The sequence below is a fragment of the Carlito syrichta genome, unplaced genomic scaffold (assembly GCF_000164805.1).
Source record: "Carlito syrichta isolate Samal-C Ts95f unplaced genomic scaffold, Tarsius_syrichta-2.0.1 Scaffold309460, whole genome shotgun sequence".
NCBI lineage: Eukaryota > Metazoa > Chordata > Mammalia > Primates > Tarsiidae > Carlito > Carlito syrichta.
The window spans coordinates 147,355-219,443 of NW_007253556.1; the positions used below are offsets into that span (position 1 = coordinate 147,355).

Sequence of the window (72,089 nt, forward strand, 5' to 3'; positions counted from 1 at the left end):
CAGAAGGATCACCGGAGCCCAGCATGTCGAGGCTGCGGTGGTCGGGACCGGCCACTGCACTACAGTCTGGGCGACAGTGAGACTCCAACTAAAAAAAAAGAAGACACAAGAACTTAACAGAGAGAACATGGGCCTCTCTAAGCATACTCATTTTTTCTTCCAAAACTAATTTTAAAAATCCTTCTTTCCTTTTTATTCTGTTACATAGATTTACTTTTCGTTTCTTTTTCTTCTTTTCATTTTTTCCTCTCTGCTCCACTGGTAACTGAAAGGGCTGTCATGCTGTGTTCTGCCCTGACACACACTGTTCCTGCTAGCTTCGTCCCTCTAGGTTTGACCAATTCTAGCTTATCTGTTTCTATGTTTCTGTGTGAAACAGTCCCTGATTCCTCTAATACTCAGCAACCTCTATTTCTGGGTGTGCAAAGAATGTTGATTGTGGAAACTTTCATGCTGCCTTGTAACTGCTTATGAATTGTTTCCTTTGGTGGACTGTGAGCCCATGGGGGGCAACAGCCATGTCTTCTTCATAGTAATCCTGCACGTTGGCACCAGGCCCAGCACCCACTTGGCCTGTGAGGAAAATTTGTTCAATCAATGAGTGGATGAATGAATCTACTGACTGGACGGAGAGAAAACTACCAGATAAATAATTTAAATGACAAATTTATTACAATTAATTCACGATGGTTATCTTCTTTAACTGGTTGCATGTACAATACCAAAATGTTCATGGAGCTTCCCTCTGAAATAAAAGTGTGATATTCTTCTCTTATCTCTGGAGAGAGAGTCTTTGTAGGCTGATTCAAAATTCACTTGTCAAGACATTCCACCATTATTGAGCCTGAGTTACAGATTGTTATGCAAATTAGTATGCATATCAGGTGCTCATAGACACAGAGGCCTCCTGGATATGCTTATGGGATGAAAGAAAATGGGAAGGGATTACATACATGTTAAGGATCCTAGCTCCAGGCACATTCCTGAAAAACCACTTGTGCCAAAACTCTGATATGTCCTGTTTTCCCTGGCATGGTTTTGATTGTGTGTCTTGGGTGTCTCCACAAGCTCACGTGACAGTTGGTGCATGCAAACAAACAATTAACCTTGATTCTCCAGCAGACGAATTAACAACAAAAAAGTATGTTTTCCTGGAGCATCTGTGAGCCAGTGATGAGAACAAGACATTGAATTAGCAGGTCAGGTTTTTGCCAATATACTTGACACTTGTACTGTGGTTTGAGCATTCTCTTTCTACAATCAAGTACTTTGGATACGATTAAGTTTAAAAATTGGTGTGTAAAATAGGGTCTTACTAATCTTTGAATTTTCAAGTACAAATGTTAATGAAGAGAAGAGTCATTTAATGTGATTTAATTCAGACTGGCGCAATAGAGTCGGATTTCATTTTTATTTCTCAATCATCATTTATTTGATTATAAAACAAGATTCATACAAATATAGCAACATATTTAATATTAAATTTAATTATTCTCATGTTCATAATATTAGCAGATAATTTTGAATTAAGATGTAGATGTAGATGAGATTTTCTTAAGTTTAGGTCATATTTCCATTTTTTAGATTACATTACAAAAAAGGTAGTTTCAGCTACTGTAGTCCAGTGTCAAACATATTCCATTACTTTAGGTGTGGGTTGAAGTTAAATTAGAAGGATAGAAAAAAACCTGTTTTGAATTGAGACTGGGCACCATCACTAATATCATATGAGCTTCTGTTTTCATTATAAAAATGTTGACATAATTTTTCTGAATTGTTACAGGGATTTGTTAAAAATTTTTGTCTCTATCATGCAATTTTATACTTCAAATTTTATAATTTTCTGCTGCTACTTTTTTTTTTTGACCTACCTTAGATAGTATGCTAAGAAGTGAAAACAACTAACACATCTTCCTGAAAGTGAGGAAAAAATTATTGGCCATTGGACAACAACAACAACAAAAAGATAGCTACTTTCACTTGTTAAACGTGCACTAATTAAGTTATTTTATTAAACCAACAACTCATTTTTTATGTTTTAAATCCTAACATCTCACCATGCCATGCTTTGGAATTCCATGACTTGGGAATGTATTCTAGGCCGAGGAACCCAGAAAAGAACAAGTTTGACCTGTGTTACTTAAATGGGTCACTGTAAAGAATTGCATTACAATACAATTACAATTGTGCAGCATTTCCCTAGTTATGAAAACAGAAACTCTGCATGCCATTTCTATGGTATGAACTAAATTAGAGGCAGGCCCTAGAGTGAAACTTACCCAACCTTCAGAGGAAAAAGAAACAAATTTTCCTAAGACTTGGACTCCTATGAGTGATGACTGACCTGATGTACTTGGGTTAATTTTTCTAGTTTACTTTGTCTTGGTTCCCATTATCTGTGGTAGAATAACGTGAGGGCAGATGGGATTTGGTTTGTTAACCTAAGAGGATGTTGCCTCTCTACATTTCTGTAGCCCTTACCCCAATTACTCTGTGTTTGGGGTTTCAAAGACAAATTTTTTATCTGACTAATTCTTATTCAAGATTGAGTGACTAAATGGTTTGGCCCTTTCTTGAAGGAAGTCAGGTTTCTGCTTGTTTGAACTCTGGCTGTCTCCATCCACTCCTACGCCCCACGTAGCTGCTTCCTGCTTCTCCAGAATTGCTGAGTGGAGTGTCCTGAGGAAACTTCTTACTAGTACCCTGGAGAGTCTCACTCTGTCACTCAGGCTGGAGTGCAGTGGCACAGTCACAGCTGCCGCATCCTTGACCTGCTGGACTCAGGCGTTCCTTCCATCTCAGCCTTCCAAGTAGCTGGAATTACAGGTGCATACCACCATGCACGGTTAATTTTTTGATTTATTGTAGAGATGAGGTCTCTACCAAGTTGGCCAGGCTAGTCTTTAAACCCTGGGCTCAGGTAATCCTCTTATCTCTGCCTCCCAAATTCTGGGATTATAAGCATGAGCTACCACCACGCCTGGCCTCAATATTTTTTTTTATTTTTTATTTTAAAGATGTGGGATACAATTCAGGGTTAGGTATACAACTGTTTATTATTATAAAAAGTAATAATTTCACTACACTTGATAGTGAGATGTCTTTCTTGAAAAATATGACTAAAATTCGTGTGGCAAAATTAAATGGGTAAAAATAGTCAAAAACATTTTGAAAATGATGAGGAATTGTGAAGGACTTGCTGTACCAAACACCAAATTAAACTTTCATGAGAAAATTTCAATTGGAAAAAAAGGACAGATAAATGAAACAGAACGTAGCTCAGGAATAGACTGTTCCATAGTTAAAATTTAGCATGTGTTTCACATATTTTGGGGGGAAAGAGAGTGTATAGAATAATGGTGGTATAATTGATTAACTTTTATTATTATTAAGTAATATGTATATATTAAATATGTATATTGTCTCATACCAAAAAATTGCAGAATAAAAACAGCCAAAACAAAAACTAGCAGAAGAAAGTAGTAAGTCGGCATTCAATCACAGAACAGAGGAGTTTCTAAACATAAAAGTTAGAAAAGAAATCAATTATTTTTAACTACATAAAAATTCAAATTACATTTATGCAAAAATTATCACCAGAAAATTAAAAGACAAACAACAAATTGCAGAAAGTATTTATGACAGATAATATAGGAGTTTTATTTCCTTAACTCTGTAAAGAATCAGAATAAATAAATATGCCAAGCACTAACTTTCTATGGAAAAACAGAGAACGGTAGAAATGTAAATGACTAATGAGAATATTTAACTTCTGTCAGTCCCTGTCTTATTCATCTTCAACCTTCTTCTACAGAATTAATCATCATTAATTATTAATCATATTCTAGCATTACTCATCTTAAAAACACAATATTGGTCCATTGACCCACATTCCCTTCCCAGGAGCCCTGTATCTCTCTGTTCACCATTGCAGCAAAGCTTTTGAAAGAGTGATCAAGCATGTGCTTTCTTCATATCTTCAACTTAAATTCAATCTTTAACCTTCTACAAACTGGCCTCAACTTACACCATGAAACTCAAACTGTCTTGCTAAGGTTATCACTCACTCCTCTATTGTGACGTCAAATAGACATTTCTCAGTTTCTGTGTTACCAGACCCTTCTAATTAGTCTTCTTGTACCACACTGACTGCTCCGTCTTTTCCAAAATCTTTCTTAATCTTGAACTGTAAAACCACACTTCCTGGATTCCCTCATTCTCTGGTTTCTTTTTTTGAATATCCTGCAGCAGTACCATACTCCCTTGTCTGACCTTCGCATGTTTCACTTTTTCAGGGCTCAGTGCTAAGTCCTCACCTCTCACTATTGGTGATCTCAGCTGCTGGGCTCCGGCGATTCTTCTGCCTCAGCCTTCCAAGTAGCTGGAACTACAGGTGCATGTTACCACGCCCGGCTAATTTTTTTTTTTTATTGTAGAGATGAGGTCTCGCCTGCCTAGGCGGGTCTCAAACCCGCGGGCTCAGGCAATCCACTCACCTCAGCCTCCCAAAGGTGCAGGATTACAGGCTGAGTTTTTTTTTTTGTTTTGTTTCCACTCTTATTCACTTCTGATCTCTTATCTGCAGAGCAGCTAGAATGATATTCCTTAAAAAGTTAATAAAAACAAATCATTTTCTTGTTTAAAATATTTCACTGGTTGTCCTTCCCATTTGGGATAAAACCCAAACTCCTTTTGATGGCTTACAATCCTCTGCATATTATGGGCCTCATTTCCTATTCCCTTCCCATCCTACATTTCTTCTCTTCTTGCTGTTCCTTCTTTCTAGAATGCTCTCTCCCTTCTTCTCCTGCTTATTACTACTACTCCCACCCCTTACATACATTCCTGTTCCACTCTTAGTTATATTTTATATCCAAACTTATATGTTATTTCTTTAGAAATACCTCCCTTGACAACAAAATCCAAATGAATGATTTCCTTCCTATTATCCTCTTTCTAGAAACCTATTATTATTTTTCTTCAAGCACTTATTGTTATTTATAATGTGTGTTAAATACATTAGGATTAATTTGACAAGTTTTAGACAGATGAAAAAAACAGTATTTTCTCATGTAATTTGAAGTTGAGAGTGAGGTAAGTGGTTGCTAGCATTCACTTTAGTGGCTCAAGGCAATCAGAACAGATGTCTCTGTGATCCTTTGTTCTTCTCTCAGAGTTGCCTCCTCATCACAAAGCTGTTGCTTTACCTCCAGCATTCCAGGCAAGAAGAAGGTTGCAGAGCAAAGAATAAAATGGGCAGATAGCAACAGTCACTCATCTTTTGGAAAAGTTTCCTGGAAACGACACCCAGCAGCTTCTGCTTGCATTTGTGTTACTGAGAATCTAGACACATGTTCATCCCCATCTGCAAGAAAGGTGGGAAATGTCATATTTTTATCTGGACACAATGACTTTTCCCAACAAAATTTAGTTTAGTTTTTTGTTTTTTTTTTTAAAAAGAGAATGACTATAGGACATGTAATTAGCATTCTTGGCTGCAGAGCATATGTCTGTTTAGTAAATACTTGTTTTTCCTGTTAGATTCTAAACTTCTTTAAAAAAAGAAAACATGCTTTACTTTCTTTACTTTTCAAAAAAAATGTATGCCTGTCGTCTAGTAACCTCTCAATAAATTGCTGAATAAAACTTATTGAGAATCGTGATATAGCATTTCCTGGATGATCCAGGTCAGAGATGCTAAGTTGAGGTAATCCCATTTGACTCAAAAGCCTAACTTATGCTCCTGTATAAAGTGGGTCATATCATATTCCATATTTGCAAGGATTTTCTTCTAAAATTATCTATTTTTCTCTCCGACACCATCTATCATCCTTCTGTTAGATTACTCCCACAAGCAAACAAGACGAATTAGTATCTCACAATTTAAAAATGCATACATCTGTATGCCAATTGCCGTTTTCCCAACTCCAGTCCTGGCCTCTTACCTGAACTGGGTAAAATTATCTAACATAACTGTATAGATAACTAACAAGCTACACAAACTTAACATTACCAGAACGGAACTTTGGTTCCTGCCAGTTTTTCCCATCTCAGTAAAAAGCAAGGCATATGCATAGTTACATACACCAAAGAACCTTGAGGTGATTCTTTTTCCTACTCTTTTCATTACCTTTCACATTCAATTTCTCAGCAAGTTCTGCCAAATATACCTCAAACACTGAGTAAATGCATCTACGTCCCTCCATCCTGCTGCTGCACCTGTGTTCAAAGCATGGTTATCTGTCTCTTGTTCTAACATCCTAGCCATCCAGCTGTTCTTGTTTTCATTCTTAGCTTCTACAGGACATTTTCCACAAAACAGTCAAAGGGGGAGGGGGGACATTAGTTTTCTTTTAAAACTGTTGATTTTGAAATATTTTTAAATTACAGAATACTTGCCAAAAGAGGTCAGAGAGTATTTGTATACACCTTACTTAGATTCCCCTAATGCTAGTATATATAACCATGGTACAATTGTTTGAAAACAGATAATTAGCATTGGCATGATACTATTAACTGAAATGCAGACTTCCCACATTTTCCCCCTCTCCATCAGAATCTTCATCAGGCTCCCACACTGCATTTAGTTATCTTATTTTCCTTGGGAAGAAATTTTCCTAGTCTTCCACTCGCCTCGGCCTCCCAAAGCGCTGGGATTACAGGCTGAGCCACCGAGCCTGGCCTTTTCTTTGTACTCCAATAATGGATCAAGAAGTTGAGCATTTTATGTGCTTATTTACCATCTACGTATTCTTGCTAGTGAAGTGTTAAAGTATTTTGAGTTTTTGTTTTCTTAATTTTGAATTTTTGAATTTTAAGAGTTCTATATATGTTTTGAATGCTGCTCATTTGTCTGATTTGCATTTCCTAATATTTTTTCCCCATCTATAGATTTTCGTTCTCTTAATGACTTTCACAGAGTAAATCTTTTAAATTTTCATAAAGTTCAATTTGCCACGTTTTTTAATTGGTCATGCCTTTGGTGTCATGTCTTAAAACTTCTCTCCCAAGCCAGATTATATAAAATATTTTGCTTGGCATTATAGTTTTACATCTTATATTTTAGGCTTAGATCTCCAGTCCATTTCAACTTAGTTTTTGTGTAATATATGAGGTTTATGTTGAAGTTCAATTTTTTTCTTTGGGTATATGTTTTAGTCTGCTTTCTGCTGCAGTAGCAGAATATCATCAACTTAACAATTTATGCAAAAAGTTTATTCAGCTCATGATTTTAAAGGCTAGGAAGTTCAAGAGGACAGTACTGGCATCTGGTGAGGGTCATCTTGCTACATCATAACATGGCAGAGGGTATCATGTGACAAGGGACCAAGAGTGTGCAGGTCAGCTCAGGTCTCTCTTTTCGTATTATAAAACTACCAAATCCTTCATAGGTGCCTCACCCTGATGATATTATCTAATCCTAATTATTTCCCAAAGTTCCCACTTGCAATCAACACATGAATTTGGGGATTATGTTTCCAACACATGACATTTGGGAGACATATTCAAACCATAGCAGTATCCAATTATTTCAAGACCATTTGTTGAAAACAAAACTACCCTTTTACATTAAATTATGTTTGCACATTTGTCAAAAGCAGGTAGACAATATTTGAATGGGTCTATTTCCAGACTATAGTATATTTCAGTAATCTATGTTTCTAGATCAATTTCATACTCTCTTGATTAGCACATGTTTAAATCAGATATCGCAATTCTTTAAACTCTGTCATTTTTAAAAATTGTTTTGGGTGTTCTAGCTTCTTCTTTTTTTCTTTTCTCTATCACTTAAAGTTTAGAACTAACTTTCTATATGTACAAGAATCCTGCTGGTATTTTGATAGTAGTTATGTTGAATCTTTGAGAATTCTGGAGATAAATGACATCTTGACTGTGTTGAGATATCCAGTCTACAAATACATTGTATTTCTTTATTTAATTTGCTCTTTGGTGTTCTGTAGTTTTTAGACTATGGATTCAACGTATGTTTTGTTAAATGTATATGTAAACACATATTTTGTGTGTGTGCTTGAAATGCTATTGTGTTTTCATTTTTAGTTTTTTTTTTTTTTTTTTTTTTAAATTAAAGCCTCTCTCCATTGCCCAGGCTGGAGCACAGTGCATACTCACGGCCTCCCCAGCATCGACCTGCTGGCCTCCACCGATCCTTCTTCCTCAGTCAGAAATACAGGCTTGCGCTATCACGTCTGGCTAATTTTTTATGTACCATATAGAAATACAATTGAGTTTTGTATGTGGATCTTGCAGTCTGCAATCTTGTTGAACTCATTAGTTGTAGGAATCTTTTGATGGACTCCTTGGAATTATTTTATACATTATCTGTAAATTTTATTTCATCCTTTCCAATATGTTACATCTCCTATTTCTATGAAAATTTTGAATAAGAGTGGAGTCTCCCATTCCTGGCTACTGTTGCTACAATAGTCATTACCAACCCTACCATAGCTCTATTTGGAGACTGAGCAAATTGGGAAGGGGAAAAAACACACACAAGAGGAATTTCCCTCACATTATTAGAGCTCTCTTTTCTGCTTCTTAATCCATAATAAGTAAGTTTTCCCTGGCATTTCACTCTGGAAGCCCCACAATGCTCAATTAAGAGTTCTGAGCTGGGCTAAGTTAAATAAATAACATATATCTACTCATAGTGGGAATAACAGAATAATAAAAAGTTAAACATGTTTGTGTTTAGAAGAATGGTATTCCCTAATCAATCTCTTGGTATTTACATTTTAGAATTTTCAAATTTCTGTCTGTGAATTCTTTCCAGGTTTTATAGTTGAATCTGTGGGAAATAAAAGGAAGATTGTACTCCATCTCCTATTCTTTAGATTGATAATTAATGGATTACACTGATTGAATTTGTAATATTGAACTAATTTTGCACTACTAACATAATCCTTCTTGGTTTTAATATATATATTAAATATTATATATATATATATATAGTTGTATTTGATTTGATTTACAGGTATTTTGTTGAAGGCTTTGTTCTTTGTTTTTATCAGGGACATTGTTCTCTAGTTTTCTTTTTTGTATTCTTTCTGATTTTAGTATTAGGGTAATTCTGGTCTCATAAAATGTGTTGGAAAGTGTTAACTCCTATTTTAGGTTGTATAATATTAGTGCTGTTTATTTTCTGAATGCTTGGTAGAATTCACTAAGAAAACCATCTGGTATTGAAAATTTCTATTTTTGGAAAGTTTTAAACTACATATTCAATTCTTAATAGTTATAGAACTACTCAGTTTACTTATTTAATCTTGGGTGAGTCTTGGTATTCTGTGGTTTCACATCATTCATCTAACTCTTCTAAGTTGTTGGATTTAAGTGAATAGAGTTGTTCTTAATTTTTAAAAAAGTATTTTTAATGTCGGTGGGTTCTATAAAGTATGAATTATCTCTTTCATTCCCAACATTGGTAATATGCATGTTCTCTTTCTTTCTTTGATATTTTGTTACAGGTCCAGTTTTATTGATTAATTTAGGAAATTTTCTTTTGGATTAGTGTATTGTTTTTATTGATTATTGCTCTTTTTGTGATTTTCTTATTTCTGATTGTTTTATTTTGCTCTTATTCTAGTTTCTTGAAGTGAAAGTGTAGATTATTGATTGGAGGCTGTTCTTTACTTCTAATATATGCTTCTAGTGTTAAAAATTTACTTTCAAGAAGTACTTTAGCCTCATCCCACAAATTTGGATATATTGTATTTTCATTTCATTCTGCTCAAAATATTTTCCAAATTCCATTGAGACTTACTGTTTTACCATGGATTATGTAAAAATGTGTTGTTTAATTTACAAATATTTATGGGTCTGTATGCTACATTTTTGTTACTATTTATTTTTAAATTTCATTTGATCAGATAACATATTTTATACAATTTTAATTCTTTTAAATTTTTCAATTAATTAAATTTTGTTTAATTTTAAATTTGTTTTATAATCCAGGATATAGTCAATCTTGGTGAATGTTCCATGTGTGCTCAAAATAAATATGTATTCTGGGATTTGGTGACTCAATCCATAAATGTTATTTAGATACCATTGGTTGATGGTGATGTTCAGTTCTGATTATTGAATTTCTCAGCTATAATTGTAGATTTGTCTATTTCTTCTTTTAGTTCTGCTAGTTTTTGCTGCCCATGTTTTGAAACTCTATTATTTAGTTCATACACATTTAAGGAATATCACATCCTTTTGGTAAACTGACCTTCTTATCATTACGTAAAGTGACCTCTCATGCCTGCTAATTTAGTTTGCTCTGAAATTTGCTTTGTCTGACATTAATAACATCAGTCCAGCTCTCTTTTGGTATTTCCATACCATATATATTTTTCCCTTTGCTTTTAACCTGCCTATAAAATTATATTTGAAGTGAATTTCTTGTAGCCCACATACAATGTCATTTGTATCCATTATGACAACTTTGTCTTTTCAGTTGTTTGTTTACACAATTTATATGTAATATAATTATTGATATATTAGAATTTAGCACCAACAATCTATTATTTGTTTTCTGTTCTTTCCTTCTGTTTTGCTTGTTTATTTCTCTGTTTTTCCTTCTTTGGGTTATTTGAATATATTTTAACATGTATATTGGTTTTAAGAGTATATATCTTCGTATAGGTTACTTTAGTGTTTGCTGTAGAATTACAATATACATACTGAACTTAGGACAATTTGGTGTTAATATTTACTATTTCAAGTCAAATAGAATATTTAGTACAATTTAAGTCCTTACCCTCCCTCTTTATGATAGTGTAGTCTTGTACATTCTTTCTGTATACACTGCATTCTGGAAACTTTTCAGTCATTATTTCCTCAAATATTCTTTTAGCCCTTACTTTTTCTCCTCTCCTTCTTACACTTCGTTGACATAAATGTTAGATATTTTATTGTTGTCCCACAAACCCTTCAGGCTCTGGCCATTTTTTCAACGAATCTTTTTGCTATGTGAATTGAGATATTTCTGGTTTTCAGTTTAACAAATAATGTTGTATTGTGTCCTGGACATTTTGAGTATTACATAATAAGACTCTGGTTCCTATTTAAATCTTTTTTAGTAGACAGTTAACACACTTATGATCAGAAATTATATCTTGGCCCACTTTGTTGGGCTTTGGTTATAATGTCAATTTAGTTGTCAAAGAATTTCCAGTAATATCCTGGGTCTACCCTGCTTTTGTTTAATCCAGTGACCAATCTGAAACCATCCCATAGTTCAGTCACCAAAGCTTTTGCTCAATTGATGCTGCTCATTTTCATAGATTAATAGAACAGAGATGAGATTAGTACCCTATATAGAAATTTAAACCATTCTTTTCTCTGTCTCCCACTTTTTTATGATTGTCCTCAAACCCTTTATTTGGGAGGAGAAGGGATGCTACATTTTTGCTGATGTTTGCTTTCTTCAGGATGGTAGTTTACAGAATTCCACCTCAAAACTCTGCACACAGTAAAAATAGGTTCTACAATTTGTGTCTGCAGTTGCCATTAGAGGATTGAGGCAGACACTACTTCTGCTTATGTTTGCTTTGTATGGAGTGGGGATCTGGTACACCCAGTTTTTATTATCAGTTTTGTTTTTATATTTACCTATAATAAAATTAATAGAATTGTAAATGAAAGGACCATAATATGAGAAACTTAATATTTCCCTAATTTTGGTAGACTTGTCATTATTTTTAATGTTTTTCTTGTGTTTTTCTATATTTTACATACATAGAACATATTCTTTTTTCATAAAGACAGAATCTCTATATGCTACTGCAACCTACGCCCATAAAAATCAAGGCATACTTCTAAGGGTCTGCGTGGGTTGAGAATTTGTTACTCCAAAAAGAGTAAGGAAACTATTTTGAGTAGAAATGTTTTTTTTTTTCTAGTAAGGTTATGTGGGATTCTGTATTTCTCATAGACGTTTATGAGAACAGATAAACTATTATATTTGAGACAGAGTTTTTGAGGAATATAGTCTTGAATAAGTCAAGATGGTACCCATATTGACTTCTGATTAAGGATAAGTTTAAAAATGAGTAGTGAGAAATGTGGAGGAAGAGCCCAGAAGTGATCCAAAAAGGATAATGAGTCAATCAGAAGAAGTTTACAAGCATTCTAGGGTCTACTTCAGCTGCTTCTTATTTTAAAAAGATACAAACTTTCTGGGCTCCACTTGTTTCATATTATAAATTGGGTGATGTAGGTGTAAGTTATCTAAAGTTTTCTTTAGAGCATTATATATCTATTTGTTAGTAAAGAATAATTGGATTTATCTCCAAGGTCACTAAATTTACAGATTTAATTGAAATTAAAGTGAAAACTTAAGAAGTACTTTACAAATAGAAGAATATAGGTAGAGATTTTTAAGGTCCCATTTAGTACCAGAATGATAATTTAAAGGATAAGACAATAGACACTTGTAGAAAAAGAAATACATTGTTTACATTTAACTTTGCCTCTGGAAGTGGGCAAGAGTAAAGTTAATAAATTTGGAGATTTAAAATACTTATTATAAAAAATAATGACATTTAGGACATGATGATAAAATAATTCAGATAACCAGTTCGACCCATTATTGCATTTCTTTGGGAAGTTGAAATCCTGAGGTAGAAAATGAACTTAGTTTACTTCTTAAGAAGTTAGAATTGGACTTCATTTGAAAAGCCTCTCCTTATTAATCTGTTTATAAATCTCATAGAGCTAAAGAGTTTGAATATAAAAGCTCACTAGTAAGCAATTGTAATGACTTTCTTCAAGAATGTGCTATTTATCATTCTGTGATAAAATGACATGACACAATTAAGGCCAGCCTCAAGCATTTCGAATTCTGATGAGAAGAGATTGTAGGAAGTCCCAATGATTACATTCATTTAAATGTCTGGGAAGAAGACTATATCATGTTATTTATTGCCAAGTGAAATCTAAGAATATTCATTTCAAAAGTAAAAGAGAAAGAGAAGAAGGTGTAGGAAGTAGAACAAGAAGAGAAGATAATGTAAATATTTACATGTAAACAAGACATGTAGACTAATTGAATTGTCTTGTGCCCTGCCCACAGTAAAACAACAATGAATACACCAAGAAGTAAAAATAGATCCAAGATGTAATCACTTAGAATAAATTCATCTTGGTACAACTTGAATTTAAGCCATGAAACTTGCTACCACAAGATTTTATTCAAATAAATAACTCAGATAGATTAGGAGGATTAAATATGGTAAACATAGTTTATATAAAAATTTTAATGCCTGGAATATGGAACAAACAAACAAAATGTCGAGCTTATAAAACTCAAATGATGCCAGCTTCCAGGGAAAACCTTTATATATTTCAGGGTGTACATGGAATTTCTTTTAATTTGGAGTAACTAGTACACCTGTGTCATTTCCCTTTTTGGGACCCTACTCTAAATCTAGCACCTTTGACTATGTCTGTGACATCAATATTCTGACACTTAAAACTTTTGTATCTTCAGCCTAACTACAGAGCTCTAACTAGAGTTCACAGCCTCCTCTACTAATGCCTTGTACGATCTTCAATTTATCCCTAATACTTTCCTCAAACCCCTTTCAAGTGGAAGCTTTCATTTCCCACGTACGCCTTAATTCAGGTCAGGAGGAGAAGGTCAGAGCTTGCTTCTGGCTCTCCACACAATCATTTTCAGGCCATTTTTCTATCATCTTTTACTGTCCTTCCTCTTTTGAATTGCTAAACATCTACAGCTACTCCTTTCCAAACAAGGTTATGACCATCTTTCAAACTCCAAGAACCCTTGAAAATGTTGACATCCAGGGCTTTGTAACATGTCCCTGGATTGAATGTTCACACTGGTTACCATCTACTATCTAGCTGTTTACCCCTCAGCAGTTCATTTTCCTGAATTCCCCAGGGCCTTGGTATCTTCTGAAAATGCTTCATATTTGAAATTCTAATCCCTTTATAGCCAATCACAGTTTACCAAACTTTGTGTACTCCACACTCCCATTAAACATACTTAATAACAGCTTGTCTTTCAGTAAAATGTTGTCTACAATCATATAGTAGATAAGCACTTAGTTTATCTTCCACTTAGCCTATAAAAGTTTACCGTGCACTTGAGTTTACAAGAGTTTGGGGGTAGGACCTGATGTACATGTACTGATGTACATGGTTCAGAAACATTGTCTGGACTCGGGCAAATTGCAAACAAGGCTATGTTCCCTCTTTATTATGTTGTGTCTTATTTGGACTTCATGGTCTACCATTTTAACTGAACTCTTGTTAACATTAAATTCCCACCCACCACATCTCCATTCATAGTTCACACCCAACCATTCATTTTCTCTGCCCTGCTCTTGGGCTGCCAACTACTACTACAGAAATATCGCACAACCATACTCCTTAGCTCATTGCTAGCTTCCTAAAGTATTTGCTAACAATCCCCCGAACACATCATGGACACTATGTGTTTTTACTGATTCTGTTCTGTCTTCCTCAGGATGCTTTTTACCTTCATTTTCCCAGGTTCAGATCAAATGCTAACTGATTAATAAGACCTACTTAAGTATCCCACTTTTAACTGTTTCTTCCTGAGTTCTTCTGTTTCGTTTCTTTTCTGTCCCAACACTCATATCATTTTACCCTAGGTCATTTCATGAATTCAGTAACATTTATAAAGTCTGAGTATTACATCAGATACTGTAATATATGTGGTAGAAGAAAGAGGAATGAGTCTTGGTTTCTGGCCTGAAGTAGTTTATGTCTTCTGGTATCTAGACTATATATAGCTTTACAATTGTGGGCACCCATGTGTTGAATTTGAGTCAATTAACTTTAATCTTGAAAAAATGGTAAAAAATTGTTTAAGTAGCTGGAGAACCATCATAAATAAAAACTTTCTGAGAGTGATAGCCATGACATCAAAGCTATGGGAGAAAAATCACCTTTCTTATAGAGTTAGCATCAGGATGACTTGTGGGAAGACAGTGATTTCCCTAATTATATAAAGTCACTCCCTAGTTACGTAGGGCATACGAGTTTTGGAGAAGAGAATAACTTTGGGTCCAGATAGACTACTTTGCTTTATTTTCAAGCCTTGTGTTGGGAAAGATGGACTTTCAAAATGCACTTTCTATTACGCATTTAAAGACAAGGTCGGGCTTGACGGCTCAGCCTGTAATCCCAGCACTTTGGGAGGCTGAGGTAAGTGGATTGCCTGAGCCCATGGGTTCGAAACCAGCCCAGGCAACTTGGCGAGACCTCGTCTCTACAATAAAATAAAAAAACAGCTGGGCATGGTAGCACGCATCAGTAGTTCTGGCTACTCGGAAGGCTGAGGCAGAAGGATCACTGGAGCCCAGATGGTCGACGCTGGCGTGGCCGTGAACATGAGTGACACTGCACTCCAGCCTGGGTGAAGGAGTGAGACTCTAACTCAAAAAAAAAGACAAGAAATGGGAATAACAACAGGAGAAATATTTCAGATAAAGCCTTCAGACAAAATTTTTAAAGATAAAAAATTCAATAGTAATAGTAAATAAAAACTCAATCATATCTGGGTCATCTGGTGGTTTGAAGACTTCCAAAGTACCTATTTACAATAGTTAATTTTAACTGAGGCAAGGAACCTATAAAAAGGAACTATGGGTAACCATGGGTAGAGTAGGTAAATGAAGAAACACAAGAGTCTCTGTTATTTATCTGGTTCCAAGGATAAGCATCAATCACAGGGATTATTTAGATGATATGCTCTAGAAGGCGCAGGCACAATAAACATCCTGGCTAGGTGCCTGGCAACCGAGCACAATAAGAATGAGGAAGGGCTCTTCTCATCACTTTTTCATGGGATCAAGTGATGGTGTTGACCTTGTGGACTGGCATCTATAAAGACACCAGGAAATGGTACACTTGGCAGAGACACTGGTGCCCCCTGGAGACTGAGAGAGTTGATGAGGGGCCAGAACAGAAGAGAGAAATGGAAGGCCCATGTGGAGATTGCAGTTGGTAGACACATCTGTTCTCTAAAACACCTTAATAGGCTCCAACCCTGGGTGAGGACAAGGGACAGTAAAATGAAGGTTATTACAGTTCATGTCACCTCATCTGTGCTCATGAACTGGAAAAACCTATGGAAATTTGGATTGCTAGTGTATGGCAAGGGAGAAGAATTAACATGACATGACAGTCCCCGTGGCTAAGTTTCCTTCAGTGACTTATGTCACTTTGAGATTGGTTAATTGTAAGTAAACTGTTGCAAACACAGTTGTGGGAGGGCTCTCTGAGTTAAAGTGAAGAAGAAAACAATGGTGAGAAGAGCTTTAATTATGGTTGACTCTTGGTAATTCCAAGAGGATTATCCAGTTTGTGTGTCACTTGAATCCCTTGCCTTTTACCTGCAGATCATTTCACCACTCAATGGTACTTTATATTTTCAGTAGGTAGGGAGCACAAAAATATGTCAGCTCACTCTCATCCATTAACACTGCAATTAGAATACAAAGAAAGGAAATTCATTTGTAAGCTTAAATTTTATTTATTAACAACAACTTTCTCCATCAGAAAGTTTATTGCAATTTCTAGATAAAAAGCAAATTTCAAGGACTATCTTTGACTTTATTTTTCTCTACTATTATATTAACAATCCATAAAAAATCATGGAAGTGAGCAGTAACTATCTGATTTTGCATAAGCTGACAGGTTGCACTACTTGAGAAAGAGACAAAGCTACACAAAATAGAGAAAAAAAGCAATAGTAAGATTTTGGTATCTTCTAATTCCAATAGTTTTTTTTTTCAATAGAGGACCCAGTCATTTGAGTTAACATTGACTGTATTTTGGAAAATATTCAGAGGAACCCAGTTTGCAGTGACTTCTGTGCACCACAGATGAAAGTGGATGTGACATACAGCTCAAACTTGTGATACTGAAGTCAAGACTGTAATGCGTCGTTGCCCTGTGTGGCATGTTCTGATCACAAAGGTATAAGCAACCAATTGATCTCAACCTACCTTTTCTTATAACTGACCACTTTTCAAGAGGCAAATCCACCTCAAAAAAACTATAGCCTGTATTATAGTAGGGAGTATCTGGGTGGTGCAGACATGGCTTTCCATTGCTAGGTCAAAAGGGTGGAGGAGAGGTTGGCAATGTGACAAGAATAAGTATTCCAAGTTTCAGTTCCTATCTGAAGCTACTTAGTTCAGGTAAGCATCTAAAAACAAACAAACAGGTGAGATAACCAGCCCAACGTATATATATCTGGAAAATTTCAAGTCAGTGTAAACCGGGAAAAAGAGGGAGCAGGGAAGGATGGAAAACAGTACAAAGGGAAGCCAATTAAAAGTTAGGGCTCCAGATGAATATCCAAGAATGAAGAATCACCAAAAACAGTGTGCTAAATTTTATCTTAGATCCTTATGCCAAGCAAATTTACACAAGATAGGACTGAAAGAAAGGAGGCTATAAGAGATCAGTGACAAACTGCAATAAAATTTCACACTAAACTCACCAGGTCACTGCTGTCACTGCTGTCTTGTTTTAGTCTATTGTCAAAGTAGACTAAAGTTGACTAATGTGCCCTCTTACAGAGGGGTCTGTTTGTGCCAGACTGAGAAATATTGTTAAAATGTGTCTGTGTAGTTGCATTAAACCATTGTCATTATAAGAAACAGAGATGGGAAAATTGTTTCTTCAAATCTGATTCACATACAAACTGCATAACCACATAACAGCTACCTTAGTCAGATACTATTTTGAAATATTATTTTTAACTACCTGGTTGGAAAGCTAAATGCTTATAAGTTTCTTTAGAGACAGTACTTCACATGAGTCACAAGGAAACCATTCCAAAAGCTAGGTCTACACATCAATGAACAGGTGTCTGGACAGGGAGCAGACTGTCCTATGGACTATCTTTAAATCCTAATTCTCAAGTTTTAAGAGCACATTTTTTTTGTTCAGAAATGCTTAATTTGGGTAGTGGTAAATGAGATACCCACCTTACCTCCCTTTTGTCATCTCCTTAAGTGCATGGGGAAAACACAAAGGGCTGGACAGTCTTGAGCAATGTGCAAAAATTTTCTTTGTAAGAATTGATCACTTAGCGAAAGGAGAAAAGATTCTCATTACTACTTCTGTGTATCAGATGCTAGTGTGAATACATTGCTGATTTGCATATTCAATTATTGATTTGCATCATTGCTGCTGTGTTCTGTTGTAGGTGAGAGGTAAATTCACTACTGAATTTCAAGGAAGATGTAAATGGCCAATAATCATGCTCAAAGACCCAAAATCTCTCTAGGTCACTTCCTTGGAGGGTTTGCTCTTCTGGTAGAGTAATCTATATCACCACCTGCAAATCTGCTTTAATTTGGGTGCTTCTGGAAGGAGCACTGGGACCCCTGTTTCTTCCATGGGCCATGTCTCTCAGTCCTCTTGGTCTTACTTTGCTTCCTACTTTTACCTCTGCCACCTGTTTATCTTTGTCTCAGGGTCCCAGGTCTTCCATCATTATAACCTGGTGTCCGAAATAGATCAATACACCATGTGCCATCATCCTATCTCTGAGGCATTTGATTTCTTTATGCTTTTTGGTTGACTTTTAAAAACTTATGAAATATGTGTACACATAAAGGTGTGCTCTGCATATACTTATACTTTAACAATTAGAATGTTGCCAGAACCTCTAAAACCTCCCTCCCCATTCTTAGACCAACAAAACCTCCCCTCCCACTAGAGGTAACTGAGGCAACAATTTCTTGGCTTAGTATATCCATGTATACGTCCTTAAAAATTCAATTTTGCTTGGCCTGACATTTTCATGAAGGGAATTATACTATGTATATATTTTGTCTATTTGGCTTCTAATCCTCACTACCATCAGCTATGTTGAAGCTTATGTCTCCTCTCATGGTGATTTCAGACATCATTGAGTAGAGGAGAGAGTATTTTTGAGGTCAAAAGTCTCTTCTAGTGTGCTTTAAGATGGTGACAATTGAGTAAATGACCCTGTGCTGGTGTGGAGCATGATTTGGGGGTATACCAAAAAAGCAAAGGTCTTGTGAGAACCTCTGAGAATTGTAGATGAAGGGAAAAAATGTTTCCCAGTGAACAGTCAACACAGACTGAGGGGATTAAATCATTACAGCTAATTTCATTCACAAGTGAGCTATAAAGTGTAATACAGTATGCATTTCACAGTATAATCTTTGTTTAGTCTGTAGTTAATAATTATCACATTTTTATGTTATTTGTTTAGCTTTCCACGTTCCTATCACTAATGTGATATCCTTTCCCATGTGTTCATTATATTCAAACACATCTATTCTGCTATAGCATATTCACCTTAGAGAGTGTCAGATGGCAAGTATATTCCATTTTAGCATTGTTATGCAATTAAAATAAAATCAGGATGGGCAAACACTTGCAGGAATAATGCGTAAGAAATGCTAATAATAACCCTTTTCTTCCTGAGAGAAGATTATCTATCTCCCCCAGAGTATTCCTCAATTCCCAAGGCAAATACAGTGCTGCTGATTATGTACATATATATACGTATATGTGTGGTGTGCATGTGTGAATACAATTGATCTGAATTTTTATTTTATGGATAAGAAAATGCCCACTCTGTTCTCTAGCACTTTGCTTTCTTCACATTCCTAGGACTGCACTGATATTCCTCTATGACAGTTAAGTTTATAGATGCTAGAATATGACTCCTTGAGGGTGGGGCTGTTCCATATTTCACATAAAATACCAAAACTGGAGCAAGAGGAATCAAACAAACAAAAATCAATAATCAAATTTCCATTTGTGAAAAGTGCCAGGTGTGTCTTATTATAGGAATGCCTACATCTACTATATAGAAATAACACATGATATCAGATATCAAGTTAAGTAAAATTTCATGCTCAAATTTGTTTCACTAAAAATACCTATCTTGACTAGTTTGAACTGGAGCTATAGCTAATATTACACAGACTTCTTTTAATTTGCTCTGTAACGAACCTGAACATATTTCATTTTAATGACATTATTTAAAACTATCATGGGCATCATAAAAGGAAATAGGGAGTGTCTCAGTCAGAGGCTTTAAATTTCAGAGTAATGCTCGGAACTCTTTCAGACTCACCCAACCAGCTGCTAACTTCCTCTATGAAGACAGTAAGGTAAATATTTCTGAAGTCCATAGTTAAAGTCTGGCCAGGCACCGAAAGAGAGAGGAGGAGAAAGAGAGAGAGAGAGAGAGAGAGGGAGAGAGAGAGAGAACAGAGAGATGACAGAGAGAGAATAAAGAGACAACAGAAAGAGAACACAGAGACAACAGAGAGATGAATGAATCTTGGTTGTCTCTCTGAGACGTTAAACTCATGAAACAAAATTGCTGCTTGGTCCTGTTTTTCTCTTCTCTACCTTATAGATCGTCTGTGACTGATTTTAAGCAGTGTCATGTGAGAATAGTATGCACTGCAGGAAGAGGATTAGATATCTGCTGAAAAGTTTATGTTCCATCCTTAAATAGATAGATAGGAATTCTGTGCAAATATATATTCTATAATTTCAGTGTTCATTTTTAAGGTATCTTAAAAACTATAACTATTTTTCTTAGTACAGCCGAAATTATCCTAAAATTAGATAGTATTTTTTTCAAGCATTAAAGGCACACATTTTATGAGTTAGGTATAATAAGTTAAGATCTATTTAATAGTATCATTATAATTGCATGTTTAATAGAATGTGTTTTGTGCTTAGTTTTGATTATGTTTTATTTTACAAATTACTCTTCTTATTTTTTAATATGGTAAGAACATATCTATTTTTTTGTTGTTTTGACACAAATAGTATATTGACTATAGGAAGAAAAGGGTAAAAAATGTTCCCGGATTTAAATATACCATAGTAAATCTTAATAAACTTCAGACTGCCATGATGTTTTAGTTCCTCAAGTCTGAAGTTTGGGACTTAAAAATTGTCATGAAATTTTTGCTAATTTGTGTTAACTTGAAATTATAAATTTTGTAGGTTACACATTTGTATGTTAAGCTAAAATATTTATGCAAGAAATATACCAATATGGTATATTTTAGTGAGAAAAAAATTAAATCCAAGTTATTTTATTATTTGAAAAATGTTCCTCCATTGTTACATCCGGACAATGGCATATTGTGAAGTATCATACTGACATCTTCTATAGCATTCATGTAGTTTATTTTTCTTTTCAATTGCTTTCGAAATTTAACTGGGGCTCAAGTCAATTAATAGTTGTTGGGGACTTCTTTGAATTTACTTTTGTTTTATTGACTTATTTTTAAGTTGCTATGAAAGTATTTATAAGAAAAAGAAAAATTGCAACTTTGGTACCAAGTTAATTTTTTATTAATTTGTTATCTGATGGAACCTTGAGGTATTAAATAGTCAACAGTCTTAAATATGGTTGTTTATTTGCCAGTGAGATTCAACTTTATATCAGATGAAGAGGAGCAAATTTTGCTTTTATTCCTGGAAACCAGAATACACCTGCATAGAGAAAGATAATATAAACAATTATGTGAAGTGGGACATATTTTTGCTATTTATTTTTAGCATACATGAACATGTCTGTAGAAGAGTATTTAAGTAGCTACTATTTAATTTCATCTATCATTTTAAGAGTTATGGCTTGAGAATTTATAATTGTCTAAGAATGTCTTGGCTCATGTTTGTCTGTAATGACTTTTTTGCTATTTTTTCGGGTATGCTTTCTCTGTCATAAAATTTACCTAAGCCAAAGAAATCGTGTACCATGTCTCCCGAATGAACACATTCTCTTATAGCTTCTCTTCCTCTCAATATTTCATGATTATTTCATGGCTAGTTCACCATGGAACCAGGATGAGTAAACATTTAGAAAAATAAAATTTGTGATTGTTTATTAGAAAATAATTAAATATTAATATCCAATAATATAAAAGTGAGGTTTTTTTAAAAGGGATAAAATAGTTAGACATAATTTGTAAAACAACAAGAAGAATTAGGACAAAGCCATAGAGAAACATTCCATAAAGTTTGTTTTTGCACTTTGGGGTATGATACTACTAGATAGCCTCCAGATTCCCATCAGACCACACAGGCAAGTTCTTAACAGGGTGATTGAAAATTTTTCCAGGTCTTATTTTAAAGGCTGTAGCCCACATTTTACAAATATAGTAAAATATACAATACTCTATTAAATATAATTTGCACTGTAAATATTTTGAAGGAATTATTATGCTTTGTTTTTGAAGTTACTTTTCTTTTTAAATTTTCTCTTATTTATTTATTTGTATCAGAGTTTCACTCTGTCACCCAGGCTAAAGTACATGCTCAGAGCTCACCACAGACTCAACCTTTTGTGCTCAGAGGCTCTTTCTGCCTCATCCTCCCAAATAGCTGGGACTACATACTTGCACCACCACATCCAGTTAATTTTTAATTTTTTTTGTGGAGACAGTCTTGCTATGTTACCCAGGTTGGTCTCGAACTCTTGGGCTCAATAAAGCCTCTCTCCTTGGCTTTTCAAGTGCTGGGATTATAGGCGTTGAGCCTCCATGCTGGGCCTGAAGTTACTTTTCTAAGAATGATTCATTTTATTTACTAGTGTTTGATTTTCAGAAATCGCCATGAAGTCTTGGAAATTTTTTTAGAAGGGAGAGAATGTAGCAATACTTCCCCCTAAAATACATAAAATTCTTACGACTATTAATTTAACGTAAAACATCAACATGTTTTATTTTCATACATTTAATATATAGGCTCATTTTAATCTCATTTTATATATTTTAAAAGCAATACTTATTTTAAACTCTAAAATATACTCTGAATTCTTAAAAAAATCTGGGGACCTTCAGCACTGCCAATATTACTCACTGTATAAAGCTGCCATGTGTCTACCAGTTCCCACCTTGCGCCCCCTCCCCCAACTTTCATTGTTCCTTCTTTCCTTTGCTACCAGGAGGTTTTCCCTTTATTCCAGTCACCGCTGCCATTGTTCTTTATCCTGTGCTACTTTCATTAGATATAAAATCTATATACTTTTTTCTGGTTCCTTTTTTTTTTTCTTTTGAGTTGGAGTCTCACTCTGTCGCCCAGACTGGAGTGCAGTGGCCGCTCCCAGCCACCGCAGCCTCGACCTGCCAGGCTCAGCGATCCTTCCACCTCAGCCTTCCGAGTAGCCGGAATTACAGGCATGCGTTACCAAGCCCGGCTGATTTTTTGATTTATTGCAGAGATGAGGTCTTGCTGCCCGGGCGGGTCTCGAACCCGCGGGCTCAGGCAATCCACTCACCTCAGCCTCCCAAAGGCGTGGGATTAAAGGCTGAGCCACCGAGCCCAGCTTCTGGTTAAGTTGGAAAAGAACATAGATATTCTGCTTGGAGTAAAGAATGTGTGGGGTGTGAATGATTTTCTCACTCTGTGTTCCTGGGGTGTAACTGAGAAATGGGACTTATAATAAATTACAGGTAGCTGAATTTGACCCTGAAGAAAATCATCATTTATGGCCTCATGCCTCAGTGGTGTTCTCTGAATTGGGAATTCCCAAGTGCAGTGTACAGTTTCCTCAAGAACACCCTTTCTGGAAACGTTCAATTCGTTGTCTCTTAGGACAGAACAGATTATTATCATTTTATGGAGAATAATAAATATACCAGCTTCAATTCGCCAAATGTCTACAATGGGCCAGGCATTATACTAGAATAGTTGCTTCTTATTTTAATTTTTTTTGTGTGTTGGAATCTCACTCTTGTCACCCAGTCTGGAGTGCAGCAGCATGCTGGCGGCCACTGCAGCCTCGACCTGCTGGACTTAGGTGATCCTTCGCCTTAGCCTTCCAAGTAGTTGGAACTACAGATGCTTGGCTATGTTTCTTAATTTTTAAACTCAAGTTCCCATTTGACAAAATAAAAATTGAAAAAAAGTATCAATCTTATTTGTAATTTTAAAAGGCATCAAATATTTGTGAGGGTAAAAAAATCAATACATGGCACTTTAGAATATCTTTTGTCAGACTACATGTATTTTGCTTTTTGTCACCGTCTTCGTCTCCCAAACATTCTCCCCAAATGCCTTGATAGTGTGGTGTGCTCCTTTGTGAGGTGAAAAGTAGAAAGATGGATACGAGATACTATACTTAGGTCCCTCACTGAATAAGATGAAACCTATAAACTCAGAGAAATTAAAGGCTTGACTCAGGTGACACAACTATTAGTTACAGGGTTAGGAATAGGACTGGGTCTCCTAATGGTTCATGATTCTTGGCACCTGCCACTGTATCAGATGTAATACCATGAAGTATTCAAGGAAAATAATTTGAAAAATCCATGTGCGTTTGTTTCATTTTAGACAAATATAACTATATTTGGGATCTGTTTGAGTTGTGGTGGAGAAAGTCTGCAAATTTCATGGTGGCAGCAGCCCTCTATATTTCAGAAAAACACTACCCACAATTCAAAGATAGTCTCATATTCATCCTCGATTCTAGGTTCTCCAGCAAGCAATATATCTCTGTGCTAAAGAAAGTCTTTTGCATGTTTGTGATGCATAGTATTATAATATTTTGCATTCAAAAAATCATAAAATGGTCTTACATGAATCAATACACTTATTGCACCAAGGATGCCATAGCTGAAATTAGGATGATCCCCCACCCCCCAAAAAAAATTTAAATGTGTCTGAAAGCCATAATGGAAATATATAAAGCATTGAACCTCCTTATTCTAACATTTTATTAAATTATAAATGGTTTAGAAAGAAAAGGATATAGTGTCCTAAATAGCTGTCTGATGTTATAATATTCACTTTACTTTAATCAGAGATTTCACTCCATTTTAGTGTAAATATCTAGGACTATTTGAAAAGTAGTAAACCCCATGAATGTGTCTGCTTGGGACTTGAAAATAGAGAACATTCAAATGACACAGGATGAAAATGTCATATCAGGAATAATCAGGAAGCTACCCTGCATATGAATATGAGAGCAAAGGTGGAAAAACTGAACTAAAAAACATAAATGTGAGAAAAATTAATGTATCATGTTTTTGCCAGAAGGGGTAGTTTTAGAGTGGTAGTAAAGGGATGCTGAACCAAAGGAACATTTTCCTTTTGACTATGAGTTATCTGATATTACACCCAAGGCTGAAGACACAAAGTTTTAAGTAAAAAAAAAGAACATAAAATCTAGAATATTCATAGAAAATGTATATGAAACAAATTTCATTCTCTCATTGTTCTCTAGGCTGCACTCCATTTCACAATGGCCTCCCTTGCTGCAGCAAATGCAGAATTTTGCTTCAATCTGTTCAGAGAGATGGACAACAATCAAGGAAATGGAAATGTGTTCTTTTCGTCTCTGAGCCTCTTCACTGCCCTGGCCTTGGTCCGTTTGGGTGCTCGAGGTGACTGTGCTTCCCAGATTGATAAGGTCAGTCTCAGCTTTTGCAATTAATTATTAGAGCACGTTGTTTTCCCCAAGAGAGTATTTCAGTGTAATGGTCCCATGTCAACCAATGGAGGCCTTCATGAGGGCACAAGGAATCGCATCTTCACACATCTCTATGGGCCACTCTCCAAGAGTGAAGAAAACACACAGCCTGCAACTCTCATTTTTGCACCGGGAGGCAGCAGAAATATTCTGAGAACTGTAGCTTTGATTCTTTTCCTTAGTACAGTGGTTCCGAAAGTGTTTCCCAGGCTGGGTCCATCAATATCACCTGGAGAACTTGTTAGAAATGCAAATTCTTGGGCCCCACCCCAGATCTACTGAGTCAGAAGCTATGGGTGTGGAGCCCAGCGATCTGAATATTAATAAGCTCTCTAGGTGCACACTAAAGTTTGAAAACCATTGCCTGAGTAGATGGGGAGAGATAGGGCAGCTAAAAGGAGATTCCAATGACATTCTAGTTTAAACACTGGTTACCTGGGCACAAATGACATAATAGAACATTCCACGTAATAGCAGCCTAACTAAATGGCCATCACATTGTCACCACTACCATCTTCACGACGACATTTAGCAAATGCTCGTCAAGGCACCCTTGCACACAGCTCTGGGCCAGGCTGTACAGGAAAGCGAAATAATCAAGGTTTTTTTGCCAAGGAAATTCAGTAGCTCAATAGCAGGTGGGATACATGGTTCAGGCTGCATGCAGAGGCCCTGATGCTATCCGTGTCTGCCTCTCACCCTATTCCTGTCATTATTTTAGTTCGAAAATGAATGCTAGAGGATAGTGGTGCCTCTTGTAACCCGTCAAACCTCAGTACTTATTGAAGAATATTTGTGCGGATAATTTAAATTAGAATAATTCTTTTCTTTCTCTGGATAGCTAAGTTTTTGCTGGGAAACAGCTACAGAGTCTAAGGCTGTCATTTTTTTCAAAAACTAGTGGGGTTTACAACCCAGTATATAGAAAACCTCCCTTTAATGAGACGATAGTAACAACCAGCTGCTGAGAACCTCATCTGTGTTAGGCTCTGGGATAAAAACCTAAAAATATGATCTCATTTGATAGTGACAATAGCAACCTGAAAAGGCATTATTATCCTGATAATAATAAGGGACTGTCATGCTAGCTATGTGCTAGTAGATGACAAATCTGTGATTCAAACTCAAATGTGTTCATTCATCAATAAAGATACATAATGTTTTATATCCAAGGGAAGCAACTTGCTGACATGGAGACAGCACTGTTCTGGGAGGTAGAAGATTGGATCGAAGTTATGACCTTGGGAAAATGACTTCATCTCTGTGGGTCTCAGCATTCTTGTCTGTACACAGAGGGAGTTGATTCAATGTTAATTTAAAAAAGAGAAAAAAGTTTTAAAGTTGTTCAATGTGCTAGATAGACAATAATGGGCAGGCTTCATGCCTATGACTAAGGCTTGCCTTTAATACAACAGAAGACAGAACTCTTATGCAGTGTGGTTTCCTGTCAGGGATATTCTTCCAGCTATTGCCTGTTGCATCTTCTGAGGTCTCTTTGCCCCACACCTCATGTCTGGTAGACCAGGGACCAACCACGCATGGGAGATGGGTCACAGTGACTTGAAACAACTGCTACTCCTGCTGAACTCTACTCTTTAATATCTAATTACTTTCACACATGACTTTTTGTAACCCTTGGAATTATTACATTGCATAAAAAATGTAAGAGAAAAAAAGACTCCTAGAGACACAAAAGCATTAGCATCATTCGTGTACAAAATTTTAGTTCTTTGCAAATGCTTCTTGGAAGTTAATTTTCAGCTTTACCCCTGCCCATTTAGTTTCTCTTTACAACACCCGTCCTTTATCACCACGGATCACGCATTTATATTTTATATAAATCCAGGATCAATCAATCTAGTTACAATTTGCAGCTACTATCTGTGTGTCTCTTTTAAGCATTACCATGGATCCATTTTTTGTTTGTTTGTTTTCTGTTTTTCTTTTGATGCTCAAATCGTCACAGTTGGGCAATTAGAAATCCCTTTAATCTGTCCTTTTTAAACAATCTTTCCCAATAATTCTAAAATATTTTTGCTCTCTGACAAAATGTACCGGGCTTCCCATGCGTTATCTTGGCTCTAAGAAGGGCTTAGTTAAACTTTGTAAAAGCTCCAACTCATCAGCTGTATGAAAATAAAGAATCATCGTGCTCGCAATTTGAGTGAAAGTTCCAGAAAAGTGTATTTATTTACAAAGTCAAGAGTTCAGACTCATATTTCTTTTCATTTAGCTCTGATATTTTTTTTCTTTTCAAAACTACTTGCTCCTATCTTTTCTCTCACAAAACATTTCAACTGAAATAAAATATGCTATACACACACACACACACCCCTCCACAAACCATCTTTCCTTAGTACAGTGTATAAACATACTTATATATGCGATATCTAAATATATATTTATACATACTATATGTTTATATACATGTATGTATGTATATATGCACATATGCTTATTTGTTCATATATGTTTATATACATATTTACATGTACTTATATAGAGATATGTATTTTTATATACACACACATATATGCATATTTTTTCCTCAAGTCATGTGTTCAGGATCATATCACTTTTAATTTACCTCTGATATTACTAATTTCTTATCTTATTCTAATATAAAAGTTTTAAAACATTATTTTACTTTTTTTTAAACTACCTGCTTCTCTTGTCTTACTCACAAAACATTTCTATTGAAATACATCATGCTATATCCACACCCACACACTGTGGCTATGATTCTTTTCCTTAGTACACTATGTACACATATATAGGTACATATACATATATTTATATGTAAGTGTATATACCTATATATGTCTATACCAAAATTTATTTGTATGTATATATACAGATATATTTATACATTTACACACATATGTATATGTATATATTTTTTCTTTTTTAATTACAAAGATGTGGAGTACAGTTCAGGGTTAGGTATACAAAGGTTGATTATACAGGTACCCTTGTTGATGAGGTGTGCCCCTCCCTCCCCTAGCAGTTTCCCTCAACTGCCAGTCCCACCCCCCTCCCCTGCCAAACCCTTTCTTATAGTATTATAATTGTTCAAGGTCCACTTATGAGTGAGAACATATGGTATTCTGCTATTTGTTTCTGTGATAGATCACTGAGTATGATCGACTCTAAATCCATCCAAGTTGCTGCAAAGTCTATATGTTTGTCCTTCTTTATGGCTGCATAATAGTCCATTGTGTATATGTACCACATTTTTTTATCCAGTCCAGCAACGATGGGCAACATGGTTGCTTCCATGTTTTTGTTATTGTGAATAGAGCTGCAACAAACATATGTGTTCAGGTATCTTTTTCTCAAGTCATGTGTTTAAAAATATTATTTAAAAATTCTACAAATTTGAATTTTCTGAAGCACAATTTAGTTTTACCATAAAAATTTAAAAATAATTATTATAGTATACTACATATTACTGTTTTGTAAGCAGAAATTATAGTTTTATAATTTGGCATGAATAAGCTCAGGGAGATGCAAATGATTCTTAGTCTTTTATTATTATTGATTTTTTTTACTGTCAGTCCAAATATCCTGAAATTGCTTACATGGTATAGATTCATGATTTTCCTCATTGTCACCATTTGAATTTGTTAATCAATTATTGAAAAAGAAAAAAAAAGGAAAAGACATTCTGATTTCCCTACATAAGTACATGAGGGACCATGAAAGAGTAAGACTCTTAGTAGTGTTTCGGATAGAAACAAGGTTTTAGATAGAAACAGTAAGAAGAGGTTTTGTGCATAAAAAAAAGTTTTGACTGAGACCCATCACATAAGGTTAGCTGTGGAATTTTCTACTGGTGGTGTCATGTTGACATCCCAAAATTTCAGATTTTGAAGCATCTTGGATTTTGGACTAGAATGCTCAACCTGTAGTATCATTATTCATGTTTAGTCATGGTGGTTTTATTGGTGAATCTAACGTTTCCTAGTTTTCTAAAGATAAAAACAAATATGGATTACTCCAATATTATACCAGTCCAGTTTACTAAAAAAAAAATTAGAAATATCAGAAAGCCAACCACATTAATATCAAAACGAGCAATATTAGTAAAGATCAAATAAAATGATACTAAGTATTTATGCTTATCAAAATATTATTCAAAAAGTTATGAGGAATGACTTCTGAGTATTTATATAATTTTTATAATATTTCTAGGTGCCACAAGAGTTAACTCAGAAAAGATGCTATTATATTTGACTCACTTTATCATGGTATTTTATATTTAAGTTTCATTTATATATTTCTAAATAGCAGTCTATCCAATGGTGGTTTTAGGAAATTTTTTTAAAAGAAAGAACTGCAGGAAGTTTACAAAGGTACAGTCTGTCTTGGGAAAATTTTTGGACAATTAGAGGGTGAGATTATTTTCTCCTTACTAAGCTTCACATTAATTACTAGGTTCTTTTTACAAGGTACATTCATGCACCACACAACAATATTTTGATCAATGACAGACTGCATATATGACAGTAGTTCCATAAGATTGCAATGTAGCTGAAATATTCCTACTGTCTTGTGATATTGTAGCCATCATAACATCATAGCACAATGCATTACTCATGTGTTTGTGGTGATACTGGTGTAAACCGACCTACTGCACTGCCAGTTGTATAAAAGTACAGCATATGCAATTATGTACAGTACATAAAACTTGGTGATAATATGAGGGAATATGAATAATATGAATATGAATCGTATGAATATGAATAATAAATGACTATGTTACTGGTTTATGCATTTACTATACTATACTTCTATTGTTATTTTAGAGTGTATACCTTATACTTATAAAAAATAAAAGTTAGATCAGGCTCAGTGACTCAGCCTGTAATCCTAGCATTTTGGGAGACTGAGGGTAGTGGATTGCCTGAGCCCACGGTTTTGAGACCAGCCTGGGCAACTTGACCAGACCTCATCTCTACAATAAATAAAAAATTAGCCAGGTGTGGTAATAAGCACCTCTAGTTTCAGCTACTTGGAAGACTGAGGCAGAAGGATTGCCTGAACCCAGTGGGTTGACGCTGGGGTGGCTGTGAGTGTGTCACTGCACTACAGCCTGGGCGACAGAGTGAGACTACAACTCAAAAAAACAGTTAACTGTAAAACAACCTCAGGCTGGTCCTTCAGGAGGTATTCCTGAAGAAGTCATTGTTGCCATAGAAGATGACAGCTCCATGTGTGTTATTATTGCCCTGAAGATCTTCCAGTGGGACAAGACGTGGGAATTCCAGTGGGAATACAGAGATGATCCTGACCCTGTGTAGGCCTAAGTGCATGTGTGTGTTTTGTTTTATATTCAAACACAAATTTTAAAAAGAAAAAGAAATTAAATATAAAAAGCTCGGTCTAGTCTTAGAATAAAAACATTTTTTTAAAATTGCATGATGCCTTTGGGTTTTAAGGTAAATGTTATTACAAAAGAACCAAAAAGTTTTAAAAAATGTTAAAAGTTCAAGGTCAGCTTATGAGTGAAAACATATGGTACGCTGTTCTTTGTATCTGTGATAGATCACTGAGTATGATCAACTCTAAATCCATCTAAGATACTGCACAGTCTATATGTTTTTCCCTCTTTATGGCTGCATAATATTGCATTGTGTATATGTACCACATTTTTTATCCTGTCCAGCTTCGATTGGCAGTAGTGGGAAACTGTGGGGGGAGGTGGGATTGGCAGTGAGGGAAACTGCTAGAGGAGGGAAGGGCATACCTCATCAACAAGGGTACCTGCATAATCAATGTTTGTATACCTAACCCGAAATTGTATCCCACATCTTTATAATAAAATAAAATAAAACTATAAAAAAGTTAAAAGTTCATAAAGTAAAAAAGTTACAGTAAGCGAAAATTATTTATTAGTATACTAAAAAGTTATTATTTGAGAGATACAATTTAAAAAATAAATGTAGTGTAGCCTGTGCCATGTTTATAAAGTCTAGAGAATCATACAGTAATGTCTTAGGCTTCCGCATTCACTCACTCACTGACTTATCCAGGGCAACTTCCAATCTTGTGAGTGCAAGAAAGAGTTAATCAAGTCAATTAACATATCTCTTACCACACAGACTTGCCACTGGTTTTGTTCACCAGGTCCTTTCTGTTTTGGTATGACCAAATATAAACTGGGAATCTGGCCCACTTTGTTTTTACCCATTTGTCAGCACTATCCCCTCTGCAGTGTCTGACTGAGGAGTCTGGCAACATAGTGGGAGCATGGTTGAGATGTAAGTCCTCCTGCTAGAAGGTCACTGTTACTGAAGACCCTGTGCTGGGCCTTGGACAGCCCTGTTCGTGGTCCTGACATACCTGCTGGGAGGGGAGGCAGACAGGTGCAGGGTCCATTTCAGTGGTTAGCATGCCTTCCTCCTGTCTTCACCTCTAGCAATTGTGGTACCTGTCTGAGTTGATCTAACTCGAAGGCTGACATCATTTATTCTCTAAAGTAAAGGACAAAATAGAGTGAAGAGGAACTTTCTAGGCTTGGAATGAAATTGTTCATCCCCTCTTTAATTCCAGTTCCATTTATTTTTGATCCCTAGAAAAAAATTGCCTGGGTGACTGAAACCCCATAAGTTGTTCCCAGCCTCTACACTCAGTCCTTCCTAAAATAGTCTTATGTTTGTGATATCAGGATCTTGTCATCATTCCCGGCACTCCTTTCTTGAAAATGACTTGAAAGTTTGTTTATTTTAATTATTGTTGTGGATTTTAGCCCTTTATATACATTTAAAGGAAGCCGACAGATTAATTATGTGTTTGTGACATTCTTTTAAAAGGCACTGCCATTTTGAGTATACTAAGATTTTTTTTAAGTCCGCTGCTTTTTAATATTTTCAGTATAATATTTTTCTACTTTTATGCTTAGTAAAGCTGGAAACTTCATCAATTTCGAATTCCAAGAGCTAATACCATGATTGCCATGGGGGAGCTCGGTTTTGTTTCAGGACCTTTCTTAAGATAGGCACTCAGCATTTTTCCATTTAAAGGGCAAGGCACATTTTCCTTCAGGATTTTGAGTTATATTTTTAAGTTTCCTTCAATAGGCATATTGAGAAGGGGCCTGGGGTGAGGAAATGAAGAGAATACCAAATCAGTAACCCATTTTCAGCAAAAAACCTATTTTTTAGAAGAGAGTAATCTCCAACTTTACTCAAAAAAAAAATGTTGCATTTTTTTGAGTTGAAGTCTCACTCTGATGTCCAGGGTGGAGTGCAGTGGCATGCTCATGGTCACCCCAGCGTCGACCTGCTGGGCTGTGGTGATCTTTCCGCCTCAGCCTTCCAAGTAGCCGGGACTACAGGCGCGTGCCACCACGCCCGGCTAATTTTTGATTTACTGTAGAGACAAGGACTCGCCAATTTGCCCAGCCTAGTCTCGAACTCACGGGCTCAGGCAATTCACTCTCCTTGGCCTCCCAAAGTGCTGGGATTTCAGGCTGAGCCACCGAGCCCGGCCCCAAAATTTTTACCCACAAAAATTTTTAAATTCATTTGCTTATTAAGGCAAACTTGCCAGAACGTTCTAGAAGTTTTTCTATTCTTTTGACCAAAAGACAGGAAAGTCTTTCTTATATAACCTTGCCAGGCTCCAAATTATAATGTGGTTTTCTATTTTCTAAGGCACCCAATGAACGATTCAGAACTCTGGAAACTCTCCAGAGGTTTAAGTAACAAGCATCAGTCAAAAAAGTGTTCAAATAAGTCCTTTTATTGATATTTAAGATAATATCATATACTACCTTCATTAGTGTCTTAGCTCTCTGTTCAAAATATCTCACTTATTGAAATATTTTAAGTATCAGGATGTAACTGGAGACCTTCCTGCACTTCCATCTTAAGAGAGTCCAACAAAACAATGTGTCACCGGAGAAGCTCAGTGGACATGATGTGGTTACTGCTTCTCTCCATTGATGTGACCTGTCTTCCTCCTACATCTCATGATTGACAGTGATGGCAACCAATTATACTCTTTCTTTCTGATTTGGGAAGTGAGGGGTGGCTTATTTCATTTTCGTGTACAGATGTTGCAAAGAAACAAGACTGTCATGAAACAGTGAAAGGTTGAAACTTAAAAGACACCTTACATTTTCAGCATATTTTCTTTATTGTAACATACATACATTTTCTTGCAGACTGGTATGATCTTTTAGTACCATGTACTCACAGCGACACGTTGATTATGTCCATAGATCGAAAGACTAAGGAAGCTTTTTCACATGGCAAATGCTGATGCTGATAGAGGCTGCTGAGTCAGAATTGTCCAAGGATCTCTAGAACAGTCACTGCAAGTTCTAGTTCAACATTTTGAATCTTCTCATAGACTGAAAACATGTCATGCATAATCATTCACAGATGTAATAAAATTCACTTGTAAAGAATTAAAACTGATCAGCTGTCTGGAGGAAGTGACTCATGCCTGTAATATCAGTGCTTTAGGAGGCCAAGGAGGGAGGATTGCTTGAGTCCAGGAGTCCAAGACCAACCTAGGCAACACAGTGAGACTTCATCTCTACAAAAAAATTTTAAAAAAGAAATTAGCAGGGTGTGGTGGTGCATGTCTACAGTTCCAAGTACTCAAGAGGTTGAACTGGAGGGGTCACTTGAGCCCAGAAAGTTAAGACTGCAGTGAGCTATGATCATGCCATTCCAGCCTAGGTGACAGAGTGTCACCCCTGCCTCAAAAAAATAAAAATTAAAGCTGATCAAAATCATTGACATAGTAGTGATTTTTAAAAAGTTTAATAGCATAAATAAGGAAGTTTCTAAACTGAAAAATATTAAACTTTCAAGTTTACTATGTAATAAGTATAACAGGTTTTTCTTTAAATTAAATTCATTTAATATAATAATCTCCAAATTTGAAGCATTTGAAATTTATCAGCCTCTGAAAACATAATCTTGAATTCAAGGAGAAAACAGATCTGGGTGAAAAACCGTTTCTTTTTTATATTAGAAGCCACTAAAGTGTGATCTCAAGTCAAGATTCCACAATGACCAGAGAGTAGGTGGTGGAAGGTTGGTGACAAAAATAATGGTATGATTAATTAAAAACATTATCATACATATTGATTGCATTGAAAAAAACCTTAATTGGACTGATACAATCTTTTCCTCATTAAAATTATGCCTTATATGTAAAATATAGTTTTTAAATTTGGTCAATATAAACAGCCACCTTCACTAAAACTGTTTAGTGCCTCCTTTGTATAAGACAATGTGTAGTTGAAGAGAATAAGACAGAAATATCAGAGATAACTTGAGTTTATGGGCTCAGATAAATCTATTGGATAAAATAAGGCATGCATTCAAATTCAAGTAATTATGAATTTGTGTTATCAATAACTAAAAAATTAAGAAATGCTCTACATATTGAAAACTGTATAAAACATATGTTGAGGAGGGTAGTGGAGAAAGACTTCTAAATGCTCACATGATGATAATATAGTGTTTCAAGGACCTATTTGAGTAAAATAATACTTTTCTATATATAGTAAAACATTAAGAAACTGAGGAATAATTATTATTTGGAAACACTGATGGGTTTCATGTCTCCACAATTATTTTTAAAAGGAAAAATCTGGTAAGTAATCATTAAATAAATATGAAAGGAACACTTGAATTGATGGTCTAATCTGCATTGACCTAAAAGTTAAAATGACGTCTGTCAGGTCAATTTAAGAAGAGGCTGAATCATTCTTTACATCACAAATAGTCCATTAGGTATTCTGAGTTATGTTATTGTGGTAGTGAGAATTGTGGGTGCATTTCGTTGACTATATTGAAACCTAGAGATCACCTGCTTAAATATGCTTTTTATTCATATTAAATCAGAAGGGGTGTGCAATGTGGCATTAACATACGTGTATGGAATGACCACCAGATAACCATGATTTAGTTGGAAGTAATGTCATTATTACATTTATGTAAATTAACACAAACTCCCAAATCTTGGAGAACCTGACAAAGAAGAGAATGTGTAAAGGAAGAAAATGTAATAAAAATTAAGACCAGAACACGTTGATCTTTTCACTCTATTGATGTTTATTTGAAGTCACGGGGAGAATCAGCTCTAAGACAGTAAATAACTTAGAATGACAATTAGATAAGTCTATTGGGGGAAAAAAGTGTTTTTTTGGTTTTTTTTTTTGAGTTGGAGTCTCAATCTATCGCCCAGACTGGAGTGCAGTGGCCGCTCCCAGCCACGGCAACCTCGCCTGCTGGGCTCCAGCGATCCTTCCGCCTCAGCCTTCCAAGTAGCTGGAATTACAGGCATGCGCTACCACGCCTAGCTGATTTTTTGATTTATTGTAGAGATGAAGTCTCGCTACCCAGGCGGGTCTCGAACCCGCGGGCTCAGGCAATCCACTCACCTCAGTCTCCCAAAGGCACGGGATTACAGGCTGAGCCACCGAGCCCGGCGGAAAAAAGTATTTTAAAAGCCCTCGCAAGCTATTCTAGTAGCCACTGATTCTGATAATCTCTTTCTTGTGTCTTGCTTACAGATGCTTCACTTTAATACTGGCTCCCAATATGAAAACTCTTCTAATCGTCAGGTAAAGACAATGTTATTTTAGGAAAAAAGAATGAAACTCCAATGAAAAGAAATTATTGTCTCGTGACTATCTTAAATTTATTCTTTATTCTTTTAAACCAAAGAAACATGTTTCATTCAGATATTCAGATTGTTAATCTTTTAAGTAAAATTTTTGATAATTCACTAGCCTATTAAATTACTAATATATAGTTTGCATATTGGCCAGATTTGGACAAGATAGCATCAAACTAAATGTTCTGCTTTTCTCCTTTAATATTCACAGACAACTTATACTGGTATAATTAATTATTTAGTACACATATTACGCAAATTCATGATGTACTGTTAACATTTTTATGCCAAGATTAATTATTATTTAGTAAATTATTTTGTTTGATAACAGACACTATTATGGGAAAGGGTAAGACATTGTATTATACGTGTATATGGCCTTGTTTGTTGTTTCTGTAGAATTTTTAATTCTTTTGTGGCAATATATATTTATTATCTCATGTGTAAATAAGACTATGCATATCTTTTCAGTCCAGGAATAAATTTTTATACATCTTTTTAATAACAGCCTGGACTCCAGTTTCAACTGAAAAGAGTTCTCTCAGATATAAATGCATCACACAAGAATTATGATCTCAGCATTGTCAATGGTCTTTTTGCAGAAAAAGTGTATGACTTTCATAGGGTAAGTGAAGCTGCCTATGTTAGAAGGTTATTTTTACTCTGGACCTGAATCTTGTTCAAATCTTGTTCATTATCTGTAGAAAAGCTTATGCCTTTCTATTGAATCAAACAAATGTGATTGTTTATTCTTATTGCTACAAATTATGTTCCCAGATATCTTGAAAATATTATTACCATTCCCGTAGTTCAACTTTTCACTCAATTAATTTGCATATTCAGGTTCACCAGACTGATGGACTCTGAAACAAAAAAAGAGCTTGTCCATTGGCAGTAGTGTTAAGTTTTAATTGGTAGGCAGGAGCCATCAGCTCATTTAGGGGTGTCCATTGCAGGAAAGGAAAAAAAGTCTATCAGTGTTTCTTCTGAACATTAGGTTTGCTGAGAGTTTGGAATGCCTAGTGTGAGTTATCTCTCTTTAACACATTTTTCCTCAGTCATGCTTTGCATCTCTTCTTCTGGCAGTTACTTAGTAATTTTTTCAGTGAGATCACTGAGAGAAGAGTCATTTGGTGGTAGACATGACCAGATAAGCCAGCCATTGACAGAGGAGAAGTTCAGACTCAACAGAGGTGGGACATGAGTTCATTTGAGGTAATCAGACTAATTTTTAGTATTTCTATCTGGTGTGCATGTTAACAATGCACTCAATCATGGAATCCCGCTTACCAAAAGAGCAACTGGGCCTAGAATGCCAATTGCATGCTACTATGCTCAACCCATGCTTTGGCGCTATCATTGCTGCAACTGCAACTACCAGGAGTTTCTTACCTGGTTAATGTGATTCAGAAAGACAAAGGCCATGGTTCTCTGAACATGTTTCCTCTCCCTTTTAATTCTCCACTCCTCAGACCACTGCAAAACTCCCCCTCAGTGACCTCTGGGCTAATATCCACCCATATTCTTGCCAAGTTCTTATTGTTCCCTCTGCCTGTCACTTATTCAAATCCTTTAGCCCTTCCTAGCATCACTCCTAAATGTTTTGTTTGGTAGTCTGACAATTATGAAGCATGAGGTCACTTTTTGTTCTTGAATTTTCCCAAAAGAGTCTTTACACAAGCTTTACAGGGACACCCTGCACGTTTAAACCCACATTTTGTTTCTCTACTCCCACACATACTGATGTGACCCTGAGTAATTGCTAACTTTTTAAACCAAGAGTTGATCTGATCTATCATGCTACTATTTATAGATATTTAGAACCATTTCCATGTGCTTTTTTCTGGCACTCATGGCATGTACAAAGCAATGCAGCCAGAAGCACAGTAAAGGTGAGATCTGATCAAGAAGGCACAAAATAATGACACTGCCCTATTTTCCTCCCAAACACTTACAAATTGAGTTAGCTATTTTAGAAACTTCTTTTGATTATAATTGGGATGCATTGTAAATTCATTTAATACTAGATAATCTCCAACATCTTTATCTTTTGTTTTATAATGTTATTTTCACTCACATTTGTATATGACTGAGTCCATTTGAATTGAAGATAATGATAACAATAAGTTGTCTTTACAGAAAACATGATAATCGTAGAAGACCCATCCACCCTCTCTGATGTTTTATTGTTCCTTGTCTCTCAGTATGTGTTAAATTTGCCTTCAGTCAGACCTCTGCAATTGTTATTCTATATTCTCCCCAATTCTGCCACTTTTGGGTAACTTCAATGTTCCTGTGGATGACCCATCAATTTGCCACTTTATAGTTTCCTGGTCTTCTCTTCACACCATTTTAGCAACTGATGCCCAAATCACACCCTGAAATTCATCAACACCTAGAACTGTTTTCCCTTATGCAATCTACAACTCCAGGTTCCCATTTTGTGGTTGCATCCCATGCTTCTCATTCTTTTATTCCCACTCTACCTGTTCTTCAATTGTGTAGGTATTCAGATTATTCAATCTCTTTACCCCTCCATTTTCTCTCAAGGTATCAGCTCTCTTCTAGCTTCAGTTATCATACCAAACTACCCATTCTTCCATTTCTTAACCAATACTTTCCTTCCTCCATCTGGATCAATGACTTTCCTCAGCAATCATTGTTGGGCTACTAAATGATATTGTTGGAAGTCTAAAAGTCATCAGTTACCACTGCAACATCTTTGCACTGTCTATAGCTATGTGATGAGTCATTCTTTAGGCCTGAGTATCTGTCTCAACTCTATATTTGTCTAATGTATATATACCCATGAATCTGAGTCCACCCCAAGAAAAACAAAAATCTTTGGCCATAAAACAAAAACATTGGCACCCTGCTGGATGTTCCTAATGTTTACCCAAGGTTTAAAATTACTATTATATGTTCATATAATATCTTACTTAGACCTCTATTATGAAACCAATTATGTTAAAAAGATTCTGCACAGAGAAAGAAATTATCAACAGAGTTAACAGACAACACACAGAATAGGAGAAAATATTTGCAAACAGAATCAGGCAAAAGGCTAATATACAGAACTTATGAAAAACCCCAACAACACAACATGAAAAACTCCTTAATAGAGAAAGAAGAAAAAATATTAAAAAGTAGACAAAGGGCATGAACAGATTTTTTTTGACAGAAGCCATACAAGCAACCAACAAATATATGAAAAAATGCTCAAATCACTAATCATCAAATAAATGCAAATTAAAATCACAAGCTATCATCTTCCATAAGTCACAATGACAATTATTAAAAAGTCAGAAACAACAGATGTTGGTAAGAATGTGGAGAAGGGGGTTCCAGTAAGATGGCGATAGCATAGGTGGAATTGCGAGATTCTCCAAACATGAGTTCCCAAAAAGACTCTTTCTTTCCTTCCCCCACACCCTGCCCACCGCCAGCTGCACCGGTCTGAGGCCCAGGGACCCTCGGTCCCATGCAGGGCCGGATATTGCAGCCCCTGGTTGCTGCAGCTCCACTATATGTGGCCCCTGCCTGCCGTGTAGGAATCTCAAATCTTGGCTCCCTCCTTGGCTACATCATCTCACCCAGCACCCAGCACCAAGCTGCCAGTCACCCAGGGAGACTTTAGGCACCCGTCCCTCAGAGATACCAGCTCCATTTCTGGCTGAAGTACCCTGTGAGGGGCCTAAAGCCACTCTCACAACTCACCACCTGCCCTTTGGAACTCTGGAGCTCTGGGCACACCCATGCTTGTGTAAGGGAACAGCATATGTTAAGGAGGTGCTGATTGGCGGCTCTCAGCTCCAGAGGAGGGAACTCCCGGCTTCATCCTTCATCCCAGCCTGCTGGTGGCACACCAGATCCAGTGTCCAACTGTGCAACTGATCCCCGGTGCCTCACCCGCCACCACAGCCCATCATAGTCAATTGCCCAGGGACCCAGACAAGCAGAGAGAAATGATCTGTGAAAGAGGAGCTGCCCACCTTGGCCATTTTCCAGGCAGAGATTTATATTGCCCTGCCCACCTAGGAGCAGCATCCACCTCAGTTCCTAAGGTAACATCACTAAACAGGACACAAATCCCCTTCCCTATGATGAATCAGATGCAGGCAACTGAGCGTTGCAGACCTCTCAGGTAGCAGGCTAAAAGGACAAACTCAAACTGCTAGCAAATCTAGCTGCCTGCAATGAAAGTAAAGGGGAGAGGCTGGAGATCAGAGCTGAAAAGACTTTAGACACTCAGGAAAGAGTCCAGAGCTAGTCTGATTTCTTATTTTGATTTTTGATTTTATCATTTTGACTGTTTGTTTTGCTCACTTTTGTTTGCTTTTTGACTTAGACTATCTGTTTGTGTTGAGGAAAATGCATCAAAAGGCAAGATTTTACTGGACTGTCTTTGTGTTGTTACCAGTATGCTTTAGGGAATTTTGCTTATGTGTCTTTTCACTTCTCTCTGGCCCTGTGTCTCTTTTTCACCTGTTAGTTGGTATGTATGTCTGTTTTCTCTCTCACTCATCTCTCTTTCTAACTTCCTATTGACACCCCCTTCCTCAATTAATTTCCTCTATCATACCTCCTTTTGTTCCAGGGACCAAACCTATATCCTGCTGCATAGACAGATTGTAAGGCAGTGGAAAATATGTTCCAGTATACCCATACACCTGTTGGTGGATGCTGGAATCAGCAGATAGATTCTGAATCACAGCTTCCCCCTCAATTAAACCTCAAAACTGCAAAAAGTACAGCCTGCAACCCACACTCTAGCCTCAAAAGTGAACAAAACCAGAGGACCCTCATAAGGAAGAACAGGAGATTGCACAAGCAAAGCAAAAATAACCACACCTTCCCTGAAAAACAGAATTAAATAAGGGGAGGGAAAGGGGGAGAGTGAGAAAAATCTACACAAATGAAGAAAAACCAAAAGAAGAATATGGGTCTCTCCCAGACCCCTGGGAGGGCAGACAGTGAGAAAACTGACTTCAGAATGCAAACAATTAAGAGCCCCCAGAATGACTGGTCTCAAACCACAAACCTAGATATCAAGACATTAATGGTGAGATTAAAAAGGATTGAAGAGAGACAAGAAGAAACTAGGAAGGAGTTGATAACCGAGATAAAAATAATAAAGAATACTGTGTATTAAATAAATAACAAACTGATAAGTATGGAAAGCAGAATTAGTCAAGCAGAAGAAAGAATCTCAGAGCTAGAGTACCAGAATACAGAACTAACCCAAACTGTTAAAAACACAGAAAACAAGCTCAAAAAGACAGAACAAAACCTTTATGAGATGAGCGATTACTAGAAGAGAAAGAACCTAAGAGTAATTGGCCTTCCTGAAACAGAAAGAGAAACAAAAACCACCTTGGAACAAGCATTCCATGAGATCATTGAAGAAAACGTCCCTCATTGTATTAGTGATGCAAAAATTCACACACAAGGGATTCAGAGAACCCCTGCAGGACAACAAATGAGAAGACCAACTTCCAGACACATAATAAATCGCCTAAACAAAGTAGGTGTAAAAGAAAAAATACTAAAGGCAGCAAGAGAAAAAAGCCAGATCACCTACCATGGAAGACCAATTAGAACAGCAGCAGATTTATCTACAGAAACCCTACAGGCTAGGAGAGCTTGGAACCCTATCTTTAAAGTCCTAAAAGATAAACAATTTCAACTAAGAATAATCTATCCAGCCAAGCTAGGCTTCATCAGTGAGGGAGAATTAAAATGTTTCTCAGATATCCAGTCCCTAAGAACTTACACTGCCAACAGACCACCTCTACATGAAACACTTAAGAAAGTAATAAACACATAAGAAAAGGAGAAAGGAACAACGTTCTTCACAACAGTACAGGAAAAAGAATAAAATACACATGATCCAACCCAAAAACCAAAAGAAAGACAGCAAACCAAGTGGAAGAACAACAACTCCATAAGAACTCTATGATAGGAACCAACTCTCACATTTCAATAATTAGGCTGAATGTGAATAGACTAAATGCACCGCTGAAAAGACATAGAATGGCAAAATGGATAAAATATCACCAGGCAACAATATACTGCCTTCAAGAGACCCATCTCACTAGAGAGGACACGCATAGACTCAAAGTAAGAGGATGGGAAACAAATTTTCAGGTGAATGGAACACAAAAGAAAGGATCCTAATTTCAGAAATACCATTTAAGCTATCAAAAATTTAAAAAGATACAGAAGGCCACTACATAATGATAAAAGGGTCACTCCATCAACAAGAAATATCTGTCCTAAACATATATGCACCCAACATAAAGCAGCTTCTAGGAAAACTAAAGAAAGATATTGACTCTAACATCATCATAACTTGGGACTTTAATACCCCACTCACAACCCTAGACCAATCATCAGGACAAAAAATCAGCAATGAGATCTGGAACTTCAATGTGACTCTTGACCAAATGAACTTAATTGATGCCTACAGAACACTCCATCCAACGACCACAGAATATACATTCTACTCAGCACCTCATGGAACGTACTCTAAGATCAACCACATACTTGGCCATAAATCAAGCATAAACAAATTTCAAAAGATCGAAATTTTGTCATGCACCTTCTCAGACCACAGTGGAATAAAAATAAACATCAACACCAACAAGCTTCCCCCCCAAACTCACAAAGGCATGGACACTAAACAGCATGTTGCTAAACAACTCCTGGGTCAACAATGAAATCAAAACAGAGATGAAAAGATACCTGGAAACAAATGAAAGTGAAAGACATACTACCAAAATCTCTGGGATGCCATGAAAGCTGTAGTAAGAGGGGAATTCATATCCCTACAAATGCACATGAAAAAAATGGAAGGATCACAAATCAACAGCCTAACAAGTCACCTTAGGAAGCTGGAAAAGCAAGACCACCAAAATCCTAACTGCAGCAGAAGAATCCAGATCACCAAAATAAAAACCCAAATCTGGGACATAGAAGACAAAAAGATAATACAAAAAAATCAATGAAACAAAAAGCTGGTTCTTTGAAAGGATAAACAAGATTGATGATCCCCTAGCTAGACGGACCAAGAAAAAAAGAGAAAACACCCAAATAAATACAATCAGAAACACAAAAGATGAAGTCAAATCTGACCCCGAAGAAATACAAAAGATCATTAGAGATTACTATGTACATTTGAATGGAAACACACTGGAAAACGTTAAGGAAATGGAAGACTTTCTGATATCACACAACCTGCCTAGGTTGAAACAAGAAGAAATTGAGACCCTAAATAGACCAATAACAATCAAGGAAATTGACTATGTAATAAGAAAACTACTTTCAAAAAAAGCCCTGGACCAGATGGCTTTCCAGCAGAATTCTATAAGACATTTAAGGAGGAGCTGACACCAATCCTACTGAAAGTATTCCAGGTGATTGAGAAAGATGGAACTCTCCCCAAATCATTCTATGATGCTAACATCATATTGATACCCAAACCAGGTAAAGACCCAACAAAAAAAGAGAACTATAGGCCAATATCTTTGATGAGCATAGATGCCAAAATTATCAACAAGATCCTGGCAAACCAGATTCAATAGCACATCTCAAAAATCATCCATCATGACCAAGTAGGCTTCATCCCTGGGACGCATGGCTGGTTCAACATTCGCAAGACAATAAATGTAATTGAATACATCAACAGACATCAGAACAAAAACCACATGATTATATCATTAGATGTAGCAAAAGCTTTTGGTAAAATCCAGCACCCCTTCCTGATAAAAGCCCTTGAACACCTAGGCATACATGGAAAAAACCTCAAAGTTGTAAAAGCCGTCTATGAGGAAACCCACAGCTAGAAACCCACAGACAAAAATTGGAGCCATTTCCCCTGAAAACTAGAACAAGACAAGGATGCCCACTCTCACCCCTCCTGTTCAATATAGTATTGGCTATATACTGGCTAGAGTAATCAAAAAAGAGAAGGCAATCAGGGGTATCCAAATAGGAAAAGAGGAAGTCAAGTTATCCCTCTTTGCTGACGATATGATTGTGTACCTTGAAAACCCAAGAGAATCTGTCAAAAGCCTCCTTGCACTGGTAAAGACTTTGACAAAGTCTCAGGGTACAAAATAAACGTGCAAAAGATAATCTCATTTCTTTATACCAATAATAAACAAACAGAAACCCAAATAAAAAACACAATCCTATTCACAATAGCCACAAAAAAATGAAGTACCTTGGCATCTTCCTAACCAGAGATGCGAAAGACCTTTACAATGAAAACTACAAAATACTGCTCATAGAAATCAAGGATGACACAAACAAGTGGAAAATATCCCATGCTCATGGATTGGAAGAATCAACATTATAAAGATGTCCATTCTACCTAAGACAATCTACAGATTTAATATAATACCCATCAAATTAGCAGCAACATTCTTCTCAGAACTAGAAAAAACAATACAGGAATTCATATGGAAACACAAATGACCAAGAATAGCCAGAACAATCCTCAGCAAAAAAAAACAAAAACAAAGCAGGAGGTATCACACTACCAGACTTCAAACTTTACTACAGAGCTACACTAATCAAAACAGCTTGTTATTGGTACAGGAACAGGCATATAGACCAATGGAATAGAATTGAGATTCCAGAAGCAAAACCTCAATTTCTCAACCAACCCATATTCAACAAAGCCTCCACTACTCACCACTGGGGAGAGGAGAACCTATTCAGTAAATTGTGCTGGGAAAACTGACTGACCATATGCAGAAGACTCAAACAAGACCCCTATCTATCTCCATACACAAAAATTAACTCTAAATGAATCAGAGATCTAAATGTAAAACCCCAAACCATAAGAACCTTAGAAAATGCAGAACACACCCTTTTGGAAATAGAACTGGTATCCAATTCCTGAACAAAACCTGAAACCCACAGGCCATAAGAAATAAGATAGACAAGTGGGACCTCATTAAACTGACAAGCTTCTGCAAAGCCAAAGAAACCATCAAGAGAGCAGGGAGACCACCCACAGACTGGGAAAAAGTATTTGCCAACTCCAAGTCCGACAAAGGTATAGCATCTTGGATCTACAAGGAACTCAAATGTGCTGAAAAGAAAAAAACAAACAACCTCATTATAAAGTGGTCAAAAGATATGAACAGATGCTTCTCAAAGGAAGACATCCGAGCAGCCAACAGACACATGAAGAAATGTTCAACCTCACTAATCATCAAGGAGATGCAAATCAAAACCACACTGAGATACCACCTAACTCCAGTCAGAATGGCAATTATCAATAACTCAAAAAATAACAGTTGCTGGAGAGGGAGTGGAGAAAAGGAAACACTTCTACACTGTTGGTGGGAGTTCAAACTAGTGCACTGTTTCCCTCTGTGGAAAACAGTGTGGTGATTCCTAAAAGCTCTAAATATCGACCTCCCATATGACCCCGCAATCCCCCTACTGGGAGTATACCCTGAAGAACTCAAATCACTCTATAAAAAAGCTACCTGCACACGTATGTTTATCGCAGCATTGTTCACAATAGCAAAAACCTGGAATCAACCATGCTGTCCATCAAAAGAGGACTGGTTTTTTAAAAATGTGGTACATATACACAATGGAATACCACGCAGCCATAAAAAAGAACAAAATCATGAATTTCGCAGCAACCTGGATGGAACTGAGTCTATAATATTGAGTGACCTCTCACAGAAACAAAGATCTGAGTATCACATGTTCTCGCTCATATAGTGGACCTTGAACATTTATGGTAATACTATAAAAAAAGGATGGACGGTGGGGGAAACTATGGGGGGCAGGGGAAGGGAGGTGGGATTAACAGTAGTCAGTATCTGTCTGGGGACAGGGAGACACCCCTTATCAACAAGGGTGCCTGAACGAAGCATATTTGTATACCTAACTCTTAACTGTACCCCTCAATATCAAAATAAAAAAATATTTATTTAAAAAAAAAAGTATGTGGAGAAAAGGAAATGCTTATACTCTGTTGGTGGAAATGTAAATTAGTACAACCTTTACGGAAAACAGTGTGGAGATTTCTTAAGTAACTAAAAATAGACCTACCATTTGACCCACCAATCCTGATACTGAGTATCTACCCTAATGAAAAGAATTATATTCAAAAGACACTTATGCTCGTATTTTTATTGCAGCACTATTACAATAGCAAAGCCACGACATCAACTTAAGTGTCCCTCAACAGATGACTGGGCAACCTAAGTGTTTCAGGACTCTTATATTGATATATATTTCAAGATGTATGTACCGTGAAATACTACTTAGCCATACGAATGAATGAAATAATGTCTTTTGCAGCAACATGGGTGAAACTGGAGGTCATTATCCTAAGTGAAATGATTGAGAAACAGAAAGGAAAAAAAACTGCATACTCTCACTTATAAGTGGGAACTAAATAATGGGTACACATGGATATACAAAGTGGAATAATAAACATTGGCAACACCAATAGATGGGAAGGTGGGCAGGGGACAAGGCATGAAATATTATCTATTGGGTACCACATGCACTATTTAAGTGATTGGGTACACTAAAAGCTCAGACTTTACCACTACACAATATATCCATGTAACATTTGTACCTCTTAATCTATAAAATAAAAAAATCAAGTTAAAGAAATTTTTTAGAGAAATGTGTGCAATATAATACTATCTATATAAAAGCCTCAAGCAATACTATATATATTAAGGCTGCATTACATATATTTATATTCTTATTTTATTTATTAAATTCTAGCATAAAGGCTTAGAAGGATATACACTAATACACTAACATTTTGATGATTTGTGTGAATATGTATGTGTTTGTGTGTATTAGAATTTCTGTGGTAGTGGGGTTGGTGTAGCAATGAGAAGGAGTTTAGCTTTACACGTAATCTCATTTTGAAAGAATTTATTCAAGTATTACCTGGAAATTAAAAATTGATCAAAACAAATGTAAGATGTTAGCAAGATTTCTAAGTGAAGATGAGCAACAGTCAGTTGGAAATTTAAGTCTGGAATTCAGGATAGAAATCAAGTCTAGCTCAGTAGATTTGGCTCATACCTCCTTTTAAGGAACAGAGATGGGAGTGTTATGACCGAGTAAGTGAGAAGAAGCTACGCCAGCAAGTTGAATTTAATTAATTATGAATTTATTAAATGCGCGGGTCAAGAGTAGGCAAATGCCAGAAAAACTCTTGGTAAATTGGTGCAGTTTGTGACAAACTTTTATAGGTAAAATTTGCAGCATTAGTTACATAGCAACTTAGTGACCATAGCAACTATTAACCAACAACTTGGAACTTCAATTGTTAGGGAGCTTTGATTAATTTCATGTCAGGTAGGTATAGCCAGTGCCCAGAAAGTCCCTGGAGTTCTGCCTTTAAGATATAGTTTAAGGTAGTTTCATAGAGACAAGGAAGAAGAATCATTATACAATGGAGTTACCTTGGTTAGGTCACTAACAGAACATAAGAACAAACTATGAAAATGTCAAAGCGTAACATTTGATTTCAGTTAACAAAGCATACAGTCACATGGGAGCTATGGTGAAGGCACTCTGTAATGGTCAGCAGGCAACAGTCAGCATAACCTGCCCAAAGGAGACAAAGCTGGGAGTCTGTGGTTATGGTAACCTTACTGTAATCACACGTAGGCATTGATTCTTAGGTCAGGCAGGTAACTAAGATGAAAGTTTTAAACAAAATGGAGTAAACTGGTTAATATTATTATTTTGCTAGCAATTTCATTTTATTAACTGAAACTCTGATTATTGGTGAGCCTTTCCAAGGCCATAACATTGAAAAATAAGATACGAAGAGCAATAAAGAGATAAATGTGAACAGAGAAAAAGCAGTCACTGAGTGTGAATAAAAAGAACTGTCAGAGAGTTTGGGTAATAACTGGGAGAGTAAGAACCTGAAAAACAAAACAAAACAGGAGATAAGAGAAGTATAACAACTGCACTTATTCAACTCCAGCAGAATTAGAAGATGTCTCCAGGTTGGAAATGTAGGGGACTCTTGGTAAGCAGTACCTGTACCATGCAGGTTATCCACTTGGGGTCGACAAATATTTGTTGAAATATTGGATTTTATAGGGTAGTTTCAGCGTTGTAAGAGCAAAGGGTTTAGGAGTAGATGGTGGTAAAGAATATAAATTATTCCTTTGTCAAATTTTGTAGTAAGAAGGATGGCATGACAGATTAATGGAGGAAAAAACAGTATGCTAAGATCTTTTTGCTATGGAGGAATTTGAGAAACTTGTTGGTCTAAGGAAAGAAGACATCAGAGAAGCTGAAATTGAAGCAGGAAAGGCACGGGTAAAAATAGTAGGACATGATTCCAGAAAAAGCAAGAGGATATATTGTTTTAGTCAGAGTTCTCTAGAGGAACAGAACCAACAAGATTTAGAGTTGTTCTCAGAAAGAGATGATTATGGAAGTTGAGAAGTTCCAAGATCTGTGGTGGACAAGTTGGAGACTCCAGAGACCCAATGTGGAGTTCTAGTCGAAAGCTGGCATGTTTGAGACTCAAGAAAAACTGATGTTTAGTCCATTAGAGTCCAAAGCCCAGAAAAGACCAATGTCTCAGTTCAAGCAGGCAGGCAGAAAGAGTGCCCTCTTACTCAATAATTTTGTTCTATGCAAGTCTTCAATTGATTGGATGTTGCTCACCTACATTAGGGAATGCAGTCTGCTTTACTCAGTCCACTGATTCAAATGTAGTCTCATACCAAAAGATCCTCACAAATATACTCAGAATAATGCTGGGCCAAATGTCTGGGCTCCTTATGGCCTAGTCAAGTCGACATGTAAAATTAACAATTCCAGATAGTATTAATATAAGAGGGATTTCTCAGAAAGCGGAGGGATACTTCTTTCTCTGAGATGAAGAAAATCAATAAAAATAACGTAGAATGATCTTGATAGAAGAGAAGTAGAGTATAACATTATTAGTCATTAGTGATAGATGCAGAAGATTTGGGGATCTGAAGAAAATGACCAATTTATTGAAACAACCAAAAATAGAGAATGGAGGAAGGAGTAAGAGAGAAGTGAAGAAGAGAATTGTTCAGTAGTTTTATGATCTCAGATAGGACAATGCTTGAATTAGCTGTGAAGCTACTTGCTGTCGGCACTTTAGGACACAAAATTCATGAAGTAGAGTCAAATTCTTGCAAATTATTGCAAATTTTATTATTATTATTATTATTATTATTATTTTTGAGTTGGAGTCTCACTCTGTCGACCAGACTGGAGTGCAGTGGCCGCTCCTGGCCACCATAGCCTCGATCCGCTGGGCTCCAGCGATCCTTCCACCTCAGCCTTCCAAGTAACTGGAACTACAGGTGCATGCTACCACGCCCCGCTAATTTTTTGATTTATTGTAGAGATGAGGTCTCGCCTGCCCAGGCAGGTCTCGAACCCGCGGACTCAGGCACTCCACTCACCTCAGCCTCCCAAAGGCGCAGGATTACAGGCTAGCCACCGAGCCCAGCTGCAAATTTTATTATTTAGGTCACTTTAAATTTCATATTCCTCTTAAGGACACAGACAACAATCTTTGAAGATTGGATTGACATACCACCTTGATTTTTTTTTTTAAGAATAAATGTCTAGCAACCTATAGCTCTCCTAGAGTTTTCTGGAAGTTTTAGAGAATAGCAGCATCTATGTAACTTCCCAGGTTCTCCAACCCCTTCCCCTTCCCATTCTCCTTATTCCTTGCTGACATCTTGCACTTCCCAGATTTTCTTAAAACTACTCTTTGTAACCAGTGTCTGAATGGATAGTGAGTGGGTGGATGACTGGATATATTAATCAGTAAATGAAAAAAAGGCCTTTGCATGGAAATTACACACAAAGTTTACATTATAGAGCTAATCTCATCCTACAGTAGTCAATGGATAACTAGCCAATCTTCATTATTAGAGTTGAAAATCCCATAAAATTTCACAGGGTATTCACTGATAATATATGTGGTTTATAATGAATCTTTTCCTCTAAATTCTGAAAAATCTTTCCCCCAAAATATATTTGTGTGTATTGATTGGGTTACTGATGCATTGCCAAGTTTGATCATTATGATTTTTTTATTTAAAAAAGTATTTCTTAAGCATCCATTATATACAAGACAATGAACTTAGTGCTGGCAATGCAATAATAAGCAAGGCATACATGGTCCTTGCTTCACAGAATTTGCTCTCTTTTGAAGAGTTCAGAAAAAAATCTAATACAAGTAAGATGCATTGTGATAACAACTGTGAAGAAAATGAAGGGAAAGAGACTCTTAGAAGGCATGGCAGAAGTCTAGGGAAGATGTCTGTCAAGTAGACACAGCCATGCTTGAAACTAGAAGATGATTAAGACAAAATTTTGAGAAATATAGATCATCCAGGCAGAAAAATAATTTTGTTCAAATGCTCCAAGTGAGAGAGAAGACATGGCATTTTTGAGAAACTCAAAGTATGGTGAGATAGCAGTGTAAGAAACAGAAAGTAGCTAAAATTGAGGTGGTAGTGTACAGGTCAGCATGACCTTGTAGGCTAGATTCATGGGCTTGAACTTTAAGTGCAATAAGTACCACTGATGGATTTTCAGTAAGAAAAGGGTGGCACAAGCAAGGGAGACTAGTTAGGAGGCCATTAAGGTATTTATGATGAGAAAGCAGTGGTAAAGAAAGTGGTGGTCTTTAGCAATGATCTTAATCATCCATTATACACAAGACAATGTGCTTGGTGCTGGGAATGTAATAATAATATCTAATAATAGTAATTATTAATAAATAATTTATCTCCCTCCCAATATTGATAAGCTTAGAGTAAAGCAGTGAATTTGTTAAACAAATTCATCTTTGATTTCACCAGCTCCTCTTCCAGGTATATTTCCATATTTTTAGTTATATTTACTTACTCATGTTTGAGTCATGGTTGAGCCTTTGAATAAAATAGTGGAAATGAAGAGAAAAGTTCAAAAATATATTACTTATATGCTTAGTTGGTGGTGCCTTGTAATATAAGACTTGTATTCTTCTCTGTAGAACTACCTTGAATGTGCTAAAAAATTATACAACGCCAAAATAGAACGAGTTGACTTTACTAATGATTTAGAAGACACCAGACATAGTATTAATGAATGGATTCAAAATGCAACACATGGTGAGTGAAGTACCTTATGTTTCCACAAGATTTGTCAGTTATATGTGAATGCTGAGCACCTCAGCTTAAAAGCAAGGAGTCTTTTATATACATATGGAACAGCTCCTCCTAATCCAAAGTAACAATTTTGTTTGTTTGTTTGAATCCGTGTCTCACTCTATCTCCCAGGCTGTAGTAAGGTGGCATGCTCATGGTCACTGCAGCCTTGACCTGCTGGGCTCAGGCGATCCTTTCATCTTAGCCTTCCAAGTAGCTGAAACTACAGGTGTGTGCTACCACACCTGGTTAATTTTTTTAATTTATTGTAGAGACGATGTCTCACCATGTTGCCCAGGCTGGTCTTGAACTCCTAGGCTCAGGTAATCCTCTCACCTCTGTCTCCCAAAGTGCTGGGATTACAGGCATGAGCCATCGTTCCCAGCCCCAAAATAATTATTTATTTTCATTAAAAACAACAAGTATTGAAACAATCAAAAAAAGAGAATAGGAAGGGAGTCAATGAGAGGTGAGGGGAAGAATTGGTGAGTAGCCTTATGCAGTTCCAATATCTGCAGTGGACAAGTTGGAGAAAATTGCTTTTGTGTTTGTTTGCACTGTAATTTTGAGTAACCTTGATAATCTGAATACTTTTTCAGAAACCTTGCCTTTTGAATTATCTCATTTGATTGGGAAACAACCATGTGAGACAAACAGATTTGATAACCATTTCATAAATTAATATCAAGCTGAGGTAACTTACTGAATTAACCTCAATATCTCACCCTAGTTAGTGAAACAGAACTAAGAGTGGTTTACCGGATTATTTTCAATGAGCACAGCATAATATTTCACTCTGATGGTCAATCATTTTTAAAAAATGTTTAATACTTGACTGTTCCTTTTTGTACTGAATCTTATTCCACTTATAACATCCCTCTGTCAAATAAATATATGTTCATGTGATTGCTTTTCCAAAAGATGTGTAGCATATCTTTCATTTAAAAAATTCCTTTCATTTATCAAAATAATATATATGGCAAAGGTAGTTAATACCTTTCAGAAGAAAAGACTTTTTGATAAGTCTCTTTAATAACTAAAAACTGAATTTCAGTGAATGTGCTTTTCTAGTACAAAACAAACAACAAATCTATTTATCCTTGTTTTGTTAACCAATTCTAAGCTAATAGTTTTTTCTATACCTCACAGTTGGCTTTGCTTTGTACTCTGAACATTATACATGTATTTACTGACTGGTTTGACCTCAGAAACACAAGGCATGTGACTTGCACTCTTTAAAAAAATTTTTTTATTTTAAAGATGTGGGGTACAATTCAGGGTTAGGTATGCAAATACTCATTATGCAGGTACCCTTGTTGATGAGGTATGCTCCCCTGCCCCCAGCGGAGTCCCTCTACTGCCAATCCTGACCCCCAATGAAAATTTTCAGCAGCATATATTTAGTCCTGGGAATAAGAACATGATATATCAGATTATTTTGTTCATTCATTTGTCACTATGTCAGTGGCGGGTTCCTTTGATTTTTAGCCATCACATTGCAAATACAGCACTTATAAATCAAGAGAAACCATGTGATTATAATTTTTCTAATAACTGGGTGTGATTCCATTTAGTATTTAATATCTAAGGGTGTCATATTACTAATACCTTTTTCTGTTTAGATCAGTTATGTATTTCTCTTCCTTTTTAATGCAAATTTATGAAGGAGGAACTCCACCACACACACAAAAAAAACAGAATTTTTTTTTTGAGAGCAGGCCCCTTGTAATACAGGCTTCTCCCAGTAGGTAAATGTTCTAGGAACCCACCTGCATCAGTGTACCAGCTAGTGTTGTTTTAAGCGGCTGCATCTGGCTTCAGAGATTTTTTTTTTTTTTGGAGATTCTTTCAATGCATTTGCCCAGTTCATGATGGGTGATTTACGAGCACACCTGCCCACACCATGCTGAGTGTTCACCAATTTTTAATCAAAAAATGCATAACTCCCATGTCCCACCCTCCCTATCCACCTGATCTCACTGCTAGCGACTTTTTTGTTTGTTTGTTTTCCTGATGAAAATGTCCTCAAAGCAAAACTGTTTGCTGATGTGGAAGAGACAAAACAAAAAATGGCAGAAACAACTAAAAGGCATCAAAATTAATGAGTTCAAAAACTGTTTCTGAGCTTTGAGAAAGGCATCTCGATAGGAGGAATGCATCAAACAGAGTGATTCCCAACCTGTTTTGGCATCAGAGATTGGTTTTGTGGAAGGCAATTTTTCCACGGAGGGAGGTGGGATGGAGGGTGGGGAACGGGGATGGTTTCAGGATCATTCAAGCACATTACATTTATTGTGCACCTTATTTCTATTATTACCTTGTAATATATAATGAAATATATAGCAACCACCACCCCAGCTCCACCTCAGATCATCAGGCGTTAGACTCTCATGAGGAGTGAGCAACCTAGATCCTTGCATGCACAGTTCACAATAGGGTTCACACTAATGCCACCAGTGATCTGACTGAAAACTGTTTAGGCACTGCTCAATGTGAGTAATGGGGAGTGTCTATAGATACAACTGCTGCTCATCTCCTGCCGTGCTCCCATGGTGCACTGATCACAACTTTATGCTGCTGATGAATTATGACTACTTTTTTGGTTGTTGACTACTTTTTGCTAGACTGTGAGCCCAAGGATGGCATCGGCTATGTTTTTCACTGCTGTAATTCAAATATGCAAAATAATTCATGAAATCTAGCAAAAATCTCATGAATGTAGAACTGAAGGAGGGAATTTATTCTTTCAACTGTTTAGAGTTAAGTTATATTTGGGATGATGTAGTAACCAGAGGTGGCCTGGTCAATGCAGTAGGTGGTTCGGTGCCTATGAGCAGAGGCTCCAAGGACGGTTTTCCTAGGTTGGATTTTATTGCCATTGTTTTCTTGTATGACTTTGTTCACAATATTAATCTCTCTGTGCCTCAATTTTTTCAATGTAACCAATAATAGTACCTACCTCACAGGGATTTTGTGAGGGTTAAAGCAAAGATTGTACCTGAAGTGTTCAGAAAGTTCTGGATGTATTAATTGCTCAGAGGTTTTTACTCATATCCTTATTAGTATATAATAATTATGTGATAAGAAAAACTTCATGCCCATGAATAGTCTTCAAAACATCTTTAAAAGTTGCATTCAAAATTCACATATTTCCTTAATTTGCTTTTCAAAAGGCAAAATCAAAACCGTGTTTGAGGAAGGTAGCATAAGCTCCTCTGCTGTCATGGTGCTCGTGAATGCTGTGTACTTCAAAGGCAGGTGGAAATCAGCCTTCATCAAGAGTGAAACCATACATTGCCGTTTCAAGTCCCCAAAGGTAAGCGGTAAATCTCTTCTTTAATTTAAGGGGTTTTTTTCCCAAATGGTATGTCTTTGCAGGAAATTATGACATTTACCTAGTAATGCTGGGTTCACCATTTCTTTACCCATTTCTTCTTCTGCATCACCACTACCATCTGGTCAGTTGATTCACCAAGCAAACGTTCTATTTTCCTGCTAATGCTGGTTATAAAACACAATCAGAGGTATCCCATAAATTGGTATTTCTTAAAACATATTCAAAATTGACAAAAAGTATTCAAGGATAAATATTTTTAAGATATTTTACTTGGAGGCCTATAAGAAGAAAATATAATGATATTAGGTGTACTTTAAAAAAAATAACATACAATTTTGACTGTGAGTTCCACAATTGGAGTCAATTACCAACAATGATTTTTCTGAGTCAAAGCAGGGATGTGTTTCCTTTTACAAGGGAAAAAGTTATATAGTAAACTTTTGCATTTCCAAGTATAAGTTATAGTGTTAGCTTGCTGTTTACTTTTGACAAGAGAAGAAATTTATAGCATTCATTTTTTATTCTGATAATTATTCATTACTTGTTATAGAGACATTTCCAGTTAAAACACTAAGTACAAGGCAAGATTCCAGGTGCTATATATATTAATTTACATAAAACTCATGACAATAACAATTCTATGCAGTGGTGACTATTGTCATTCCCATTATACAGATGAAGACGTGGAGGCACAAAGAGGTATAGTAACTTGCCCAAGGTCACACAGTTAGCAAATTTTAAATCCAATGAGTGAAACCCTGAGTCTTTGCTTTTACCACAAGACATGCAACAATGCAGTCACTGTTGGCAACATGTCAGGAATAATCTACAGGATAAACTGAGCAAAAACTTATTGACCAAGTACATATTCAATATGTAGTATTCTTATATGTTCTTGGTCACTAAGTAAATTATGTGGGATTATAAGTAATTTTTTGTGATTTGACTTTCAGTGTTCTGGGAAAGCAGTTGCCATGATGCATCAGGAACGGAAGTTCAATTTGTCTGTTATTAAGGACCCATCTATGCAGGTTCTTGAGCTCAAATATAATGGTGGCATAAGCATGTACATTCTACTACCTGAGAATGACATATCCCAAGTAAGTTACTACTGTCACTTTCACTACTGGGGAATAAGAAGACTTTTAGTATACTGTTGATAATGTTTTATAGACACTTATCCACTTATTCGTTTATTTGACAAATATTTAAAATACCTACTTTGTGCCAGATACCATTGTAGATGTTGAGATCAATTTATCTTGGCTTGGCATAATTTTTGTTGAATAGCTGTAAAGTTAGAACCCTCCAAATCTCAGCTATGGAATTCAAAAGGCATGAGTTTAGATCTTCTTGGTGGTTGGCCACGAAAACAATCTTTTAAGTGTTATTAAAATGTTGATAGACTAAGCATCTACAGGCAGGTATAGCATAATGGAGTTCTGAGACTTCTGATCTCACTCTGTGCTGCAGTGTCTCTAGTGAAAAGCAGAGGTTAGGGACTATCCTGTGACTGATATAGCAGGAGAAACACACTAGCATAGTGCAAGGGGCACACAGTGGTGGCCTTGCAAGCCAGACACCATCACTGTGTCTCAGATCTTGATCTCCTTCCAGCCCTTCCTCCTCCTGATCTTGGATCTTTGAGTCTTTGATATGCGGTCTCAGAGGTCTTAGACTTATCTTCCTTCTCTGTTCTCCCAATCAAAAGAAATAATAGACATCATTTATCGAGCATCTGAGCTTCATTTGTATTATCTCGTTTGATGTTGACAGCAACCATATTGTTGACAGAGAAATTCAAATTTAACTTTAAAACTTAGTTTTATTTTTTAAGCGATAGTTTCCATCTATTTAAATCTTTTTTCTACATTTTCCTACATCAGAAATTTTAGATATTGGAATGCTGAGAGATGGTAGCCATTAAAGATCACTGAATGAGGCAGGGGCTGGAAGTAAAGTGCTGCTATTAAAAGGGAATGGAGGTTCTTTGAATTCAGCTAATTTTTTTCTGATAGGTATTAATGTAAAAATATGTGTGTTGGTGTGTGTATATATGCACACACATAGGCATCTCAGTCACACTAAAAAGCTACAACTACATTTTAAAATATTTGTTTTCTATTTGAAAAATAATTAATGTTTTTTGTAGAATAATTGACAAGTAGAGAGAATATAAAGAAATTCACAGGCCTACTATTCAGAGGTATTATTTATATCCATCTTTTTCCTAGAATTTAAAAACATGATTTTAAAGTTTTGTAAATATAGTTTCTACATAAGCAAAGACTAGTGAGTAGTTATAAAGATTTTCATTCTTCATTCATTAAATTTTCATCTTAATATCCTTTTGACATGAGCAGCAAGAGTAATGTCATAATATTGGCATTGTTAAATGTAAAGTGCGACCATATAAAATATTGGTACTTGTATTAAGTAAAAAATTTGCCTTATAATCTTTATACCACTCAGATTTCAGTACACATCAATTATTTCAGCCTAAAATAATTTGTAATTAAAAAGTAACCCAGCCGAATGTGGTGGCTCAGGCGAGAGGATTGCCTGAGCCCGGGGATTTGAGACCAACTTGGGCTCCTCGGCAAGACCTCTTCTCTACAATAAAAAAATTATCTGGGCACAGTGGCACCGCCTGTAGTTCCAGCTATTTGGAAGGCTGAGGTGAAGGATCACCTGAGTCCAGCAGGTCGAGGCTGTGGTGGCAGTGAGTGTGCCACTGGACTCCAACCTGGGGGACAGAGTGAGACTTCAACCCTCCCCCGCCCCCAAATAATAATAAGTAATTCAGATAGAACAAGCTCAAAAGATACCTTGGGTCTTGCACTAATTATCTGGGTGTTCTTTTTCTGTAACAGATTTATCTAGTAATAAGTGGATTCAACTAAAATAAACCTTCATGCTGTATAATCCTAAACACCTGCATAACCCTACATAACCAAATAATGATGAGGATGTTGGCTCTGTAGTGGGCTAAATTAAAAAAAAACAATCCAACTCAGAGTAAAAAGTTATTACAGGTTAACTACAAACTGTATCATTTACACATGGACAATTTAAATTAGAATAAATTTAATTATATACCTTCAGGTTCTTGACAAGAATACAAGTAAAGTTCAATATTGGTGAAAAGCTGTTTAAGATTATAGTGAGCCCGAATTTGAGAAGAATACCCTTGTATATCATTTCTAAATAATATTCATGAAATAGCTTCTCATTATAAATCTGGAAGAATGTATAGCCAATTCCCAATATTCAAGAGTTGGTGAATTCAATGTGTGAATCATTTGGGGGCAGCAATAGAGTTGGTAAGTGAGACGCGGGCTCCTAGCTGTGTAACTAAGATTGCTTGCTTTGCATCCCAGGCGTATCTCCTTGCATCCTTGTGAGCTTTGGTTGTCTCATCTGTTGAATAGGAAAGTTGGTTTGGATCCAAGGCTCTCAGACAGTGTGAGTGATGATGTTGGGAGATATGGATCGCCCAAGCCCTTAGGGCTGGAGCTCTGGGATCCTTGGCTCAGGTCACCTGAGGTTCTATCGATTTACTCCAGCAAGCTGTGCGAGCATTATCATTTTCTATGTCTTTCATTTTGGGAAGATGGCCAGAAAACACTGATTTAAATGCCTGCTGAGCTCCTTTCTCCCTCTGATGATCTGATTCCCAAGTTTCTTCTCCTGTGCATTGCTCCACCCTGGTTCTTTTCTATTCCTGTGCAGGCAGAGAACAAACTTGCCCTGAAGTGCAAATAATTCATGCCTTCCCATAGTAGGCCAAATTAAACATGTGATTTGTCAAAAAGTACTTGAAGTATTCATTTGAATAGTTTTCCCTTTTGAGACTACCCAAGGACCCATTTATATACCTACATAAAAATGTCCAGAATGGGGTAATTATGGAAAACTATATATCTTTGTAGTTGTTGCTTTATCCATTGCCTAATCATATGATTCTAAATCACTTTTTAACTATTTCTACAGATTGAAAGTAAACTGACCTTTCGGAATCTAATGGAATGGACCAATCCAAGAAAAATGACCTCTCAGTATGTCGAGGTGTTTTTCCCTCAGTTCAAGATAGAGAAGGATTATGAGATCAAATACTATTTAAAAGCCCTAGGGCTGAAAGATATCTTTGATGAATCCCGAGCTGACCTCTCTGGGATAGCTTCAGGAGGCCGTCTATATTTGTCAAAACTAATGCACAAGTCTTACATAGAGGTCACCGAGGAGGGTACTGAGGCTACTGCTGCCACGGGAAGTAACATCGTAGAAAAGCAACTTCCTGAGTCTACAGTGTTTAGAGCTGACCACCCATTCCTGTATTTCATCATGAAGGATAATATCATCTTATTTAGTGGCAAAGTCTCTTGCCCTTGAAAATGCAATGGGTTTTTATGACAATAGTCCCCACATCAAAGAACCACCTCAAGTGAATAGATTTGAATTTAATTTGAGACACGTAGTGTTTCCTGTGAGTTTGCTTCTTCCTAATGTTAGTCAGCAAATGACTTGATTCTTCTCAGACACCTAGTTGATTGTCCTGATCCCTATCCTTAGTATTTCTACCACCATTTGTCTACCTGGTTTTTAATTTCATTGTCTTCTACTCACACTCATTTCTACCCTTGGCCCATCTGAAAATTACTGAGCGTGACAATGAAGCAGCCTTAGAAATCTCTTTTGAAATGCTGTAGTTATCACAGATATTCTAGCCTCATTGTAAATGATATAGAAAATAAGTCCTGTTGATTCCCAAAAGAAAGGGTGAATGATAAATTTTTGTTGTTGACTTACAAAGACATTAGTGTTTACTTTCCCACATTTGATTTTAAATCAATGTATAATTTAGATGGCAAAAAATGTGGAATTGGGATTAGAGACCAACCAAAATATTTTATTAATGATTTCAAGCTGACAAAGCTGACATCTTTTGGCCTTTCTTTGATAAAATGTAATATGTACATAGTTTTTCAAATATTAAAGACCTTTGAACTGTTCTCATTTGTTATTTACAGTATATTATTTCATATGCTACATAGTTCACAAGATTTTTGCTCTATTTATCAGAATAAAAAAGTACAACATACCTTTACAGTGTGATTGTTCTTCTCTGACCAATTATGGGACTACCAGTGCTTGCTTTATTTTTTAGGCCAAGCAAGTAAGCAAGAAAAGAAAACCACGCTTTTTAAATACATTTGATTTGGTTAAATGTGGCAAATTTATTAAGCTGTTGAGCTAATTTTAAATACTAGAATTTAAAGGAGTATGGGGAAGTGATTTGCATATATGAATATTTATAATAAGCCATAGTTAACTTTATAAACAGATTAAAAATAAATTGGAAATTAATAGACCATGCTGAACTTATTTTAGAGTTTATAAACATTGTCTACTGAATTATGTTTTTATCACAAAAGGTTTATCTGAAAAGAAACTATTCTATAAATCAGAGGTAGCCTATTGCAGGATGCTGTGGTGCTCAGTACTAAACCTGTCAGATACTTGACGTTTGAGAAATATTCAGTAATAGGGTATGAATGAGTAAATTTGAGAAATATCCAGTAACAGGGTATGAATGCATAAATTTGACATTTTTTGAAGATGTAGAAAATCCCTTGGCCAAAATAATTTCACCACTAACCTGCAACACCTTTAAAAACTTTTGCCTTTCAAGTTCCTTTATGGAAAGTGAATTTAACTGGTATGCAGTGGTATGTTTTGGGGAGGAATTGATTTTTCTGATTACCATTCCCATATATTACCATTGAGAACTAATACACCTTTCAAGGAATGGGAGACAAGGGCATGCACTATGGTGAAGGCCATGTAGCCCACTAGCATAGACACTCTTTCCTGCTGACGGTGTCCTCTGGGCAGCCATGGTGAGCCCCAAAGCCACCGAGAATTGAAGTAAAAATCGGAGAGAGTAATGTGAGGTCTGTAAGAAAAAAAAATACTGTGTCTTAGTCCATTCAGGCTGATATAATAAACTGGGAAGTTTATAAATAATAGAAATTTATTGCTCACAGTTCTGGAAGCTAAAAAGTTCAAAATCAAGGAAACAACAGATTCTGTGTATGGTGAGGGCCTGTTCCTAATAGGGCAACTTATTGCTGTGTGTTTTTATATGGTAGAAGGACTGGAAGGGGTGGAAGAAGAAAGACATCTCCTTTCAAGAGCACATATTTTATTCTTGAGGGTGGAGGTCTCATAACCTATTCCCTCTTAAAGGTCTTACTTCTTACTAATATTGCACTAGGGGCTAGGTATCAATGTATGAGTTTGGGGGAGACACCACATTCATACCACTGCAGTATAGAAAAACCAAATGCAAATCTGCCCTGCAATTTTGATTGGCTGGTCCTGCTCATATGCTTGCCTCATGTTTAAGGGCCCATCTTGTTCACAAAAGAGCTACATTCTGCAGTCATGATTTTGTCTTAATTGGGCGAAACTTTTGCAAGCTTGAAATAGCTTCTAAATCTGTGGCATTTGTGGAAGCATTGATTTTTTTTTCCATTAAGTGTTGTCAATAAACATTAGGTTCAGTGGTAGCAAAGGTAACAGCTCTTCTCCTGTCTTATCACTGAAGCTCATATTTCCTGGGGTGGCATCTATGTTTGATGTCTTTTTGTACCCTCCTATTCCTAGAACAATGCTTGACATATGGTAGGCACTAAATATGCTTTTGGAATCAATATAGTCATTAATTCCAAGGTTGTGATTTGGGATGGTAATAAGACCTTAGGGAACACTTTAGTATAAGATAAAGTTGCAGATTTTGTAATGTATTTCTTTCTCTACAGAGTTTATCTTTTAGAGTCAGACTTCTTTCATCTGCTTATTGGTCAGAGATATCTCCAGGCCTCTTCTCATCTTTTTCAAAATTCTTTCTGTATATAATCCCATCCAGTCACATGGCTTCAATAATTGCTGGCGATACCTATCTATGTGACTAATTTCATTCAGCTTCACAATGACCTCCTGAGTAACTTCACCTGAATGTCCTAGAGAAAAATTAAGCCTGTTTATGATGAAATTCATCCCTGTCTTTCTTCAGTCTGCTACACCTTTTTAGGTAACCACTTTTGGTTAAAGAAAATTATTGTTTAAAAACCCAAGCACAAGCCGAAAAGATTATCTGTGTGCCTTCCTTTCTTTTTACATTCTAACTTCGTTGGTGTTTCCATTGCAATGTCTCTTGAATATCTCCCCTTTCCATTTTTTCATCAACACTGACCTAGTTTAGGCTGCATTTCTTTTATGGGTTGGTCACATATCTGGTCTGTCTTTTGTGACTTTTATTTTTTTCTCACTCTTAAACTCAAAGTTGTGAAATATTCTATGTTTTCATCTGTAGATGCCAGTTATCTTCTTAAAATGCAGATCGGATCAAATCATCTCCTTATAAAACACTGGTGGCTCTTCACCACCTAAGGAAAGAGCCTAAACTCCCTAGCCTAGCATGGCGTTCAAAGGTTTCCACAATTTTACCCTATTTTCCTTTCTTATTTATTTTGCCACTCTCTACCAAGGACTCTAACCTTTAGGTGCCCTGTATTATTTGAAAGCCAAATCCATTATTTTCATTATTTGCACTCAGTTTGTCCCATCTGACTGATGCACTTTCCTCATCTTTATTTGAGAAGGCACATTTAGCTGTTCAAGAACCTGGTCACACTCATGCTCTCTGTGAAGATTTTTACTCAGCTCAGCTGGACTCAAAACACACACACACACATACACACACACACACACACACACACACACACACACACACACACAGTGTATCCCTGTAAGAGAAGTGTGCTCAAATTTCTTGCTAATTTTGTTTATGTATATGTATGTGCATATTTGTGTGTGTGCATGTGTGTGTGCGTGTGTGCATGTGTGTGCGTGTGTGTGTGTGTGTGTGTGTGTCTTGTTAGATGCTAGACTGTAAATTCTTTAAGGGTAGGAAGATGTTAGGTAACACTTGCTCACTTTAAATGAATCCCTTAAATTCTGTGAAGGTCCTAAGAAAGGAACAAAATCAAACAGTTCAAGTGCAAACCTCCACCAGGGACTCCTTGAGAACATTCTGTGTTCTGCTAGTCACATGCCAAAGCCTGGGTATAAGCACAATCTCTAGGGTGGGAGAAAGAGCATCACTGGATCTCCTGTTTCTACAGGAGTAGGAGGAAGTATTGATTCCTGATCTTTCAATGTGGAGAAAAGTATCACCCTCAATTACGCCACCACCTTCTTCATTGTCACTCCTGCTTTGTCATTTACAAAACACTTTTGCAGACTTCATATCAATTGTCACTGCATGCTTCGAAGATGAGAGTTCTTATATATTGTTGATATTTCCATTTCATAAGAAAAATAGGATCAAGAGAGGTGAGGTCATTTCCCAAGATCATGTGTGCTTTTTCCACCATAACATGTTGCTTTGGATGTCATTACACACATCATTTGCTCCTCAGCTATGCTCAGAGTCCTCTCATCTCATGCCCCAACACTTCACGTGGCTCAGTCCTTCCTTGTTGTGTCTGCTGACTGACCAAGCATCTCTGATGACCTCAGGCATTCCTGGAATACCATACCTCTTACAAATTTGGGCAAGTCTGTAAATACATGGCTATGTGTTCTTATGTTTGGGTCACTTAGACTTGTAAGTGATTTCACTTGGATAGGTATTATTTATAATAATGACCTTTCTGAGAGTTTATATAATAATAGTAATAATATCATAAATTCTCCAAATAATAAACTCTCTTAAGTATAAACTCTCTGAGAGGAGGGACAGCTGGCTTCTGCTCCCTTTGTAATTTCCCTCTAACACCTTCTAGACCACATCACTGAAGAATTGATGTGACTCACCCTCATAAAGGCAGTCTATATGTCTTTTCATCTGAGCATATTTGACACTGATGTTTCATTTCTATTCCTACAGACAAACGTGGGATGTGTGATGACCCACGTTTAGAATAGCATTCACAAACCTAAACCTCCTTTTAGATACCAGCAACAGCATCAAAAAAAGATAGAAATCTTACCTAAAAACAGGTAGTGTGCTACCTAACAAAAATTAATTGTGTGGTTGGACATTACTTTGATGCTCCTTTCTTTTTTCTTTTCCTTGTCTGTAGCTTTGGGAACCAAAACAAGAACACCATTATGCTTGAAATATGAGAATACTTTGGTGAAACTCAAGTGACTAATCTTTTACAACTATTTTGAGACTTAGGATTGGTGCATAATTTAAACAAAGGAATAATTATATTGAGGAAACGCCTCAATATAATTAGTTCATTGGGAAGAAAAGCATAGTGATAAGAATGGAAAGGTAGGTGTGGAGGGAACAGAAGCTCTTTCTAGATGCTTTAAAAACAATCCATTTTAAATTATACATTTTTTTTCCCAGTTGTGCCAGACAGGGCACACCACATCCTTGTCAATGCTGCTAATGATTCTTAAGCTAGAAGAAGCTGTCATAACTTCCACAGGCAGAGCAGGGAGATAAACGTGATGAATGAGGAAGAAGGGGTTACACAGTGTGAAGCAAGAGTTTCTAAATAAGTCTTGAAAGTTGGAAAGACTTCCTAGAGAACTTCCGACCTGGAAAAATGAGTAGGAGTCAGAAGAATGGAAGGGGAAGGGGAAAGGGTTGCAGTGGAGGCAGCGACATGTTCCAAGGCTCAGTAGTGACAGACTATGGGTTCCTAGGACTCTTGCAGACGTAGGATGTAGAGGCAATCAGGGCAGTGGAAGATGGACTGGGAGAGGAGGAAGTGGGCCGAAGAGGTCCTTGAGCACGAGGATGAAGAATTTGCCTTTGTCCTAAGTTTAATGCAAAGGTATCAAAGAGCACTAATGAGGGACATTAGTAACCCTCTTAGGTTTGTGCTTTTGAAAGACTATGTTTACTGACATGTGGACACAGGGCTAGAGGGTTACAAAACATAATGGTGAGAACTATCTAGTGGTCTAGCTAAGAACTGATGGTGGTCTGGCCTGGAGGGCAGTTCTTGGAAATGGACAGAGAGAATGAAGAAGACAGATTTGGGAGGTGGCCTGACTGGTCGGGACTATGAGATTGAATGGATGTGGAGGTAAAAAAAAGGAAGCCTTCTCAAGATTCAACTTAGCAATCTTTAAACAACAGTAACGTCACAGCCTGAGCAGAGGAGATGGACAGCGGGAGAAAGGGAAGAGCTGGATGGGAGAGGCATCCATGTAAGTCTACTGGGGCTTCTATGTAAAGATTCTTTACTTTTGAAGTAAACACTCTTTTTATAATCAAATTTAAGAGTTTCAAAAATATGCATTTATAAGAGTTTATGTGTATAATTTTAAGAAGTTCAAAGAACTTAATCTCACCCATAGATCCCCTAGGTTAAAAATTCCTGCTACTTATATCTAAATTAGGGCATTTTTGATAGAAGCTATCCATTATAGCACAAAGAAAGCCAAGTGCAAGAGGCATGAACCATTAGATAGGCACAATTACTGTGAGACTGGGACTCTAGGGGTGACCATATGCAATCATCTGTGCCTTTAGACATCTAAGACAACAGGTAGGCACACTTCCTCATTCCTAGCTATTAATTAGAGTCTTAATAGATAATAGACATTACAGGGAGGAGAAATCAGAAAATGTCTTTTGGTTAAGAGTGAATACAGGTGATAGATAATAGGACAAATGTCATAACCACACGCAGCCATCTCTTTGCAAATAACCCTCTAGTTCTGTGACTAGCTACCTAGTAAAAAAAATTTTTCAAAAAAAAAAATCTGTTCCTTTGGTCTATTAGAGAACAGTGTCTTCAAATGACTCAAATTGATAGAATTCATTTTTCTTGCGAATTCATCTTTTTTCCCTCTTCCTTCTTAAATCCAAATCCTTCTTAAGACTGTGTATGAGAGAAGATGAGATAAGGGAAGTTCTCCAAACTAGCTGGCAGCCTGATTCAAGGTGTGTTTCTCTATGTCTAGAGAAGATTTTAAGAGTTATTTATAGTTCATTTCTCTCCAGAGCAGGATGAATATTGTCTCCCGTCCTCCCTCATGTTCTCACACACGTCCTTAGCTCCTCAACAAGTAATGCCCTGTCTTCTGCCTTTGGGCTATTCTTTTGGTAGAAAACTGTATTGCTATTTGAAGTGTTTCAGTGAGGTGAGTTGGCTCACTGAATAAGCTAGGTTTTCTTCTGCTAGATAGTTCATGGAATCTGGATATCTCTCACTAATATTGCAGGTTATTTCATTTCTTCCTTTCCCGTTTTGAAAATTTGAGAAAAAGCAGAACCATCAGGCAATTTTCTACTGGTCTGTGTGTCATTCCCTTTTCACACTCCTTAGGTTAAAGCCAAGCACTGTCTAATTTTCTTGAGAGGAAGGACATTTGTCAATTATGTTTTGTAAACAACTTAACCTAGGCTTTTATTCCTGTGTGTTCAATAATTTTATAAAATTCACTATAAAGTTTGATAAAGAAAACTGTTGGGTTCATTTCCTGTTGTAACTATATTTGGTTTCTGGTTTTATGTTACTTACACAAATCAGAGGCCATTTTATGAAAATACAAAGGATCTAAATCCTGGTTCCCTCCTACTTTTTCCTTCCCAAACTCATTATCTTCTATTAATTAATCTATTCTTCCACTGGATATATTTGTAGTTGGGACACCATTTTTAAAATGTAGAAACTTTTACTTCTGTAAATGTGTGCAATTTGATGTTTGTGTGTGCAATTTGATAAAAGGAGTTGCTGTAAGTGCCTGGATTTGATTTACTATAATTATACCCAATTAGTGTTCACTAATAATTTGTTGGAGAAATTCTTTATAAAAAAGGCAAAAATATGTATCTTTATTTTAATAGAAAAAATATGTCTAAGGTATAGTAGTTTAATCTATAGGGATAAAATGGAAGCTAAGCATTCTTAGGGAATCTAGCTCAAACGAATTAACCAGAATGCCTTCTTAATCTGTGCACTGTTTCAAATAACCTACCTACTGCTTAGTTTAAGAATTGGCCCATACCAGTATTTTTCAGCTGTGAGATGGGACCTATCAGTAGGCTGTAAAAACAATTTCATGAATTACTAGTAGTGTTTAATAAATGGTAATGAATAGCTAGGAAAGGAAATATTAGAATGCGTTATTAGTAGTGAGGGAAGGGTTTGTGTGTGTGTGTGTGTGTGTGTGTGTGAAAGAGTTGTTTCAGTTTTGAATATATATTCTGAACCACAGTGTAAAGCTTATATCTTAGCTGGAATTACAAATCCCCAAAGAGATGCTTTTTCAACTCCTTCCAAGCTAACATTCTGAGACACAGTATTGCCTCTCTCTGAGCTGGGCTGCAGCTGACTTCTGGTTTGCTTAAACAGAAATCCTGCCTACATTTGCTGTGACATATGATTAAAACCCTTACTCAGCAAGGGGGACTCCATCCCCAGATGTCTCTATATCAGGGAAGCATTTTAGTCATCCTCATCCTAGAAGTCAGGGGAAAAAACCTCTACCAGTATTCAGGACAAAGTGCATCTCTCTAGCTTTTAAACACTAATAAATTGTTGTCATAGCCAGAAAGACTGAGAGATTGTATGTAGCATACATGCACAGATTACACTTAGTTTTAAACACCTAATATATTTTATAATTATAACATAAGATTCCATTTATTGTGTAAAACACATGGTATTAAATGTTTCATTCATATTCTTCTATGTCTCTTGGGTCACTGTGTAGATCCAGGGAAGAAACGTGTCTCACAATGCACTTGTCAGCTAACTCAGCCTCTACTCTTTGTATAACTACTTTAAATCACTTCACAATACAAGGAAAAGGGACTTGGGATAGCAAATTCTAAGAAGATGGGGAGGAGCAACCACTGGGTGTTGAGTGCTGGTGTGGCTATGTATTGTGGACTCAGTTTTGAGTTCACTAAGCAGAACTTGGAGCAATCTGAAGACAAGGTAAAATTGCAGACACAAAATTGTACCTTCTTTGAAATAAATTTTGTAACTGGTGATGACTTTACATGGGAGAACATAGTTATAACCAAAGGAACAAAACAATGATAGATGCCATGGTGTGTGGGGAACAAAACAATGATAGATGCAGGGGTGTGGCCGAGGGAATGGGAAGTGGTAAGACTTGGGTTCCCAGGTTTAGATGAGAATTTTAAAGACCACAGAATTGAGACTGAATGAATCGGGTGTTTGTAAATGCCTTTGAACATTAGGAGAAATTGTGCCATGTGGTACCAAAGTTTAGATTCTTTTTTTATAGGTTGTCTGTATCTGGTAAATTAGAGAGGAAAGTGGTGGACAGAGAGTCAGGAAAATAGGGATTTCATTCCAATGTTTTCTAACTGTGTGGAATTGTACCTAAATTTGGTATGCAATGTAACCCTGCCAAGTCATGTAACCCTGTTAAGCTTGCCATAGTTTCTCCACTTGTAAAATGAATTTTGGAACTGATACTTCCTTTCTCAAATCAATGACTCCTCTTTTAGTTAAATCTATATTTCTTTTCTTTTTTTTTGAGTTGGAGTCTCACTCTGTATTTCTTGAAGGCAGATAACACTACTGAGTAGCTTTTCTGTTTAGAGTCTTTATATTCATTGTGACAACTAATGCTCAGAGCAATAGTGTAAGGTATCGGCCATTACCCCTATTTTATACAGACAGATTCAGAGAAGTCATCTAAGTTGCTACATATTTAGCAACAGTAAAGCTTGTATTAGAATTCAAGTTTGTCTGATTTAAAAGCTCTTCATTGTAAAAACCATAGCTGGCCCATTCAACCAACCAATATTTCCTTCAGCAGAGCAGACATGCTCCTTGGATTCTGTAGATCTCATGAGAATTATCTGGTCTAGACAGAGGACTTTTTATTAATTGTTGGGGACCATGTGAGATCTCAGGGGAAAGGCTTCCCAATCAGTTGAGTGAGGAAGAAAGACCTATAAATCAGTGTCTCACAAGCTCTCAGAACCAGGACCACATCCTTACATTTATTTATATTTTCTTGTGACTCGAACCCCATCTGAGCCCTATTTTTCTTCCTCCTAAACTCCTGCCCACTTATATGATGTTTTAGTCCTATGACAGTTCAGCAACAGAGTCATACAATAGCTTAAAGGCTTTTATTTCTGTGTTGATATGAAGACAGTGGTAGGTTTCCAAGCAAGTAGTACACATTCTGGCTCTTGTGAAATATCAATCAGCCAGCCAGCTAAATTATTTCAGCTGACTCTTCTCAGTGTAGGAATTCTTGAGGCAGTTTTATTGGAACCACACCTGTGGGTTGAGAGCATTGCTGTGGGGCCTCTGGATGTTGGCAAGACACAATATAAATTAAATCTTTCAAAAGAAAGGATAATGACTTTCTTACTAATATTCTAACCCAAACCAGCAACTACATGTCTTTCTTTTTGTGTGTGATGTGTGGTCTGTGGGGTGTGTGTGTGTGTGTGTGTGTGTGTGTGTGTGTGTGTGTGTGTGTTTTAGAGGATTTTCTATGATGAGTCTCTTTTTCTTTTTAAAATATGGAGGATGAACAAGGAATTTTCCTCAGACCTTTTGACGTTCCTAGACGGAGATGCTATATTTGCATCAACAGCAGACACGAAGAAAATCACTGTAATTTCATTATCTTTCTGGACACCGAGAAAGCATCCGTAGTGCTGTATAAGATAATGATACAGCCACCTAAAGTACAGACTTGCTGCCTCCTGTCTCCAAAACTCTAACCAGGTGTTCCAAGCAGGAAGGGCCAGAAATAGGATGAAGTAAATAAGGCTCCTAAGAGTGCAAAATGTAAGGAGACACTGACTCTCAAGCACTGGGCCTATACGAGTATGACACTTAGCACAAGTGCCTCCTTAAATTTTATGCAGAGGGTGGCAGTTCTTTTTGGTTTTTTAAATTTATTTTTATTTATTTTAAAGATGGGTAGTACAATTGTTAAAGAGAATCTCACTCTTAGAGACTCAGTGCCCAGTAGCTACAGAGTCACATGGTACAGTGAGTGCTTCCTTAAAGTTTGCACCCTAGGGTCTTCCCTCTTTCTATTTGTAGCACTAATCCAAAGGCCAGAGACATCCCCCCTCCCGCAGTGGTTTTTCAGAACAAGTTAAAAGAGACAGTGAAGGAGGCGGTAGAACACAGTTCTACAGTACAAGGGCTCCCATTAACCTGATTCTACCTGGTGCTGACTTTGGTGCTGGGCACTATGTGGAAGCAGTAGTGCTGAGCTTCATGGGTTGTTCTCTAGCCTTATTCCTCCAGACAGTGTCCAGTGGAAGCAGCAATGCTGAGCTTCATGGGTTGTTCTCTAGCCTTATTCCTCCAGACAGTGTCCAGTGAAAGTCAAGATTTAGTGAATGGAGGGAGGAAGGCAAGAATAAAGAATGTCCTTCTTCCTAGAATTCTCTTACCTGGTGTTGTGCTAGTTCCTTTGAAGAGATTCAGAGTTCCTAAACCCTGGCATGGTTTTGAGGAGCCATTTGAGGAAGGCACCAAGCCAAGGTGAGCTCTGCCAGCCCCCAAAATCCCTAAAACAGAGAACTCTGTCTTTCTCAATAGATCCTTGAAGATCATTCCAAAGGAGAAAATGGAATAATCATTTTATAAGATGTTAACTTGCTGAGCTGTGTTTCTTCCCTCCCTTAAAAGAAAAAAATATATATATATATATATACACATTATTACATGATACATTACACACACACACACACACACACACACACACACACACACACACACACATTATATATATATATATATTCTCCATTATTTAAGTTGATGGTGCCATGGCACTGTAAAGGGATGGGCACTTTGAGATGTTTCTCCAATGGCAAGGATGGATTTTGGCTGTTGAATCCTTAGTCCTGTTCAGACCCTTTAATGTATTTCTGCAGGACTTGTTGAGGTCATATATCTATTAGGATCAAAAAAATAACCTTTTCCTCTTCATCATTACCCTGGCCAAAGGAATTAACCTAAGCCAATAATAACAACAGCAATAGTAACAATATTCATGGCCATATTTGTCTGCCATACGCACAAGTATGCACAAGCATTACATGACTTAATCATTGCACCAATCCTATAAGGACGCTGTTATTTAACCACTTTTTAAAAAGAAGAGGAGTTACGGTAAGATGGTGAGGGCATAGGTGGAATTGTGAGATTCTCTGAACATGAGTTCCCAAAAGACTCTTACCTTTCTTCCCCCACCCCCCTGCCCACTGCCAGCCACACTGGTCTGAGGCACAGGGACTCTCGGTCCCACACAGGGCTGGATATTGTGGCTCCCAGCTGCTGTTGCTCCACTATACATGACTCCTGCTGGCGTGGGAGTCTTGGGTCTCAGCTCCCTCGCTACCTCGTCTCGCCCAGCACCCAGCACCAAGCCGCCAATCACCCAGGAAGGCTCTGGGCACCCAACCCTCAGAAATACTGGTTCTGTTTCTGGCTGAAGTACCCTGTGAGGGGCCCAGGGCCACTCTCGCCACTCACTGCCTGCCCTTTGGAGCTTTGGAGCTGTGGGCCCACCCTGGCTGAGGCACCCAGTGTGCTACCCCATGCTTGTGTAAGGGAGCAGCATATCTTAAGGAGGTGCTGATCGGAGGATCTTAGCTCCCGAGGAGGGAACTCCTGACCCCCTTCTCCACCCCAGCCTGCTGGTGGGTGGCACCCCAGATCTGGTGCCCAGCTATGCAGCTGATCCCCTGTGCCTCCCACGCCACCACAGCCCATCATAATGGATCACCCAGGGACCCAGATGAGCAAAGAAAAAGGATCCACGAAAGAGAAGCTGCACATTCTTGGCCATTCTCCAGGCAGAGATTTGCATTGCCCCGCCCACCGATGAGCAGCCTCCACCTCGGTTCCTCAGGTAATGTTGCTAAACAGGAGACAAAGCACCTCCCCTATGCTGAATCAGACAAAGGAAACTAAGCATAATAGACCATGCAGGCAGCAGGTTAAAAGAACAAACCCAAGCTGTGAGTAAATCTGGCTGCCTGCAATGAAAGCAAAGGGGAGAGACTGGAGTTCAGACCTGAAGAGACTTTAGACACTCAGGAAAGAATCCAGAGCTAGTCTGATTTCTTATTTTGACTTTTGATTTTATCATGTTGACTGTTGGATTTGCTCATTTTTGCTTGCTTTTTGACTTACAGTATCTGTTTGTGTTAGGGAAAAATGCATCAAAAGACATGATTTTATTGATCTGTCTTTGTGTAGCTACCAGTATTCTTTAGGGAATTTTGCTTGTGCGTTTTTTTCACTTGTCTCCGGCCTTGTGTCTCTTTTTCACCTGTTAGTTGGTATGTATGTCTGTTTTCCCTCTCACTCTTCTCTCTTTCTTACTTCCTATTGACCCCTCC

At 36.8% G+C, this 72,089-nt stretch overlaps 1 protein-coding gene across 2 annotated transcripts; it reads left to right on the top strand.

The window, feature by feature from the left end:
* Positions 1-17,972: 17,972 nt before the first annotated feature.
* SERPINB7 (serpin family B member 7) lies at positions 17,973-59,227 on the top strand. 2 transcript variants are annotated; one of them, XM_008067263.1, is made up of 8 exons: positions 17,973-18,153; positions 25,250-25,435; positions 36,036-36,086; positions 36,648-36,764; positions 51,195-51,312; positions 54,522-54,664; positions 55,639-55,785; positions 58,679-59,227. In XM_008067263.1, exons 2-8 carry the CDS (start codon positions 25,268-25,270, stop codon positions 59,075-59,077), a joined length of 1,143 nt encoding a protein of 380 aa, XP_008065454.1. In that variant the 5' UTR covers positions 17,973-18,153; positions 25,250-25,267; the 3' UTR covers positions 59,078-59,227. The 2 variants fall into 2 exon arrangements, with proteins under 2 accessions (XP_008065454.1, XP_008065453.1); XM_008067262.1 differs by lacking the exon at positions 17,973-18,153 and adding an exon at positions 20,126-20,168.
* Positions 59,228-72,089: the final 12,862 nt, after the last annotated feature.

Bases quoted from the DNA above. Each gene is read 5' to 3' on its own strand.
- SERPINB7 (XM_008067263.1), top strand. From the start codon at position 25,268: ATGGCCTCCCTTGCTGCAGCAAATGCAGAATTTTGCTTCAATCTGTTC. The intron at 36,765-51,194 runs GTAAGTGAAGCT...TCTTCTCTGTAG, and splicing joins AAGTGTATGACTTTCATAGG to AACTACCTTGAATGTGCTAA. The intron at 51,313-54,521 runs GTGAGTGAAGTA...GCTTTTCAAAAG, and splicing joins GATTCAAAATGCAACACATG to GCAAAATCAAAACCGTGTTT.